The sequence below is a fragment of the Galendromus occidentalis genome, unplaced genomic scaffold, assembly GCF_000255335.2.
Source record: "Galendromus occidentalis unplaced genomic scaffold, Mocc_1.1 scf7180000077474, whole genome shotgun sequence".
NCBI lineage: Eukaryota > Metazoa > Arthropoda > Arachnida > Mesostigmata > Phytoseiidae > Galendromus > Galendromus occidentalis.
In genome coordinates this window covers 308,484-373,461 of record NW_003805462.1, presented here as the reverse complement: position 1 = coordinate 373,461, position 64,978 = coordinate 308,484, and the positions used below count along the sequence as shown (strand labels likewise).

Here is a 64,978-nt window from a genome sequence, read left to right as displayed (position 1 = left end):
CGAATTTCTGAGTAATCTCAGAGCGCCTGAACGAACCGCCCGCGCCGGACAGAGACAGTATGGATTCCTATTTCTTAGCCGTTGCTCTTCATGGAGTCGATGCGATGGATCTCTTCCAGAGTCGCCAGTCGAAGAGATTCCAGAAGTTTGGGTGACCTTCAGAGGTGCTCTGGTCCGTAGCAATTCTTCCGCTGCATCCGGGGGACGTCTGACGTTTGACGGTTCTGATTTTCTGAGCACGTCTGTGACAAGTGGAAGGTACCTTTTGGCACGGCCCTGATGGATCCCCGGGAATGCCATGTCCGCGTTTGCCGCTTCTTTTCAATCAAAACATTCGACGTTGGAGCAGAATGGGGGATTGTCTCTGTCGAGGAATGAAAATTTTCACCGCTTGCATCTCAAGAGATGAGGTAGCCATGGTCTGAATAAATGGAGGTACGGACGGCGGAGACGTGATTCTCCGGGAAATTTTGATTTCTTAAGATCAGACGTAGGGCCTTCACACTGGATTTCCCGAGCATGGGTACCTCTCAGGGCGCTGTAAAATTAAATTAGAACAGCGCCTCCGGGCTCGAGTATCGGTCGACCATGGCTTCCTTTTTTTTGTACGGCACCACATCTCGACATGATCGGCTTATTTCAGCAACCCTTCCGATAGAGAGCGCGAGTTCTGCATGACTCGTCAATGAAATTGTGTGTTGCCTGCATCGATAAGAACTCGATGAAGCTTAATAGCTTCGATCGCGCTCCCTCGAGCTCGGGGAGTCGAGCCCGCGACACGCTTGACGACGAATGAGCAGCACAACTCCGCTGTAAGTTCGGTCGGGCGAGCGAACGATCTGAAGCTTACCCAAAGATCACCTCAGTGAGCGCGATGCACAGTAGGAAAGAGATATTTAAATAAACGCATTCTTGGCATTCCTGAGTTGAATTTTGCTCTTCTTTTGAATCCAGCATCGTTCCATAAAGATTACCACCCCCTTTCCTTCAGCGATGACTCATCGATAAGATTGACAATTCTAAGCCGCCTTTCGCCACTTCAGGGCAGAAGGCGCAGAATCTCAGCGAGAGGTCTGTGCTTTAAGCCCGACCGGAGACTTGGGAGAATTTCTCCCGGGGGGACTCTCTCCGGAAAGTCTGCGCGACTTTCGACCTGACAGATCACATCGATAGTTAACGAAGCCTTTGACATTACGGGTCGAACGTGATAACTGAGAAGCGATCGCAATGAGGATCCTATACGATCTGGTCGAGGGTTTCGGTTGGATACTCTCGATTCTGCTCTGGACCCGAAAAGGTTGAATTGATGTTTTCTCTGAAGTCGGAGTGCCAGGCTGGATCAAGCCCCGACCTTTTCGGAGGTTCAGCGCAATCATCCCGAACTTTGTTTCAAGCATCGCTCCCATTCCGAGGACACTTCCGAACATGTCCCAACGAAGAGGAATCTGCGAGAGACTTGTTCGATCTATTTACGCTCAAGCAGAGCGGTCCGATGTTCTCGCTGGAGCTCGAGCCGGGTCGATCCGTCGGTTTTGTCTGTACACGGAGTTTCGACTGTATATCGACCATGACGTTCACCCTCTGCTTTCCCCATAAGTTTTCAGCTCGGAAGCTTCCCCCTCCGATACGTTCCAACTAATCGGAGCGAATCGAAGTGATTAATCATGACGCCAGCGTCGTTCGAATTTGCGTGGAGACAACCTGTTTCATTTCTCAGATCTCCATTGAAACAGAGGCCTCCTCTGTACGAACGCTGCTATGGACGACGACCACCGCTGTCGTTGGCATCAGAACATCGAATCTCCGCTTGACGTTTGTTTGGCCGGTGCCCCTCTGACGACTGCCTGTTCGTTTACGCACAATCTTCCGTGCTTTCGTGCGGAGATTAGCGACGGAGATATTCCGCTATGTTATTGTTGTGTAAGCGAATTATCGACATCAAGTTCGTTTTCGCTTCGATCGGAACTTTCTCTGCCCCTCGGAATCACGTGCAGAAAATTCCCATCTTCGACAGTCGACAACAACCTCAAAACTCGAATGTTTATCCATGATATCGGCCCGGAGCTGGGCTCGAACGATGGAAAGACATACGCTCCTTCGCAGAGCCAAGCAAGAAATAAAATAAGTTGACATAAACGGTAAAACGGCGAATCACCGAGTAGCTAGCGGCTCTTAGATCTTTCGGCACCTTGGCCCCGAGCTCGGAATTGACAGGTTGGGCACCATGAGAAAAGAACTCCGCGTCGGAGCGCTTTTTCGATGGGAAGGAATCTTTCTTTTCCTCATCCGAGAAAGCACGAGCTTTCGCCTCTGAACGCCGATTCCTCCACACGAGACTAATTGTGGGGCGAAGAAACTCTGCGACAATGAACTGGCTTCTCTTACTCGTATAGAGAACCTCGGAGTTTTCCACGAACGAACGTCTTTGCTCTGGATCAGAGAATTTTCTCGCACTTGCTTCAACTCCCCCGGGCTCTAAGAGATCATCGGCGCTGGAAAATGATATGTTCCTCAAGAACGAGCTCTGGACCGTCAAGTCACAGGTTTCTGCCGCCACGATTGGATCGATGCACACAAACGGAGCGACGGCAGTCATCTCAAACGGAATCGGGACGGTAGAATTCGGTCCCGGCCCGGTCATGGAAACTTTGGAACTATGTATGAAACCGTTGACAGAGGAAATCGTGCGCGGTCGGTCACACAAATATGAGGGAGACCGGGAAGCGGGGACTTTCTCAGAAGCATTCCCAGAGAAAGGGCGCCGGACACAGTATCTCCTTCTTTTCTCTTGCGTGCGTCTTCCCGAACGCCGGCCGTTTTCGGCGAGATCCGAGAGACGGGTGATGTTCCCTTTTTTACGACCGCTACACCGCCCCGAGCTAAGGTATTCAACCTTTAGATCTATTTCTCCAAAACTCGCTCGCGCACATGAAACACCGGCTGCTCCAGAGAAGCGAGGACAAAAAGAAGAATGGAATTCGGGATACTGACTCAGTCAGTCTGACAGATTCTCTGGCGGTCTCCCCCCTGAACGATCGATGGCACCTCCCGAGGCCGTGCCCGACTTGATTCCACAGCTTTCGGGCATCTAGCTCACTCAGTCAGACCCTCCAAGTGGGTTCCGGGTTTTCGTGAGAATCCCGGTCCGGAACGAAACCTCGATTTTCAAGAGCGAAATCATTGTTGTGCTTGCGTATGAACTCAAAAGTTCACATGCTGTGGTAATTATGAGATGAATAATACAACAACATTGCGTCTGCTACGATTGGCCTTTCTGTTGAGATGAGGGTACGCTGCACGTGACGTCAAATCACGTCCCAATTTACGTGCCCGAGCGGTACACCGCGCTCGCTTGATATGCTGTTCTTTCGAGACCACTTTCAAAGTTCCGGTCATCTCCCCAGTGTTGGCTTAGTACACAGGGTACGGTACGACGCAGAGTGGTGTCTCGAAAATTAATGATATCATCTAAAGCAAGGCGCTGACGTCGACCGTATTCGGTGATCACTCGTTCATGATCTGAGGGGTGAACGCGGCTGATTCCGTCATTTTCGAGAATGCTCTCATCGATGCGCTAACGCAATCGTCGTACCGATCACAGCCGGTCCCGTGGTTCAAGGACGGATGTGAGCGAACCCTAATCTTTCGGATGTCCGCGTGTCGTTGGCTCCGCGGAGCCGGAGATCACGAACTGGGACCCTTAAAGTCCGAACTGATATCTGATTTGAGCGCGGCTGACTGCGACGTAATAGAAGTACCGACTATGGCTGGAACGAAGTTCCGCCTTCGTACTGAACAGTCGCGATGTCATCCGAAGGTGAGAGTCAAACTATTTTCTGTGACGCGTTGCAGAAATTCCAATCTCACATGGTCGACGGGTGTTTACCGTTCTCACGCCCTTCGAATGGGCTAACGGACAGCCGGGCCGACTAGTAGTCAGGAAGCAAGCCGAGACGGGGTCAGCCGACTGGCGCGAGGAGCTCCTCTCTAAGCGTGGATTACTGCCGTCGCGCGTAATGATCGCGGATCGATAGCACCCACTGCATGAACTCGAGTTCCCGGGCCCCATTAGGGTCTTTGCATTTAGAGTAAAGACGAACATCGTGCGTGTAATTTGCTCCCCTCCATATCGTCCATCATCCGTTCTGCTCCAAAATCGATGCATTATAACCTTTGAGCGGACCCCCGACATTCGTATCAATGACCGGGTCCGATCAGAGCGGGTGTCGGATTCGAGTCGGCTGTTGAGTGACTTTCAAGAATAAGATCTCTCGGTTCGGCTCATCGGGTGATAATTCCACGCGGAGCACCGAGGAATTGTCTCCGGCACAGACAACGGCGTCGTACTTTCTGAAATCATATCAATCTATCTGATGGCCAGAACCACGAAAATCATCAATAGTATTCATCACACCATTCGCCTATCGAGATGGTCCCCGCGCATGGAGTCAGGTCCTGAGCCCCAGGCGGAAATCGAGGCTGATCATTTTCGAGGAAAATCTGAGACTGTCGACGACTGGGTTAAATCGTTTGCGGTGCGTCTCTGAGTTTTGTTTCGCTTTCCCTCTTTTCGAGCTCTGGCCTACGATTCTCAACGAACAATGTCGTCGTTCGCTGTCGTTCCTACTCGTCTTGAGTCGAAGTCGTCATCAGGTTGACGGGCCGCAGGTGGTATGAACCCGGCACACCGAGACTGACCGAGCTGATCATCTGCAGCCAGGCTGTAGGTACAACGAGGCTCTGTTTTCCGAAAACAATGCTGTTCTCCGATGTCTTCCGTTTGAGCGATGGAGGCAATCGGGGTGCGGAGGGAAATTTCCCTCGATTTTCGGCGTCCGAACAGGTGCGAACCGGCGGAGAATCCCATGTTCGAGAGACGCTCCCGCACCGTTCTCATTCCTAGTATCAAATGGTAAATGGAGTACCAGTTGGTCGGGCAAACCCGGAATGGGCTCGTGAATGTGATCGCGTCGCAATCGAGAATCGTCAACCGAATTTCGACGAATCTCCCTCCGACACTTCCTTCTTCGTATTGAGATAGCAGCAGCCGTCTCCCCAAGAATGGATCCGCATCGCGGCTCAGAAGTAGCTTCACAGATTATTGGCTCGAGTCAGTCGTTACTTCGAGGAATTGGTTTTTTTCCCGCGCCTCCCCACATCTATACCGCTCTCGTCTACGAAACGAGTGTATGCGCCATCACGTCCGTATCTGTGTTGCCATGATTTCCTCTACCCTATCGGTGGCCGATCGTCATGAAAAAGACGACGGGACCGCTCAGAGCTGACTCCGAGCCGAGAACCTCCTCTCCATTAATGAATAACATCGTGACTCGCCTAGGTGCTCCGGTCGTGTAGGCCGCGTAAGTTTATCATGCCGATCGCGCGAGAGCTGTACTACGTACTCAATTCATGAATGATTTACGTTCATTACGTTCTTAGCTTTCAATGGAGCTCCGGATGCCAATCGGAATAATTCGGAGCGGACGGAAGAAATTATTCGGGCTCTGGAATTGCAGTTTTTCTCGCGCAGTCGAGGAGTCAGCGGAGAAATGAGGATAGACGGACCTCAAGAGAAAGCACGAGAAAAGATGGCGGGTCAAGATGGAGTCGAATTCCTGCTCTTCTCTTCCGGGTAGATCTGACTCCTGGGTCTCATGAAACAATTCCGAATGTTTTTGGAGACGGTATTAAAACTATACGACTCGCTCTGTTTTACGATCTCACTCAGACTCGCTGGCCATTCGTGAAGTCGTTCCGAGCGCAGTGGCCATGCAGATGGGATTCTCGCTGAGGCTCTCTGGAATCGCTTTCTCCCCCGCGAAAGCTTCGTATCTTTCCTCGGACGAACTCTGAGGAATCCAGAAGCCGAATCCAGAACACTCCCTGGAGCGAAGGACATTCGCTCGACGAATTCGGAAGCGAATGTCCTTTGTAACCTAGGACCTAAGTGATTCGCAATTAACTTCCCAAACTCCAACAGCCGCGGCTTCCGCCAATGGGGAAGTTTGATGAGAACGGAGCAGCTCTTTGAGGAAGTTTGTCTCAGACTTTCCGGCATTTGGAAGCCAACTTAGCCAAGAGGAACGTCTGAATGCAAAGTACTTTGACAACAAGAGTTTCTGACCCACTCAGCGGAGCAGCTCTTCGGGAGGACCTTGTCGTGGGATTGGTGGAATCATCTCTCTTACGTGACCTTGCTTCCGTCGGAGAGACTGTACCTCGATTCGGAGGTATTCGCCCATCGTGCGGTCACACCCGAGCATCCGTAAATATACGCGCACGGATGACTGTGCTCAGCACGATTCGATCCGAAATTCTCGCTCGTCACCAGTTACTGTATTGATCCGGCCGCCGACGCTGAGATATCTCCTGTTCTCTTTGTCTCCGACGTTCGAACTATGAAAATATTGAGCGCGAGCAAAGCGACGCGTGATGAGGCGGACGAGCGAGGAGGAAGACGTTCGGAGGATTCTCAGAAGTTTTCCCTCGATTAGTCGAGCCAGACAAAGAGAGAACCTGCGTCCGAATGATTATGGCAGCCACGATATTCTGTCCGCGGAGCCTCTTTCTCTCGAATCCGCTTCCTTCATGGATGGAATGCCATCCCCGACATCATCACCATAGACGAGCGGACATGCTTGAAGCGCGGAGACATGCTGCTTGCATTGCTCACATACCGCGCGCGCGGTCCTCAACCAAGACCGTCAGAAAAAAATCCTCAGGGCCACAACCGGCGTCGATATCATCATCGGCAGCAACAATCGAGGCGGCTAGGTCGTGGTTTTGATCGTCGAGAAAGGCGGTATCCTCACTTCAGTTCGGTGAAGTAGGCTACTGTGGGTGCAGAAAATGGGCTGCCTGTTTAGGCGATTGAGTGGTCGATGTCGCCTCGGAGGAACCTCGGAGCGTGGGTGGTTCACCTATCATATTCAAAGCGATGAAGAATCTCCCGTGAAAATGCAGAACACACATGGAGTCATTTCGTTCCCTTATCTACACAAACCGGTCCGAACTCGTCCGGACAGGCCTTCATGGGAACTACTCGCGTTCGCCGATCAGAGCCCACGGTCGCTCTCATCGAATCCCGTGAGCTCACTCGTTCACGATGCTAATGAGCGAAACAGAAGCGCCGGCTCCGAAGACACATTTTCTTTCTCTTCGTCGTCCCACTTTCCTCTTCGTGGGCTCGTCAATGAGCCGCAACAACACGACGCCAGACTCACACATCTTGACGAGTGAACGCTTCCTCGGTTGAAACTTGTTGTATTTTTTCTTCTCACACGGAGCTCGCCTGCCTTTTTCCACCATATTTCTCTCCGGATCGTCGTGAATCTTGACAGTATTGAAATAGATCAATTATTATTGCCTCCTCTACTCCACGCTGATTACGATCCATCGATCGTGATCGGAACGGACGCATATCCTGTGGGTGACACATGAACATCATTCATGATTGTTGATCCGCAGCGAGGAAGTGTTTACTATCTATCCTTAGCTCAGACAATGGAAAGAGAAAAAGGAACTGTTTTTGAATCTGATTGATTATTTTGTCCGTAATTTTTCTGTGAGGCTCAATCGATAATAATCTCTCGCGGACTTGTCGTCCGGGAATATTGGCGCAGGACAGATTATGAGGAAAACCGCGAATTTTTGCTTTGTATCGGATAATTCTCCGGGAAATTCCCCCGGCTTTTCGCGAGAAATCGGAATTCCTTCGGCGAAACCTTCAAGAATGCGGCAAAAATACAGTTAGCAGAACGTGGTTTCGATCCACGGACCTCTGGGTTATGGGCCCAGCACGCTTCCACTGCGCCACTCTGCTATGGACACCCCTGCCCGAGCTGTCTGGAGCGCTCGGATGTCGAACCGCCACCCAGACACGATTCAAGTTCACCGAGTCCGAGTCCCGCAGCTCATTTCAACGCCTCATCCAATGCATCAAAATTCATTTCAAGTGGAAACATCGCTGACATGACTCGGCCGAGGCGCTCTCTAGTCGCTTTTCAGAATGCCGCTGCTTCCATGTCGCTTGTCCGATCATCCAAGCATTTGCAAGTTGTCCAGCTGGAACTTTTGTTCAAAGTCGGCTCCGCAGTCCATTCACCCCGCGTCGTGCAGATCCAGCTGTTGGACTTTGGGTTTGTGTCTTTGGCCGTAGATGGCGCTCGCGCTGGCCATGAGCGGCAAGTCACCACTCCAAACACACAGTCAGTCGAGAGTAGTGGTTGCTCCGCCAGCTAGACAGGTCGCGTAAAGCGCTGTCACTGTGATCGGTGTTTTTCTAGTTGTAGTTCTTGCCGTAGTGCTCGCTCCCGTGGGTTCTTTCCATCATTGTTCTCCAACGGTGCTTCTCAAGTCGCATTGAATTGTATCTCATGGATAACTGAAAGGATTACGACCATGAAAAAGGTAAAAGCTCTCGCGGAGGAACTCCGGTATCGCGAGGTACTCGGGTTTCTGGACCCAGGGAGAGGCTGAGAGTCTCCCCCCCAGGGCTGAACAAATCGTTCCCATCGGAGGAAAATCTGGAACGGTCAAGCGTTCTCCGCACCTACTCAGGCGAGCATACGTTTGCCAACTCAGACGACTATGTATGGACGTTTCATACGATGTCTGCGAATGGAACGCTGGATAGTCGATGAGTTCTGGGAAAACTGGGAAACGCTGCATGAGCTGGGAAACGTTGTCTGAGGCAGGGAACTGATGGCGAACTTTTCGATTTCTCGCACCTTCCTCCCAGGAACAGTTCCCCGTCTGACTTTCCCGGAATCCCTTGTGGGTATCCCGAAGCAACGTATGAGCTTGTACGTTCCTTCAAATAATTTCCCGGAAATTCTCCGGAGCCCACACACATACCGCTCCGACTCTCCGATACACCACGCAGAGAGACTCTTATGGGATGGTGCGAAATTTATTTAGGGTCGCGTCCCATATATCGACTGACACAAGATCAAACGATAAGCGACTTGAACCCGGGTTCCGACGAACAAAAGCTGTCGTCGGATACCGACGGGTACGCTGCGGCGCTTCAGCATTGGGATCCCTCATTTGATTGAATATGCGCATCAAGAGAGGGAGAATTCTCTCCCCACTCAGTTAGCTGGTCGAATAATGGTGCTGGCGGAGGCTCGAAGCCGACCAACCTTGCATTTGACCCATTACGAAAAACTGAGCTCCCATCTAGGCCTCTGTCTGCGCTCAGAATCGCGCGGAACGCTTCTCCTCCAGAGCGTCGATCTCTTCTACTCTCGCTCCTCGGCTACTGGGTAGCTATTCAGACTGGATGGCTTTCCTCTTCAACACTCTCGGGAACGAGGCTGGAGACGATTCCCGGTCGCTACTGGTTGATCCTTGCGATGAAGGCGAAAACTCTCAAATGGAAGAGTACTGGAAGATCATAAACTATTGAACCGAGAGTGGCCCCTGCTCGATTCGAGTCGCACTAGATTTTGCTCTTCTCCACGCTGTCTCTGCTCTATCGAGTCCAAACGACGGTCGACCGTGACGTACACCTGTGTGTACCGGTGAGAGGAACCGGGCCTCTACCTAACAGAAAAGAACTTAATCGCGTAGTCTGACGGTTTACGAGCAGCTGCTACGACTGACGTGAATCTCTCATGAGTCGACATAGCCCTCGGTTCCCTCTTCATGTCTGACTAAAACCTCTACAAATCCGCCAAAACGGTCTGGGGACCTTCCTAAGTGGGTTTCCTGCACGGATGGAGCCAACGGGATCGCGCTCGCGAGCGTGTGTATAACATTAGTGCTCTTTTTCACAAACAAAAACCCTTCCACGGCGAGGATCAGTCGTGGTGATTGAGCGGCAGAGCCCCGTGCATGTTTCGGAGATTTGCGGCCGCCTTTGAAGATCCGGATTCGACCCCTGTTCAGAATAGAGATGTGGATGATCGTAGGCCGGCTTCGATTTTCGTGAACCGATGTACAATATTGGGCTCCGGTCTGTGGGATTTGGTTTTCGCTGGCATTTTCTCCCGAAGACATGAGACACCTTCCGACGCTTGCTCCTCGGAATGGGGACTCCTTGACCTGTCCCCGATTGGAACGTCTAATAACCCAGGAGGTATACTAGTGCGGAATTTACTGTTCGATCGAACCAAGAAGTGTTTGCTTTGTCCTAGCTTGAGAAGATCATGCTGGAGCTCATAGAGGCTTGGAAGACCCGCGGACGACAATTTCGAACCGATGGGACGTCTCGGACGACGATGATGAATCGAATTGCCGCGATCGCTCTCTCTTTTATCGATTATCTTTTCTTCCTTTTTGTTACCCTGATTTTGTTCCGCGTTCATCGGCGAGCGACATTGTGGGTGCGCTCAGAGATCGTAGGCGCCAGTTGGAGGAATCCTGGGCTAGAAAGGAAATCGGGATAGTACAGACGTCTGCCTCGAGGCTTTGCCGGAACGGCCGGAGTGGCTTGATGATTTCGAATAGCCGATTCAATTTTGTCTCAATGGTCGCGCTAAATACATCGTTTGCCTCCCATGACCCTAATGACTCTCTTGCACATGACATGACAGAAAAAGGGGTAATCGCGTGGTCGAAGCATGACTCACGGGAGCGTCACACACTTAAGGCGAATTGCTTTCGTGGTCGCTTTAGGTCACCTGAGATGCCGATCGAACTGTTCCTAGGCGATCGAGACGACGAAAACGATCATCACGATTGCGGCATTCACGACAACACTCCTCTCATGAGACGCGGGTTTCGAGTGTGTACCAAGATCTGTTTGGTATGGGATTGCTCTTCGAGAACGTTTGGATGACGAAGAGTCCAGATTTCGCCGAAAGATTCGATGAGTCTTCTCTGTGTTTGCCTGTGATGGAGAAGCTATCAAATTGAGGGACAAACAGCGAGGGACGAGGGGGCGCCCGGAGAAGGGGCAATCGAGAAGAAATGTCGAACTAGAAAGCGAAGGAGACGGAAAGCTTATTCAGTTCTCTTCAACGACGATCATGGAGCTCGGGCACAAACAAGAAGAACGAGGCATGGACAATTATCCAGGAGCTCCGCTTTGAATGATCTATATTCGTCGAGTCGTTCGTTCCCGTCGGCAACTTCCTGGATATTCAGAATTCTCAGGCCGCGGGCTTCGAGTCTGCGCTATTCCGAGGTTGGGAACTCGCGCACATGTTACCTTTGAATGTCACCGCTCTTCGAATCACTCTCCGGATGCCTCCACTGGAGCCATTCGCCCTGAGTGGCATCAAATTATACCCGGCTCGCGACACCTTTAACGAATCACAGATCATGGAGAAATATTCCTTCTGCATTTATCCCATTCCTTGCGTAGGGCCTTTCCCCGCTCTGTCTTCAACAGAGGGACTTTCCGAAAGACCACGAGGCACGGTAGTTTGTTAAGTTCATGAGCGACTGTCTAAGAGAGCTCCTCCCGCGTGGCCGTCCGTGATCGAGAATTCTCGGGACCGGAAATTTCAATAAAGCTCCGGCAGGAGGGAAACGTCTTAAAATTCAAACGGACGCGACTCGACACCCGCCACGGGGATGTCCGGCATCGGTCGTCGAATGAAACGAGTAGGATTATTATTCCGCTCCCGCTCAGCAGAGGACGAATTTCGTCGATTTCGTTCGACGCATCTCGCTAGGTCCGCCTCGAGAGGCGCCTATCGCCAATTGTTCGTTATCAGCGCAGAAAAGTTCCGAGAGAGTACTTGAACTCCGTTATCGTGGGTCGCTTCGATAGCGCTCTTGCGGTCGGAACCAGACCAATTCGCGGCGTGAAAATTTACTTTCCTATCCGTCACCTCAGCAGCCGTCGTTTTGCGCCGCGGACAGAAAAAGAAACCGAAGAATGGAGCCACTTTCGATTCCGATTATTGAATGTCTATCCCGGTAATCCTTGGAACCTAAAGAGCGCTCATCGAGGCTAAATTTAGACTCGAGAACACGATAGGAGGGACGGCTTACGTCGACCTTCTCCTCACGCTACATAATGTGTGAGCAATGCTCCCGTACTTTTCCGTGGAATTCACGCGACTCACCCAAGGAGCGGCTCGCGAATTTCGGTTCCGGTAATTATTGAGTTACATCATCCTCTCGTTGACATATCGTAAGCCCGAACAACTCATAAGGAGAGAGGTTGTTTCCTTGATGGGAGACGGTCTTGTAAACATGAGATGAGGTAGCTATGCAATAGACTCCCTTTCGCACCTTCGGCTTCAAACTCTCACGAATCCTCGCTGTTCCTTTCTTCGCATTCGGCACAACTGAGCGTCTTTCAGGAACGCGCCGCTCAATGCTCTATTAAAGAAAATTTCCTAAGTCGTCTCAGCTATCGTACACGTCGTCGTCGACACCGCCAGGTTATCATTCATGGCATAAGAGTCGGCGCGGATTGTCTCGGATAGCTTTCATGAAACGGCAATCACTCCAAACTTGGGTTTTGTGCACTTTTCAGACGCCACGTGGGCGTGACGTCGTTCCCAATTGACACAAAACAGATCTGAAGGCGCCGAATACACCCAGACTCTTGTGTTTTCTTCTTCTCCTTCATCGTCATGCTTCCTTTCGAAGGGCCGAGGCTTTCATGACCCAGAAGCAAACACTTCAGTGGTTGAGATGTTTCTTCTAAACGCGCTGGGCGCAAAGGGGCGATTAATGAGCATTCAAGCACCGAGTTGTGGAGAAAACGTGAACTCGAGTAGAAACTTGGCTAGGCAGCTCACTCATGTTATGGGCAAATCCGGCCGTTTGACATGCGAGCATCTAAAATCAGAAGTCCGACTCGAGATGGGATCGTCTGCGGTCTTCGGAATGGTACCGCGAAATCGGTGAGTCCGGAACTCACCTGGAATGTTGCGGAGCTGATACAGTTCACTCACGGAGGATACTCGCGCGAAAACATACGTTGAAAAGACGAATCGAGGGTTTCGAATTCCGGGATTCTGACGGAATCGCATCGATATCCAAGTCTCAGTCCTGGGGCGCCTCTAGATTGCTGATAGAAATGTTAGGGGGGCATAGAGAGATAGAGAAAGTCTACGGCTAGAGTGCATGTTCCTCCCAATCCAAACATCACTTTGGGAACGCGGACGCTCACTCAGAGTCGTTCCGTGGACTAGGCGTCTGTGCCTTTTCGAGACCATGCATGTGGGATCGTATGTGTATGCGTCTGTGAATAATAAACAACGGATGGCCTGAGACACGAATTAGTCGAGATGTAGAGCTCCGCAAAACTCATGAAGCCGGGTCATAGCGTCCAGATGCGCTCACTGATCCCACATTCGTTGCGCACATTCAACCTAGACCCCGAAAGCTTTCTCGGACCTGTCAGCTGAATTTTTTCTCTCTCCAAAACCGCTCGCTGCTAAACTGTCTGCCTTGTTCTCGAGTGTGCGTGAGTCATTGTGCGCGTGCTCTGTTCATTCCGGGCGCCTTCGGCAGTACCACTGAGCAGAATGACGTGCATTGTGCTGGAATGAGCGTCGAAAAGGAGTGACCGATGAAGATTCGCGTGACACGGGGGAATCGATGAAATCGGACGTCGGCTTGTTCCAGCGCGATCCTCGCGGCACGAAGTATTGGGGATATATATTCGACGACAAATTGCTGAACGCCCTTCCATTGTCGGATCGGTCGCCCGTCTAGAGACTTGCGATTGACGACCGGCCAGGGGCCTGACGCGAAAGCGAGGGAGATGATGCTCGACTCATGCAGTGGAAGAAGATATTCCCTGCGGAGCATTCAAGGCCATGGAGCATCCCGATGCTTCCGTCGAAAGGTCGGGATCCTGGGCTCCCGAACCTCCAAGATATGGGTCATCGCTGTCGAGGCATAAAGCGTTGTTCTCGACGACGTCTTCTCCTTCTGCTCCCACTACTCAGTCCATGAACCGCTCTCCTTTCTCTTCGTTTCGAGGCATTCCAATCCCCCGCGAGCCGGGCTCCTTCTCTCGAGTCCCAACTTGCTAGCAGCCACGGGTCGTGAGACACCATTCTCACGCAAGGCCGCAGTCTATCCGCCGTGGTCATCCTCTGCACTTGACCTGCATCTCGGATCTCGATTCAGGAGGCGATTCTCCCCGAGTCAATGTGGGGAAGTTTTACCGTCCATGCTTTGCTTGAATCCAGAGATGAGCTGAAGAGCGGGAAATGTTATCCCGATCCCCGTTCCCCGATCGCGTTTGCCTCCGCAGAGGGTGAGGTCCGGGGAGTCTTGAGAGCATGATCCGAAGACTGAAGCTTTCTGACGAGGAGCAGACGAGGATACGTTTCGCGAAGGGTGTGTCGCTCGGGGAACACCGTGAGTCCCGAATTCCCGAAAATCGCGAGGGAAGTTGCGAATCTGTACCGAGTTTCTGGATTCCGCGACCTCCCACGACCATGTTGCAAAGGCGGTTGACGGAATCGTCACTTCGCTCTGTTTTCCCGAGCATTACGACTCGCCCTCTTTTTCGATCATGGCGAGTTTTCTTGTCTAAAATTGTTTGTGTTCAATTCTTCTGGAGTTTCGTTTGCTCGTCTGTTCTGATAGTCTGGCGTTGTTTTTATCTTGACGAGGCTGGAAACAGGAGATTAGCATCCGCTCAAAAACAGGGAATGTCGTTGCGTGTCCTGGGGAAGGGAAAGACCAACCAGACAGTTCTCATTTCGGAATGTAGATAGAATTTCTCGAGAAGAAGGCGAATCACGCCCGGAGAACCCGTAGACTTTCTCGGCCTTCCTCTCAGTCGACTATTCTGTAACTCACTCCCACGATCGGCGTCGGAGAGACCAGAAGCACGGGTGGGAGTTTGGTCGTTTGTTTTGCTTTCCAACCGATTCTCAGCCGTACTTCTGCGAATCCTGGTCTCAATCGCTGAGAACCGACGCAATAAACCCGAGAAATCGAATGGCGAAACCGCCTTACCCCCCGAGCCAAGTAAAGATCGAATGATCCAGCAGGAGTGGTGAGTTTTCCGGCGGGCAATCGCCTTCCCGAGCCTTACGCTTACCCAATGCTGGTCCATAGAAGTTTCCGAAAAGCGTGAATTCCATCACTCCACGAACTTCGTCCGGGGCAGTCGATTTTGAGCAGATAATGCACCTACCTGATCCCGGGTCGAAAAAAAATATCGACAGAGATAAGTTTCTGTCGTCGAGCAGCTCCAGATTGGCGTCTATTCCTGATTTGTCAAATCTGCCGTCCGTCTCTTAGTGGAACGATAAACAAGCTTGGCCAAGAAAAGGAGAAGCGATAGAAAGTCGCGGTGGAGAGAGAGTGATTGTCGAATGCTTCGACGAGTCTTGAGCAGGCGAATACAAAAACATTCCGAGAAAATAGTTTTCTTTCCTGTATCCCGTATCAGTCGTAAACGTCCCCAGAGACGTGAAGAGACGTTTTGATAGGCCTTTGTTCGGTCCACGGATGCTGTTCCGGGGGCTGTCTCTCCGAGCAGCGCGAGTAACCTAACATCCTGAATATCAGTTAGCGAGAATCTAAGTGGTATAATCCATTCCAGGTAAGATTCCAAACCATCAAGCGGAAAAATGACGTCCATCATTCTGTGATCAAGTTCGTCGCGGTCGGCTGGGTAATCCGTTGTCAGCTTGGTCCTCGTTCAGCTACGAAAATTCCCGCCTTTGTACGTCACATCTAGAGCTGACGTAGATCCCTGTGGTAACCTAGAGCGTCATAGAAGTGTCCACTGGATACCCACGCGATTCCCCGACACTGTTTCGTCGCCGTCCCTTGATCACTCACCGGGTTTCCGCCGGCCCCAAGCGGCACCGATCCCGTCGTTGGAAACTCTCTCCCGACTGTGATTCCAACCCGACTAGGCCGGTGGAAACCGATTTTCTGATTGTGCAGAATCACGGGCGATGGGATATTCGATCTAGCTACTATAGCATAAGGTCATCGAGCGATCAGGGCGAGTCAAGTGCGAAAAACGAAACTAGGCACCTACGTCAGTGATCGCGACAGACCGCGTTAGGGCACTTTTCTGTTCCGTTCGGCGCTCGCGACGGTTCAACGACAGAAACTGATGTATCTATCCGTTTCCAATGTCTATGGTAATTCTGCCAGGTGCTAAGTTATCGAGCGCCCGCAGTCGCTTTTCGTTGGGTCGATTCGTGGGAATTTCGGCCGACGGAAGCAAGAGAGATCCTTGAAGGTTTTTTTTCTTTTTCCAATTCCCCGCTCGCCTTCGGTGCTGCTCCCGATTGCGTTTATCGTCATCGGTTCCGTCGAGTCGGCGGTTCTGGTGGATGGATTCCCCGGAGTGGTTAGAAGCGCGGTGACGGATAAGGCGATATGAGAACAATCTTCTTCCGGTCTCATTGTATCGATTCTGTGTCAATTAGTCGGCTATAATCCCCCTAATTCGGGGCGTTGCGCCACGCGGCGCTACCGCCGAGATTCATTGCAGAAGACATTCGTAGATTGAAACATGTGTGACAGTCCGTCAATTAACATCAGGGCGCAACTTCTCGATGGTCCTCCCCATACTGCGTCTTTTTATTGTCAGCTGCGTGGGATAAGCTGTGGTCGGTGCGAGCGATCATGCGACCCACTGGCTTGCGCGATACTCACTGATGAATATGCCAATCATGATTCCTATGCATAGTAGTTATAGCCGAAGCAATGCTGGGGCGTTGAAGGACTGGCTCAGTTTGGACTATTTTCTGATGCCGCTTTCCGCGAAGACTGGGCACGAGGCCCGAAAAAGGAAATATCCACTTTAGTCGTCTAACATACTCTTGTTACGACCACCTATGGTGCTAATGATTTTCGCCGCGTCAACTCCATGGCTCCATACACTGTTTAGTGTTTTCAAGCTGTTGCTGCGTCGTGTATAATGTGTCGTCTTAGTCGGCGCCTTTGATGCCCAGCGCACACGGCGCCGGCGCCTGGAAGTTGCCGCATCTCGTTTCTCTCAGGGGACAAAAGAAACTGTCGACGCGTTGAATTTCTTTAATACTATTCTGCGCTCACGCCCCAGCAACACATATTCTTGAATGACTTGCAGCTTCGTGGGACAACCGAGTCTAAGATTGGACCAGAGAAGCGTCTCAATGTCACATATTGGATCGAGGAGGCTCTTCTCCGGAGCCGTGTACGGAGATGTTAGGAGAAAAAAAGAATGGAGAAAAACTCCCGGAGGGTAACTCATAAAAACGATCAAATGAAGCGGGTCTAGTCGGTGAGCCATTCTCGGCCGAAGCGGCGGTCGCCCGTCATCGCGGTGCTCCAAGAACGCTGGACGGCCGACGTTACGGAGTAAATCATTAAACAGTCAGACATGGAAAACACCAGACTGCGCGCCGTCGGATTTCCGGGCAGGCTCATCGGCGGACTGGACGAAGACTAGACCGTATATGTCATCCACGATCCGCCACTGCACGCTTCGGACCGCTTCGGGCTGAACGGAAACTCATCGAGAAGATGACGACATGGGTTTTGTTCGTAGATTGAAAACAAGATTCCTGAAAACGGAGCAACTCGTTCCAGCTCTCAGTCAGAACGAGGTGTCAAGCTCTCGAGAAATGCGTGAGTCCGACTCGGAGCAACGCATTGTAACATCGGGCTATCCGACCGACAATGCTGAGTTTTTCTGTTTTCACCGATCTACAGTCCGAATCTCCTGGATAGCCCTCTACGCCTCAGGCCTGGAGAGTCACTTACGGGTGGAGCTGACGGCAGGTCGAGAGAGATTCCAAGGTTTTTATTTTTTATTACTGGTCGCTCTGGATTTTGTTAAGGGACCTTGGAATGGCTGGAATTCTCGTGTGCCAGATGGTGAGCGCGTGGGTGTTTTTACTACGAGAGAAGACCGTAGAAAACAATCCGAGCGAACCTCGAGTTCCATAATAATAATCTAAACAAATGTCGGGAGCATTCTGTGCGATATATATATCAGCTTCGATCCTGCTGTTGTTGGAATTCTCTCCATTCTCTAGACAGTATTCTCGGGCAAAAACAAGAGTTATTCATTGCCCTCGCGTTCGTTCGGAGCAGGGGTAGCAGCGAGCGACTGAGCTAAGCAGGAACGCAAGCAGAGGGCTCCCTCCATCAGTAGAAATCCTGCTAACAGCAATGACTCAGCCTGGGCGTCCTGTTGCACCCGCTCCCAGCTCGCAAGGGCCACAGCTTCAGAACTGCTGCGATGGAGGTGCTTGTGATGCTCACGCAGTCAGTGATGGTGGTGGTCGTAAAGCCGAAGCCGCCATATGAGGATTGTATATCAAGCGGATACTGGCGGGCGAGCGAGCGGCTGGGAGGGTGGGCGCACGAGCCGGCCTGCTAAGGATCGAGCTGGCAGGTCGATCAAGACTCTTATAGTTTGTACGTCGCTCAGTCGAATTGTGCTGTCCTGATTGCGATTCTGAAGGTCGGCTCCCGATCTTCCTCGGGGAGTCGTTCCGCGTTTGGGATGCAGGTGCCTGATCTGCTTTCGAATTCCCCTCGGAGCTCCCGAGATATTCGACCACTAGAACGAGCCGTCCCGAGGAACACGATTGCGACTTACCGGATCGAAATGGAGATTCGGCTAACGACGGAGACACGTAGCAATTACCCTGCCTCTGACTGACGCGCCTTCAAACGGTGGTCAGGATGCTCCCGCGTCCAGAGGCTGGGGAACGATAGTCGCGATCATATGGAGCTACTCGGAAGGCGGGAGAACAGGAGACATGTATTACGGGGAACATTCGCACGTGAACGCCACGAGAGACTCCCGAATACGGGGAATGGGAAGCGAACACCTTATCTCCTATCGCGAGTTTCATTTGGTCTCTGCGGAATAATTTCCGCCCGTTCCAGTCATCACCCGCTTCCTGCTTTTCCCCATCAAGCCCGTTATAGATGTCACTACGATCATTTACGTTATCTTCGAGGAATTTCGTGCATTTGTGCCGATGGTCATGTGTCGCTCATGTTTTATGAAAACTCGCTGGGAACGCCAGATCGATACGAGTCCCCAGACTCGGGTCGGGAGAGCGTGAGCGACAAGCACGATTTTTTCCCCAAAAACACGCGACGCGCTTCACTATTGGAGGACTTGTGATTATTCATGAATTGCCGTCGAGCTCAATTCATGAAATTCGGTCTGATGGGTTTCGCGACTAGCAAAACTGAGGCGTTAATGAGAGCTCTCTGAGTCGTTGCTCGAGCGAACCGTTGGCAGTCGCTAGGGAAAAGGAAAATGGCGCCAACGTTTCGCTCGGAGCTCATTGAGTTTCCGGATCGACGTCGTGGAGCCGTGACGGTCTCAGACACCGTGCGCTCCTACTATCTAGAGTCTATTCACCGCTCATCCATCCGGCCAGGGATGAGCGGTGCCCTGTACGAAAACGGATTGCGTCAGTAGAATTCTCGTTTAGGACGGCTTACTCCGGCCCAATGTTTATCGAAGGGGGTAAGTGGATGGGATTGTAAACCCAATCCGGGAAGGGGATTCTGGAGGGCTCCCTAGACGGCGAGACCGTCGCGGAAGCTCGGCTTCCGACGCGGGAAATCTCGAAATGTCCCGGGGCTGAAGTGCTCGTGCTCGAAATGTTCGAGACAGGAGAATTCCTTAATCGACCTTACTGCCGGATCGGCTGCTCCCTTTGGCGTCTTTCCCTTGAACGCCGAAGCAAGCGCAACTGGATGAAGGGTTTTCTTTTTGTGAAAACCAATTACCATCACCCATCACCGCTAAGCCTATTTGAGCAATCTGGCGACACACCCATCTGCTCTGTCAAGTCCATCTGCGCTCTCTGCGTACACAGACAGCAGAGCGACCCTTTTTTCCTTCCCGTCTTTTCGCTGTAGTTTGTTGGTTCAGGCCTGCGGGACGACTTCCCAACACTCATCGTGTCCTGCCCCGGCTCGATCTTCGGCAGATCAACCGTCTAACCCGTTGAATCCCGAGATGGTCCAAGATCCGTTCGATTTGCGCCTCGACATTTCCCCATTCCGGGCTCGGTAATAGCCGAGCCGATGTTCGGCCAAAGAAAAATACCAAGACCGTATGAATGAGCACGAGACTTGGAGATGGCTGGGGAGCGCTCCGTAAGATCATTGCTCGAAGTCTCTTGTCAGCGCTCACAATATTGGTTTCCGAAAAATGGTTCGTTGATCTTGAACGAGCCGCCAATTCGAAGACGGTTGTTCATGAACGGGGAGAGCGCGGAGGACAGAGATCAACAGCCGTGGCGTTGCTGCCATCAATAACCTTGCTCAACATGGTGGCGAGCAGTGCTTCGCACCCGAAACCTCTGCCAGAAATTAAGCGCTGACGTATTAATCACCCTTGGGGTGAATCGCGCGCTGACGGAGATCGCGGATCGAGCTGGATGAAGTCGAGCGTTCGCCCGGTCTAACGCCAAGAAAGCTTAGTGGTCCCTCTACCCGCCGTTCATCATCAGGAAATCCAAGACCATTGAGCTCGGGACGATGAGCGACTAGCGAATGAGAGGGACAAACGCTTGAACGAGGAATCTGACCCGAAAATGTCGAGAGCTGCGTCTCTTCCGAAGAGACATCACTTGAGAGTTGAGAATTATGGTGGAGGAGAAGTCTCCCTTTCCGCCCGGGGATATGTACTTGGACATTGAGCGCTTTTCACGGAAGTTCTACTCATATTGATCCCCCTATTTTGATTATGCACTATGAATGATTATTATTACTATCATTATCGTATATCGAGTCGCCTGAGAGAGTTTCCGAATAAAAGAATGCATTTCGTATTCGGACCGGACAAGAAGACGTCAGTTTTGGATGATGCCGTCTTTATTGACCTCGCCATGCTGAAACTGAACTTCCGGCAGCTCTCTATCGGAGTCCGTGTTCTCTACCCGTTGATGTCCGTCCATCACCATTCGCTTTTTCTCGGTTCTGGTCGTCTCCCTCTTCATTTGACATTTTGATGTTTTTCTCCACGAAAGAAAGAGCAAAACTCGAAGATCTCGCTGGTCCCCGAGGCCCCTGCCCTCGATCACTGCTAGAGTGGCCGAAACTGTTTAGCAGACAGTGTTTAGTAAAAGTGTGTGATTCACTGTTACAAGGGCCCTCGAAGCAAGATTCGCCTTTCGGATAACAAACACTCGGTCTGCAGGGGCGGCGGCACAAGTTTGGCGTTTGACACGAGCCATTGAACCAAAAGTAATAATAACCGAAGGCCTCCCTCCAGCTCTGTACTCCAACGTATTGTGAGCACAGCTTGCTCATGACAGCGAAGTTATTCCGCCTCGCCACCGATTCCCAATGGCTAGTCCACCTGATTTTCCCTTCGCGAAGCCCTCATCTCCTCAAACCGAGGATGCGATTCATTCCATGAGAACTCTGAACCCATCCTGCCCACAGGGACCGATCGAAAGGTTCGAGTTCAAGGATTTTGGACATGGTGATTGATTCAGGCTGGCGCGGCGATCGCGGAACGCAAATCATCCGGGCATCGATGAGCGATAGAGATTGAGAGGGGCGAGGGCCCTAGCTCGCGTTTCGAGCACGGGCCACCGAAATTCCGTGCAACCGCTGACCTCGCTTCGAACGACGCGTCGCTTGCAGTGACTTTTCAGCTTTCTTGAACAGCAAGGGACCGTTGGCGTGGAAAGCCTCGTGCGCAGCGTCTGGATACGGCTGGGTGGATGGGCGCTCGGCGACGGCTCCTAAACATACGAGTCACCCCAGTCGTTAACTTGCGCGCTAGTTTGCTGCCGCCGCCGCCGCCAGCCGAGTCTGACGTCGTTCTGTCAGACTCATTACATGAGCAACACGTTTAATACATGCAACGGTCGTGTAGCGGCATGCGACCTCGCTTGCTTTATGTTGTGCCCCGCCACCGCCGTCGGAGTCGTTGCAATAAAATGCATTAGGGCAGCCGAAGGGCGCATCTCGCTGGAAAGAAGGGCGGAGGCTTTGTCGGACGAGCTGGCTGGCGGACTTTCCACCCGAGCTACACGGTGTCTGTAGACCCAGTCACGAAAGACCCACCTGGACATTTCTTTTTGTCAGTCTAGAAGCACCCCGCGTCTCTCTAATCTAACTCGTCTGTTCTTACTAACCCACTGACATTGTCCCGTTTCTCAATGCCGTCCGACTGTTGTTCTCCGCCCGGCTCATGGACTACCTGTCTTCTGATTCGATTCGCTGACTCACCGCCGGGTCGAGAGAGCACCGACGGCTAGGTAGTCTGGATTCGTCCAGGGATCTTTTCCTCAGAAAAAAACGTAGAAGAAATCATCTCGACACGATATCTTGGCTTTCACTGCCTCGCTCAATCATTATTCACTTAATAATGAAGTTATAAGGCGCTCATGATTATCTTCATGATAATCATTACAGTTTCACTGGAATCCCATTCCATGGAGCGTTTTGAGCCTCACGGAACCGGGAAAAAATCCCAAGAGGGGAAAAAAGCTCCGACACATGATACATCGCGTCATTTCGACGATTCCGTGGGCTTGGCAATGATTCTCTCGATCGATCGGTTGGTTGGTCGGTCGTAGCCGAGGTGATGTCGATGCGGTCGTCTGTTCGAGGTTTCTCTCTATCTCCTCTCCTCCTGTCTTACGGGAGAGTCTAGGGCGGAGTTGGGGCTTTTCTGTCCCGCGTGTTTACGGACGTCGGAACATCTCGTGACATCTCTCGGCGTGCCAAAGCCGCGTTTGTAATTCGCGGACTCAGTCAGATGAGTTGACGAGCCAACGCACTGGTGAGTTCCTACTCGGTGGCCGCCAACTAGCTGCCGGTGACTGCACGGAGGACTCACGGCAATAATTAGATGACCCAAGGGCGCTGGTGAAGTCTGAGCGCACACTGAGCGTCTAGTGTCAACACAACGACCCGCAGTACAGGCTGCGGCTTCTCTCGCGGTGGTGGCCGTGCCCAGCAGCCGGCCGGCCGGCTGGCTGACGGGCTGGCGCGCTGGTCAGCCTGTTTCCAAAGACTATCGAGTGACGACGGGGCTCAGACTGTCTCGAAGCGCTACGGTCCTTCGAGTGGCTTCGCGATGGCAGGGATGATTCAAATCATCAAAAACGTACGTTGTGTCCGTCGACCCGCGGCCGGAGAGTCTGTGATGATTGGGTGGCTAGGTTTTGCATCGAGATTAGCAAGACCGGTGATTCCTCTCGCGAGGGAAGTCGAGCTTGGCCTTGCGACCTGCAATCCGGACTGGAACTTGACCTTTGTCTGTGGACATTGCCAAGACGCTGGCAGTGAAGTGACTCCAGTCTGACTGAGCCTCGATCCGACGTGCTACGTGCTCCCCGTTAAATTGTGTTTCCTTCCCTCGGTTTCAGAATTGCCTGGCCAAGGCCCTATACGACAACCATGCCGAATCCCCGGAAGAGCTGGAGTTCAAGAAAGGGGACGTCCTCACCGTCCTCGAACAGAATCCCAACGGGCTTCAAGGTATGTACTCTCGACGACCTTCACTGCGGAGTCGCCAGTGCGACTTTCGATTCTCTCTTGTCCCGAGCAATCCTTCGACTTGACGTTGGCGGTTCTTTCGGGACCGCCCTACAGTTTCGGTCGTGTTGTTTTCTCGGGCCGGCGCGGTCGGGCCTTTCACCAGACTCGTTTCGAGATGTCCCCTTCGCGATGGCCATAAGCCACGTGAGCGCTTGCTGCTTCGATGATATTTATGGTTTTCCCCCCTGTCTCTCGCGTAGGCTGGTGGTTGTGCGCCCTGCGAGGGCGTCAAGGCATTGCGCCTGGCAACCGTCTGAGACTGATGCCTTATATGTACGATCCAACCGGCTTGGGTTTCGCAACGGGAGTCGTTGCGCAAAACGTGCCGACACATCAGGTGAGCCGCGAAAAGTTTCTGGAATATTTCTCTCGTTTCATATCCCAGCTTGAATTTTTTCTCGTCGGGCTTGTGCCAATCAGGATCTTTTGCGAAATTCCTTCCGAACAGATCCAATCGATCGTCTCCTTAAGGGACCCGCCAGTCAGCCTTGTGAATGGTCCTCAAGAGAAAATCGTTTTTAGCAACGTGTCCCCACTAATACTGACGCTCGTTCCTCCTAGCCCTCGAATGCGTGCACTCTACCGAACCGGGGCTCGAACGCCAATAGAAGGCTCGTGCAGAATGGCCCTCCATCTGGCGGTCGAGTTGTGCTCCCGGTCCGACAAGGAGACGTGTACGTCTACGACACTCCGCAGGTCAGCGCGAAATCCGAATACGACGTGCCCGCAGTGGCGACGCTGCCTCGTGGAGGACCTATTAGAGAGACACCGAAACTGCAGACCTTCGCGAGTCCCCGTGAGTGTCCTGACGTCAATCACGTCCTGTATCTCGCAACAAGACCCGCTCCTGTCAATCACTTGTCGTATACATATGTGTATAAAGATGAGGAATAATCAAAAAATTGCAATCATGATAATTGATAGTTCCTCGGAGAAAATTATTTATGTATGCCACGTTTTCAGAGAGCCAAAATTACGACGATCCCAAGAGCGGAGGCCAATACGATATCCCTCGCGGCGTAACTTCACATTTCAAGGCGTTGACGCTGTCCGATTGTCAGTACGACTTCCCCTCGACCGGCAAGGCACAGTCGTCGGAATACGACGCTCCAGCCGCTCGGAGTGCAGTGGCTCCTCTGAAAGCCGCCTCGCTCTACGACAAGCCTCCGAACCAAATAAACTTGGGTACCCTGAAGGTGAGCTCGAAGTTTTTTAGCCCACAATACGTTCCGAATACGATCCCCTCGGATTCGGAATCGCTAGCGCTCTTAGACGTCAAGATCAGTCTGGCCCCTTACTGAGAAGAAACGTTGCGGCATTTCAGGAAAAGTCTTCTACCTACGACGTTCCGGTGGCCACCCTGAATACTCGCGGCTCGGTGCATTCCCAAGGCTCCAGCTCTGGGGTGACGGGCAGCCAAACGAGCTTAAACCTGAGCCTCTCGAGCGGAGGTGAGCCTACGATCGAATCTCTTCCTCTCTCGATGCCGTGTAGAGTACAAGGACGATTTCCTAGCGTGCATTGTTAGCTTAATAACAAGATAAGTTGTCCGAACAGGTGGCTCGAATAGGTCCTCTCTAGAGCAGCAAGCCGAGGAAGCCTACGACATCCCTCATCTAGGTCACAAGAGACCGGTTGGCCAAGAGATCGGTTTATTGAAAATCGCGACAACGAAGGCGTCATCTGGCCTATACGACGTCCCACCACAAGTCACAAGGGATACACCGACGATAACTCGAACGAAATCCAGCCTTGAGGCCGCCGACTACGTGTCACTACCGAAACCCGTGGTCTCGACGCCGGTACGGGAACTCCATCTAGAATTGCACTCGGCGCTTGAAGCCCTCGTGATTCACCAACAAGAGGTTCAAGCCGCTACCCAGCTACTGTTTTCCTGTCTCGGGGAGTCCCGAGAAGGGATGCGAGTGCCTTCGCATACGCTCCTCAACAGCGTCACCACGTTCTACAACTTCTCCCAGAGCGCGGTTCAGAGCGCGAAGAATAATTCCCAGGATCCGAAGATTGCCGCGAAACTTGAACGTCTCGTCCAAAATATGTCGATTTCCTTCAACGTCATCGCGGAATCTTGTTCCGCAATGGACAGGGTCGGTTGGACTCAGCAGAAACAAGGTAAGCTCCGGGAAATCCCTAATAATTCACTTATCCGTACGATTCCCACCATCCATCCATTCATAATAATCGATCCCTTCCTGTCGGGCAGCGACTGACTAACTCACTTTCCGGCAGGTGAACGTGACGAGCTCGATCGGTTAGTGGCCTGTGCCCGGAGCCTCACAGACGATGTGCAACAGATCAGCTCCTGTATACAGGGCAACGCGACCTTGATATTCCGGCGGACTACGCCGTCGCAGGAAATCCGTCAGAGACCACTGCCACAGCCTCCCTCGAGACTCTCGCCGAAGACTTCTGCCCCCTCGGAAGCTGGAGAATATGACTACATTCAGATGCAGAACGACATACCCAAGGGTGACCTCGGCGCGAACTACGACAGTCTACTCAAGAGATCACAGGTACAGCCCATTTGTTTTCACAAAGCCACTCAATTTTCCTTGAGGGTGCTTGTTTTTTGGAGAACTCTCTGGCCCGAATGATCAGACTCGTGTTTTGTGGAGCATTATTCCTTCGGATCCCCTCGGTTCCTTCCAATCCTTCCTAACGGCTCCGAATCTCGATTGCAGGAGATGATCGCCGATAAGTCGACCGTCGCAGAGGTACCGACGCACATTCGCAACGATCATATGCTCCGTGAATATTACTCTCCCCGCCTGAACGACAGCATAGCTTACTTAGGAGAGGCCATCGATGCCTTCTTGTCGACGATCGAGAAGAATCAGCCGCCGCGTATATTCGTCGAGCACACGAAGTTCATCCTGATCGCTGCCCATCGAGTCGCATGCATCGGAGACACCCTCCACCGTCATCTGTCGGATTACCTGGAGAGCGACAAATTTCGACGGTGCTCCGAAAAAATTTCCACTTCACTGAGGCTGCTCGTTGACACGACGAAGCGAGCGGCGCTCCATTTCCCTGCGGTTGTCGCGATCCAGGAAATGGTAGATACCGTGATGGCAGTGAGTCATTTATGCCACGCGCTCAAGGGCTGCTTCGTTGTGAACACTGCCCATCTGCAACAACAACACCAGCACCAACAGCAGCAGCAAAGTAACGCGCCGACGCAACAAACTCAGCAGACCGCGAAACAGCTTGATGGTCCCGGGGTTGCCGTGAACTAATATGACTCTAGCGACTGACTCATTCTCACTGTAAATATGAGCGAAGGAATTAAGAATTTCGGACGTTCGGGCACGGCACGGGGCCGAAGCGAGCGGAAACCAAGGCTTTCGGTGTACGGTTAAATAGTGCAATACACCTCACACTGATACACACCCACGCAACCACACACCGTAAACGTCCGGTGATCTATATCGTCATTGACGTTCTAGTCAAATTCTGGTGGAAGGCTCGTTGCCCCACGTAAGATTTTGCAGGATTTGCGCCGAGATCGTAGACGAGTTTGAGGCATTTCTTGCAATCTCAATGTGATTCTCTGTGTTCAGTGGGCAACGGATTCCGCAGCAGCTGCGGAAGCAGCGGTCAACAAAGTGAACAAGTGAAAATGTTGTGAGTAAACACCCGTCGGCCTCCGAGGGGAGGCGACTCGGAAGAAACACTGCATGCAAGTGTGTTGTATAATATATAACGGATGTCTATGTAAACTTGGCTATCGGTGTCTCCTATATGGGATATCTCGCGACATCGATTAATAATAAATCTCTAAATGAAATTATCGTCAACATCTGAGGATTCTCCTTCCTATTTCACTTATGTACCTATAATACACACCTCTTCCATGTACCTACATATACATATATGTGCATATATCCATAGCGGCGCAGTCATGAACTCAAGGGAATCGGTACTCTCAGAGAACGGCAGACGTCATCACCCTCGAATCTTGCTGATGAGTAGAGTGCGTATGTTCATGCAAAATGCATATTTTGCCAGTTTTTGCCAGAAAATGCGTGATTAGGGCCTTCAAGCATGGATTCTCATATTTCCCACAGCTCCTGACTGATCTTAGATCCAATCATTGAATCGATGGAAATCACGACGTCTTGGCGTGGCGTGGCGGCGACCATCCGCCTCGAACGATCAAATGACTTTGCCGTACCAGGCTTTCTCATGTCATCAGCGACGGAATCTATCGCGAACTTCCCAGGGACTTCCAGGATCACAGAAGACGACCCGCGTGATGCAAGCGGTGGCAAACTGGAGCGGCTCAAATCTCGACAATTCATAGCAACACGTCCCATGCACGTCTTCACGAGCACAAGTAAGACGCTTTCGAAGCTTTTCGCTTTTTCAGACGAAAACGAGCGCGAATGTCAACAGAGAACGAAGGTTTCGAACTGCGCTCGCGAAAATACTTAAGAGGCATTCCACCGCTAATCTACTGAGTATACCATCCGATATTGCTACATATCTCTGTGCGCAGTCCTCTTCCCTAGCTTATTCTCCAATAAGTCACAGTAAAGATGCCCAAAGTGCAAGCTTCAGGATGGACCAGATTGGAGAGATATGTGAACGAGTTCGGCAGTGACCAGTGACACCTTCTCCACTGATGGCCGAGTCTATGAAAAAGAAGCTTCGGCCGAGCAAAGGTTTCTCGTAACTCAGCATCTGAACGGTATGAAGCACAGAGCTTCATCCAGTAAGAAGTTGCTCGCTAACACGCCGAACATAGTGCAAATCGAACCTGGAAGTCTCCGGAAAGCGCTCGCAATTCAACCTCGAGTTGTACGAGGCGTTACTGCCAGCCGGTATACCTCTCCGGAAACTCGACAACCATAGATTGAGGAGATTTCTGGAGAACCATTCGAATAAGCCAGTCTTGTCTTCGAGGACATTGCGGCTGAATCATGTAACGAAAATATGCGATCGAAAAATTGACCCTATTAGAAAAATGGCGGACGAGAAACCAATATGGATCTCTATTGACGAAAGTACAGATGTGACGGGTCGCTTTGTCGCCCGCGTTATCATCGGGACCCCGGAGAACACTGAGAGCCCCAGCTTCCTCTTGATTGCGGAAAATTTGGACGCGACTAACCACTCGACGATCGCCCAGGTTTTCACGAAGTCACTAGCTCTACTCTGGCCCGACAGAATCCGATATGAGAAGGTCCTCTTGTTCGTTTCCGACAGAGCATCGTATATGAAGGAAGCAGGCTGTGCGCTCAAGGTTCTCTTCCCGAGGTCGGTTCACGTTCCATGCTCATCTCATGCCGTCAACCGGGTGGCGGAGGAGGTGAGGTAGCTGTTCCCGGAAGTTGATAAGCTCGTTGCTAATGGGAAGCGCGTGGTTCTGAAATCAGCCGCTCGCTTTACCAAATTCCGCGAAAGCGTTCCCGGAGTACCTCTGCCGCCTCAACCGGTGCTGACTCGTTGGGGAACTTGGCTCAAGGCAGGAGTCTACTACGCAGAAAACTTCGACGCATTTTCGACGGTTGTGAACTCACTCGACGGATACGACACGGCAAGTACTCTGGCCACTCAACAGATCCCCAAGGAGAGCTCCCTGCCCGAGAACCTCGCATTCATCCGCGCGCACTCCGAGGGTCTCCCTGGCGGAATCGAAAACATGGAAAACAAAGGTGCACCTCTGGTCGATAGTATTCGGTTCTTCGAGATAGCAGACGTCCTCGAGCACGGGGTCTCCTCAGACGCTGCACCGGCGCCTCCGAGGGATTCCAACCCGCAGAGCATTCGGCATTCGAGTACGCACCACTGACCTCCGTAGATGTGGACAGAAGTTTTTCCGCATCGAAGCACACTCTCAGCGATCGCCGTCAGAACTCCACCTTCGATAACTTGAGAATGGTGCTTATGGTACAAAGCAATCAATGAAAAACGCGTTGATTTGAATAAATTGAGAGTGCATATCTTCGCGCATGCTTCGCTCATTTTCGGAGCATATCTGCATGCGTATTTTTTTAGCGCATGAACATACGCACACTTCTGATGATTTATGTCTCGAAGCTTCAGTTTCGCTAGGCTCATCTCAAAACTAGTGACTGTATACATATGTCGGTATCTTATTTCATTTGCGGGAGCCTGGGACTCCGACGTCGGCGTGGTCATCGGGCCGGATGAGCCGCGAGAAATCATTTCTTCACGCCTTACGCCGTTCACTTGCGATGCGACGATCTGGAACTACGAATCCAGCTCAGAGTAAAACACTCCCGTAAACAGGATCCGAGAAGATGAAAGTTCCCACCGCTTTGTCGGTATCGGTGGTAACGGTATATCGAATTCCAGGCTAGAAGTTCATGTAGGTTTGAAATCCCGTAATGATACGCTTCCGGAACAGATCCGACTTCTTGGTACTCCCACGTCGGGCAATACTATTACTTCGGTGTCGAGCCATTACCGAGACCATATCGCGTGCTTATTTGACCCGTCATAGTAATTGCGAGGGGCCTGTAGGGGGAGATACCGTTCAGAGCAATCGAAGCGTCCTTCTCTCTATTGAGCGCTTTTTTCCTGTTCCCTTCTCCAGATGCATTCTCAAGTATTCTGTGCTAGACTCCCGATCGTCTATCGTTCGTAAGACCTGATAGGCAGCCTCGATCTCCAACTCCCCCACCCCCTCTCACCTCAGCAATCCTTGTACCTATATGCTTCCGTATGATGAGAGGATCACCTTCCGAGGTTGCCCTTCTCGCGGTATCTCCCGTCTCTCAGGCTTCTCGCTACGATTCGCTATCTTCAAAGGCTTCAGACACGAAGGGGAAGAGTCGCTCCCAAACGATTCGAAACACACGAGGAGGACGACCCATTGTGGTGGCTGGTCACTTGGATAATTCCCAACGTTCTACTCCTGGTCTCTCAAGCGCCGACGGGAACCTTAGTTCTGGATAGCGGTCACGGGGTCGACGCTGAGCCACTGACGGGCAGATTCGAAGGAGGGCCGGGAACTTCAGCCGGAAAAACGAAGAGACCGGGACCCGACCATTCATTCTTCTTGTCTGTCTCCTAGATTGCTTGTGATAGGTTGAACGGAAATCTCGAGAGGAATTACCTATCAGAGATGTGTTGGAACTTGGAACAGCTGCCTGAGGCTTTCCAGTGAGACGGTGCGAGGGCCGGGATCGGATCGAAACGCGAATGAACCATCGTGGAGAAATTATCTTCGAAATTCCGCTGTTCCCGAAAATTCCTGGAGTTTTCGGAATAAGAAAATGAAGACACCGCCGCGACGTTGACATCGAGCCGGGAGGATGGCGAGAAATCCTTACTCCTCGCCTCACGTGCCGTCACGCGTGAAACGGTCTCGAAATCAGGCTTTCGGGGAGATACCATCCATATATACATACATCGTGTCCCACCGACTCGTCGACATTGGAGAAAACGGGAATATCAGATGCCAGTGCTCGAAGTTTATTCTGCACGTTCCGTAATGATGTGCTCCCAAAACAGATCCATCCACTTGGTACTCCTATGTCAGTCCATTCTACTTCTTGTACAACCCGTAGCCGAGACCATATCCACCGTATCCGCCGTAGCCGAGACCGTATCCACCGTATCCGAGGCCGTATCCACCGTAGCCGAGACCGTATCCACCGTAGCCGAGACCGTAGCCTCCATAGCCGAGACCGTATCCTCCATAGCCGAGACCGTATCCTCCGTAGCCAATGAGGCTGGCTTGGGAACACAAAGCCACGAGGGCCAAGGCAGCAACGAAGCACTGAAAGCAGGGGGACGTTAGCCTCAGATTCTCTCTCGGACACTCCGAGCTTCGATTTCATCGATGCATTTGGGTACTCACGATCAGCTTGCTCATGTTTGTTCGAGTTGAGGATCGATTGTGTTGTTTTCGGGACGTGGTACTGCATCTTAAATAGTTTGTCCACATGAGAGAGGGCCTCCGTGAGCGAACTCCATTTTGGCAACTCCAAATCTTAAGCTTGTTTCAGAAAGGGTGGAGCCCCAACCTTGGAGAAATCTTCCGGAGATCCGAAGAAGACGGAGCTAGGTCGCCTGCGTTCGATTCGAGCAAATCAAGTTCAAGCTGTCGCGAGGCTCACACGGTATGCACAAAATTAACAATCTCGATTTGCTGGAGGAAGACGCTCGGCTCTAGTTCTACGACTTTATTTCGCTGCGCCCGTATCGAAACGCGGCGGAAAAACGGCGATACCGACCATGTGGAACCGAAGTTTCTGTGTTCTTCTGTATTTCGAAAGAGAAAAGGCTCCAGAAGCGGAAAAAGCTTTTTTTCCCGATTAATGTCGCGAACGACCGGTAACGAGTCATCCGATTTACCACATCAATAGCTGCGACAGAGACGGGGCGACGGCGGGGCGGGATCCGAAATCTAGAAGGATTCGCGCACCCTTCCCAATGCTGCTGGCTCACGCTTTGAGATCAGAGATCTTGGACAGCTGCCGGCACATAATGATTTCAGCAATTCGCTTTTCGGACTTCTTACGACCGTTACCATCAAGACTCGGAATTCATCTAGGGATAACTGATGAGAACGGCATGGTTCTCTCTCCATTGCTATACCAAGCCTTGCCTGGTTTTGATATTCGGAACCACAATCTGGGCGCGGGCCGTCACCACTACGGAACCGATGCCTGAGCTCCATGCAAGGAAACGATGGGCGATAACATGGCAACCGGCGGTGACGGTGCCCGGAGTTCATTGTTTTTAGGATCCCCTACGAATTATTACGCTTTTCTTCTTCCGGTCTTCTGGTTGCGGGAGGTGCCCTTGTGGCACGCGACAAACTCGTGACACGAATTTGCTTCCGTAGACTCTTCTTAGCGTTAGAACCTGCTGGCGCGTGTCTTCGTTCACTTAGCATGTCCGAAATTGTTCTGCGTCTCGCCCAGCCTCGCTCCGTCTTCCCTGAGAATTGATCAGACAGGAAACGTAATATACAGAAGATTTCTGTAAGTTACGTCGGGGATCGTGAGCAACATTCTCTAGAGCGAGAAGGGCTCCTTATTAACTCCCATTGAGGGTTTTCTGAGGATGGAATGAGATTAAGCAATCTTTCGCGCTATTCTCGCAGCTCCACTCCGAGCATTGGCACACCATCTCTGAATCGCTATTCAATATTCACGTTTCTCGGCCACCCCGCGTAGGATAGCAAAGGAACGGAGCAGATCTGGACGGGTCCTTGATTGGAAGCAGCCCATGGAATGAAGAGGATCATTTCCCGATCTCAATTTTCTCCCGGTTGCGTGGAGATGTCCCCCGATTCGGAAATTTTCTGAAGTGAGGACTTCCTTGAGTGCAAGCCCTCGATATAGTCGACAAGCTTCTTGATATGATTGTACTTCGCTGCCGCAATCACCGCAGGAGATACATTCGTCCAGTCATTCTCCCGTGCCGGAGATACGCCGCAGGCAAAAAAAAATCTTCCACAAGTTTTCTATAAAGTCGCTGCGACCAGAAAGACTCTAATCGGTCGCTGATCTTTGACTTTCAAAACCAGGGAAGCAGAGAACCCTGACGATGGATTCCGGATAATCGCTGGAGAGGAATTTCATAGTCAAGTTCCGGTTTCCAAAGAGTAGGCACGCAAGATCCTCCATCAGTCCATCAGGAATCGAATGGGATGGCGAAGGAGAATGGCACGGAAGCCACGTAGGGGTAAAATAGCTTTATTCCGCCCCATATTCCGAGGAAAAAGTGAACGACATCTGTCGATGGAGAGGATTAGCCCTGGTGACATGATATATGATGCACATTCAGCATTCAGAGGATTTGCCGTATTGAGGAACGTGTATCATTCACTAGCATGGGCTAAAATCAAATCGTTGAGAGAAGCTGAGGAATGTCAGCAGAAAAAATCAGGGGTTCTCGCTACTTCTCGCAAAAGTCCCCCAGTGGAACCGAGTGAGCAACTTCGACCAGAAGCGGACGAGTTATCCTTCCATCCGGTTTGGCGTTGAGACCCTCTGACTGAAATGATGTTCTGGCTGTTTAGAAGCCCCAGCTGCTCGCAGTAGACTTAAAATTATTGCTGCTCAGCCGGCTCCGGGAGCTTCTCTCATTGAGTCCGCGCCATGGAGAGAAGCCCATCAGGTCGCGCGCGCGGTTCATGGTGCGAGCGGTCATATGTTGGATGTGGTACGTTTTGGTGGTCATGTGGTAGGATCTGTGGTTCTAGGTGATACGAAGTTAGCCCGCGGAACAAAAGTATTTAAATCCAAGACTGTGAGCGGTGAGTAGGCATATTCAAGGAATTAGATCTTCTCCTAGGTACTTTCACCGTGGATCAGCCATGCCGATGAAAAGAGTATCGAGCGAGCCATCTGTGGGGCGGGCTTCCCGATCACCGCCGAGAGTTCGGGCACTTCTATGACTACCTGCCGGCGACCGTTGAGACTTCGTAGCCGTTGGCGGTGTGTACAAATCAGGAGATCTCCTCGCTCGGTTCTTAGATCCAGAGAGAGAGATGCACCTGATCTCTAGACGAGAGCGATGAAAATTGATGACGAGTTTTGTGCCTCTGGAAAATAAACCTGTTGCTTCAATTGACAGGGTAAGGCTGAAAACATGTTCAACAAGGCTCCCCGTCAAACGAGTTTCCACTCCAACAGTCAGACCCCTGGCCCGGGAGCATATAATCCCAAGGATCCGAAGAAAAGCGCTTCCCATGCTCTCCCCTTCGGCAAGCAGCCCGATCGGTGAGTTTCGAAAGTCCCTCGTCAGCTCGGATCCCGTCCTAAGCAGTCTGCGTCGTCTCTGTCTCGATTAGCGTTCCCGGAACGGGGATGCCAAATTTTTTCCGATGGAGGTCGAAACTCTGTCTGTAGATATCGGTCCGGCGAGCGTCCGAAACGAGGAGACTTCCTTGACTGAACGGTGCCACTGCAGATTCAAGCGGGAGGACTCGAGTCTCTCGACGGGCTCAAACTCCACGACGAGCTCGGTTCGCTCCAACTCGCAACAGATGCGGTCCGGGAGGATTCAAGAACGTCTGCGAACCTTCGAAGTCCAGATCCGAGAGCGTGATCAGATCATATCCAGGCTCAAGATGGATAAATTAGCAGCTCTGTCCCGCTATCAGGTCTTGGTAGACGCCTACAAGCAACTTAGGAGGGTGTCTGTGCAGTCGATCCCGTCTCAGAAATTACCCAAAGACATCTCGCACGAGATCATGAGAATTCTCCAGGTGGGTTTCATGTGCTACTCGATCATCGAGTCTCCCCTGCATCCGATCCATTCTTCCAATTGCCCTTCCCGGGTTTGGAATTCCGGGATCGTCCGAAATTGGGCTATAAGGAACTCTGTTGATCCAGGAAGAAAAACAGCAATCCAAGGATGAGTCGAGGCCCTCGATGTGCGAAAAAGACATCAAAGACCACATGGCGACTTTCATTGTTGAAATGGAACAGGTCGATGATCCGAGGCTGAGTGCACTGGAGAAGGAAAAAGCAGCTCTCGGAGCCGAGCTCGAAGAGGTCGGCAAAATTTTGATTTTCGAAAATGTTCATGAGCGACGTTTGCTTTCGCTGACGAGATGTCGTTCGCCCTCAGACGAAGAAACGCGTGGAGAAGCTCGACGAAGAAAATCAGAACCTCAAGAAAGAAGTCGGGGAGAGCGCGTACAGGATAGGCCAATTGACTGGGTCGCTCCGAGCTTCTGAAGCCAAAGACTCCGAAATCAAGAGTCTCACGCTCCAACTGCAACGAGCCAACGCGCTCGTGGACAGCATGAACAGCAACGCTTCAACACGAGATGACAAGCTTTTCGCGACTCTGAAAGAACTCGGTGACGTGAAAGCTACGCAGGCCGCTCTGGAGAACACAGTCGCCCAGCAAGCGAAGAAACTGGAAGAAAACCAAGCAAAATACGAACGCAACAGCGAGGGTCTCAAGGTGAGGGAATCTTTGTAGGGAGATACCAATCGATACGCGCGATCGAGTGGGCCGAACTCCAGGTTAATCTTGACGCCAACTACGAATAACTTGACCCAATTTCATGCAGGTTCAGCTCGAGTCTAAAGCGAACGAGGTCAGAGAACTCGAGCAGAGGCTGACACAGCTGACGGTAGCACTCCGCGCGAGTCAGGACGAGAGAGAAGGACTCGCGCGGGAGTTGAGCAATACCGCTGAGCACTTGGAAAAAATCATACAGGAAAAGGGAAGCCTCGCCCTCAAGTCCAACTCGGTGGAAGGAGAACTCAATAGTCTGAAACAGAAGTGCAGAGACCGCAAAGCGGAGCTGTCAGCCGCGGAAGACAGACTGAATCAGGAGAGGAGCAGGAGCGAAGAGCTGTCCAACCAATTGAACTTATCACGGATAGAATTGGAAGAACTCCGGAAAGAAGTACACAGAAGGGAGCTGGAAGCAGCCTCGGAAAGACAGACCCTACAGAATCAGCTCACTCAGAGCCAGGAGAACTTCGAGCGGCAAATCGATGAAGCGCGAAAAATGCACGAGATTCTCGAAGGCCACAGAGCCGAAACCGAGGCTGAATTAAAGTTGGCCATTAATCGTATGAGAACTCTCGAGAATCAAGTTCAGGAACGCGATGAATTACTCTCCGCGGCCCAATTAGAGAAAGGTGCGCAGTTAGTCATGCGATTGCAGATGCAATGGGTGGAATCCGTTGTGCTATATCATCAAATTATCATCTGCAGCCCTCGGATTCATCATTGACAATAATCATTTACATCATTCCACAGAGTCTCTCCGAGGAAAAGTTTCCCAGTCAGAATCTCTGAAGGGCGACTTGGAAGAAAGACTGAGTCGGGCTGAGGTGCGATGCGCTGAATTGGAGCAAGTGTCCCGAACTAATGAGGACACGGCGCAGAAGGTTCAGGATGAGCTCACGAAACTCATGACTCAGTTCGTGGACATGGAGCTATTGAACAACGCGAAAGAGGCTGAGTGAGTCGATTTCATCTCATCCCGGCAGTTTTCTTCCACCTCGCTCCGACCGGAAGATTCTCGCGACCTCGTTGCGCATTCTCGGACTCAAGTTCGATGTGGATGATCATGACCGAGATATTTTATTTTCAGAGTGAAATCTCTCCAGATGGAAATTTCCGAGCTGAAGGAACTCAATTCAGAGATGAATGATTCACTTCGAAGAGCTATGGATGAGACCGCCGCTGAGCGGGAGAAGCTCCGCGCTTTGGAAAATGAGACGTCTTCGATCAAACTTCTCCATTTGGCCACCACCGCCGAACTCGAAGAGACGAAAATCGCTCTCAGGAATGCCAGTGATGATTCCACAAAAGTGGATGCTTTAAAGTGAGTCGTCGTGCCTGTCGTGCCTCGTATTCGAATATCGATCAACGCAGGGAGCCGGAAGAAAACGAGGACACTACCTCAATATTGTTGTTCCAGATTGGATCTCGCCACCGTAGAAGCTGAGAAGGCCCGTCTCACGGCTCTCGTGAAAAGTCTCGAAGAGCAAGTCGAGAGCTGGGTGCGAGTTCGAGATTCGTTGACGAAACAACTCAACGAAAGCGAGCAGAGATATCAAGAAGCCATGGACGCCCATATGTCTCAAATGAAGCTCCGCGAAAACAACATCAAGATCCTCGAAGAGCATCTCAGTTCAGTTAAGGTTTGTGAACTACAATCGAGTGCGACTTCCCCGTATTTTCGGGGATCTCATCACCCGACCCTTTTTCGGAAGTTTCCAATAGTGCTGATTAGATTCTATCCTCTGATTGATTCAATAGTGTTAATGGCTCGGCTGAATTGCTCAGAAAATCATTTGGACATCCGATTCCAGGGAGCACACGAGGACGAACTGAACAGCTTGAAGAAAAATTCCGAACAGGACAGAGAGAGACTCAGCCGAGCGTCAGCTGATCATCTGCGCGAAGTTCAGGAGAAGTTCTCTGCAGAAAAATCCGAGCTCCTGGAAACCATGGAGAAAATCAAGATTGAAAACGAGCTCCTCAAGAGCGAAACAGCTTCCCTCATCGATGCCAAAGCATCATTCAGTCTGCAGCTGCAGGCGAAGGAGTCAGAAGTTCTGCATCTTCGGAATAAGGCGGCCGAGGCAGACTTCTACGGGAGCAAGTGCCGTGAACTCGAGAACCAGTCTCTGCAGATGCGGGAGAACATCGCCATCCTACACGAAGACGTGCAGGCCACGAGACAAGAGCTCATTGAGGTCCAACAAGCTTTGGAGAACGCGAATCGCGCGAACGAAGCCCACGCCATGTTCACCTTGGCTGTCATCAACTCGGGCTCGGGAGGCCAGCAGGTTGAAGCTCTTCAGACCGAGAACGAGAACCTCAGACATCAGTTGTCGACACTCAATGAGCTCATGGACAGGCTCGAAACCGGAATCGAAACCTCAGAAGCGAAGAATTCCGTGTACGTGAAGTCGTGTGCTCAAATGCAGGAGCAAATCCAACGGCTCGTGGGTCACAGCAACAACAAGCAGCGTATCCAGTACGTGGGTAAACTGCAAACGGAGAATCGAGAACTGAAAGAAGAGCAAGCTAAGCTGCGGAGCAAAGTTGATGCTATGCAGAAAAAAGTGTCGCAGATGGAAACACAATTACGCAAACAGAAGGACAAAGAAAATCGTCTGGACACCATGGCCGGAAACACCATGTCCGTGACGCAGAGCAGATATTATTGAACCGAGTTTCAAGACACATATCCGATTCAGAGATTTAGTTCATAGACGGAATACGCAGTCAGAGAGAGGGTTCGACGGGCTCAAATTTTTGTACATAATATGGTGGGAATTCCCAGCTCGCTGAATCGAGAGTTTCGATATCGCGAAACCGCATTATCTCACTATCGAATGACCGTATGGTGAATGGTGACGAAAGTTTGCTATGTGACCTTCTCAATGGAAAAGCTTGATAACAGTTTCATCAGAGAGAAAATAGACTTTGTCAAAAAACCGGGATTCCCCTCTTCTCTTTGTGGTCGACGATGCTCTCAGTAGAATCTTCATTACGTACAGGAGGGAACTATTTTCAGGGTCGAAGTTCCTGTTCTGACGACCAACCTCCAAGCGTCCGTGTGTGTGTAGGATGTAGAGTACAGTTTTCCTATTACTTCCGGAAAGGCCACTGATTGGAAACCTGGCTCTCACGACGTCGGTAGCGTTCTTTGCTCGTTGTTGGCCGTTTTCGCGTCCGTCGACCTCGTCTGTGCCAGTTCCTTGGTTTTCGATTCGGTCGCTTCCATCTCCTCCGTTCTTCTCGACTTCCTCTCGGTGCTGCGGAAACGGAATTTGAGCTCTTATCGTGAAAGGCAAGGTAAAGGTTTCGAATGAGAATGAGCTACTCACTGGAGCAGAATTTTCATCTCGTGGAAGGTGTTTGGTAGCTCTTTGCCGAAAGTCTCAGGAAGCGATAGGGAGCAGAAGGCCGCGATCGCCGTAAGAACCAGAGCCAGAGCCAGCGGAACCCACTCAGCCGTGATGATAGACTTGACGAGAAAAAGTCAACATTAAATCAGTCGAGGGTAAGCGATGGCCTCGATGTGACACCGAGAATTCGAGAAGCCCTCGGGACAAATAGAGTAAAAATTCGTTCCAGGGGATCTGTTGAGTTGTTTGACGGATAATAATCAGCGGCGTATGTTGCTCGGACTCACGAAAGCCAAGAGGAAAGGTGCGACCACGGCCCCGATTCGCGACGCCGTCTGTGAAGTGCCGATCGCTACTGAGCGGACTTTCGTAGGATAGCACTCAGCAACGTGGACGGCTAAGCAGTTGTACAGCACGATGAAGGCGAGCTTGCCAACATTCGCGATTAGCATCTTGATGGTAGCTGCACCTATGGAGACGGCTAGAAATTTTCATGGCCCATCTCGATGAGCCCGGAGCTGGGCTCCAAAGACCCGATACATTCAATCGGTTTTGTTTTGTACGCATGTCGATCTCACCTTCCGGACATGACATCAGAGCGGCTGTGGCTATAATCGCTGAGGTGTAGAAGAAATTATATACCGGTTTCCTGTGGTAAGTCTTCACGATGTACCATGCGGATAGCGTGGCAGGAATCTCGATGAGACCCATGTAGATGACGCTGAGATACGAGTCTTCGCTGATTTCGACGATGTAGTAGATCATCTGATAGTACACGAGGATCACTACAAGGCTGAAAAGAGTTATCAGTATTGCTCCTTCTCTCGAGCTCCCCTCGAGATTGCTTCAGAGATCGCAAAATGGGAAACGAAGACGCGGGGAACGCAGAGTATATCGCTATGTGTCAAATGGAGCATCGGAGACGCAGTCTCGGAGGACGGGTGAGTTCAATACCCACAATTGGATCCAGAAAGACGTTGTGAGGATCATAATATGTTTCTCTCGAAGGAGATCGCGAATGCTCCCTTTCTTCATATGCGTCTCCTGTGGATAATGTGGAGGCATATGAGCACAGATCAAATCCCGAGGACGCCCTGCGATTCCAATCCGGGAGCCGGACATGAGGGCGATCGTCTCGGCAATGGGTGACCTACGTGCATGAGGGCTCCTCTCGTGGTTTCGACGATGAGATCGACGTCGATATTGGGATCGAGTTTGTTCCGTTCGACTATCTGATGAAGTATCTGTCTTGCCTCCTCGAACCTGCCCGCTGAAAGCAGCCACTTGGGGGATTCGTCAACCACACTGAAAACTTGAGATTGAGCGAGCGCCTCCGAGGAAAAATTCAGCGCATCCGACTGGAGTGCAATACCAGGTCATATCATTTAGACGATGGCATGGTACTTTACGGCACCGAATCGATGGAATAACGAACATTGCCAGATACAAGAAGAAGAACTCGGGGAGCACGACGAGTCTTTGTATCCAAACCCAGTCTCGCACGAAGTACGTCACCAGAGGTGTCGCAAGCATGCCGATGCACCATCCGAGATCCTGACCGACAGTCACTACCGCCCTCTGTCCCGATCCGACGGACTCGACAGCTGACAGGGAAGATGACCCATCATTGGGGATCAGTTCAATTCTCCATTCCTTATTCGCTCCATGTGTGGGCAATGGCGACTACGAATTCATGCTCACCCAGAGTGTTCGCCATTCTTTTCCCTCCGTGACCCATAGCCGCGATAAAACGCAGAAAGCAGAACCAACCGAAGGCTGGAGTGAATGAGCTCGCGAAGCCGCTCATGATCGTGATTACTTGAGCCGCAATGAAAGACGGTTTACGTCCGTACCAGTCTGAGACTAGCGCGAACACGAAGCATCCGACGAGCATGCCGAGCATCAGCATTCCCTGTGCGAGGGAAACTATCCACGCTCTGTCACAAACAGCGTTCCACTGAAAACGTAAAGCTGACGGTCGATCCGACTTGGAGATGATTTTCCTTCATCGGGAAAGCGATATCAATCACGAGGAAAAAAGGAAGAGCCTACCTCTTCGATTAGAGTGCGTTTGTGGATCCTGTGATCGTAGTCCCATTCGATGCACTTGATGACCTGCTCGTCGTCCTTGAAATAGCATCGATTGTACGTGCTATTTACCGCAGGTTCAGGGGGCAGCGTGATCGCCCACGTCTTGCACGTAAAGTCCAATTTCGGGGCCATGAAACTCATGCTCATCACGAATAGGCCAAACGGCACGTGACCCAGTATAGCTATCAGGAATATCCTCGTGTGCCACGGCCCGACTTCCCTAAATATCTCCTCCATCACTGATTATCCGGATTCTCTGAGCCGCTCTCGGTGCTTGACGCAGCTGACCGTCTCACGCAGCTCAATGCATCGTCATGTCGTCAGAAATCAACGAAGTTCCTGCGCATCATCATCAGCAGCGTCGTCTAACTCAGCTTAAAAGCTGCGGCCGTAGGCCAACAGACTTGCGAGCTTGACAGCGTGCTCTAGAGAGATGGTCCTCGTGTCAGGAAATTTCCGGGAAAGAGAATTCGTGTGAAGGATGGCCATTGCGTCGTCGATGGCTGCTTCGACGACCGTGAGGACTCCTCCCCGCTACCGACAACTCTCATTTTGAGATTTACACGACCGAGAGGCTAGATCGCTGGAAAAACGAATGTTAAATCTTATATTTCTTCTAGAGCTCGGACCTCTGTAATCGGAGAACATTCAGCGAGCGTCATGAGTGGCTTTTCAGTGCGGCCGGCTGGACTGGAAGACCGAGAGAAGGGAGAGTTTCCATGTGGAATCCTGCATCGGAAGAAGTGCCGAGGTCCCCTGCAGCGTGTTGGTTCGGTGGGACCTCACATCAGGCCCCTGTCCATAAAGAACCTTTGGCTGATTTGTCCTGTTATAGGACTCCGAGAGCTGCTCAAGCCGTCGCCTATCGATTGAGTTTCGCGGAAGCTCCTACGCTGCACTGCGTATTAAGGCTCTCCGGGACCGGAGAGGCCGGGTTCTGGCCACAAATAGGTTCATGAGGGGGCATATCGGGTTCGTCAAACAAGGGACTTCCTCGCCAGCTCCAGAGGGCAACTTTTCCGGAAGACATGGGCATCTTCAGTGTTTTTCCTTCGATAACTCCGCGTAGTCTGAGCAGCGAAGCATTCGGAATGCTTCCCGGGAAAATACGGAACATGAAATGTAGATGAGTCAGGGATAGCATGAGGAGCGACTGCGGATTCAGTCAGTCGCTCCAATATTCGATTTTCAGTAATTCCCGGAGAGGGGAAGACGGCACTTCAACTGAAGCAGACGGAAGCGGAGCAGCCTCCGGTATGAGCAACGGCGCGGAGGAGCCCAGCTCACTGCGATACCGTCGACGTAAGCTGCATCTCGAAGTGAATACTGCTTTCTGTTCAGAAAGGATTTCCATTAGAGGGGGATGCCCACCTATTGATCCGGGAGAACTCCGAGATGTCTGGATGTTTTCCGAGCATCTCGATGGTTCATCACCATGAGCCCGGCTCGGAGACGACGGGTTTTGGGCCGGAAGGTCATCAATCATTGCCCTGATTGCTAGGATCCGCGTTTTCGAATGAACCTCTTGGATTGGTCGTGTGCAACACTGGGTTCTTGGATAAGACAACACTGATTTCTGCAGCGTCTCATGCATAAGGCTCTGCGGCGCCGAGGTTGGGGCAGGACTTACGAAAGCAATCTTGTAAGACGTAGACTTTCACTGCGATGTCAAGACTTGGTTTCTAAATCATTCACCTACACGTCATGTATCACATTGGTAAAATCGCGTATGAAGTCGGTCCTTGGCATATCGTCGGACTCACCTTCTCAGCGGATCAGTGCCCGTAGAACGGTCTGGACCGGCTTCCAGCGGCATTGTTCCCAAAGTGTGTTCTTCTCCGTCCGTCGACTCTTCCGTTTAATGGACCTTCAGAGTCCGGTCTATTGCGACGAGAAGGTGAACAGATTGTATAGAATGGAAGGAAGAGGAGAAAGAGTTGGGAGAAGAGTATAAATAGGGGAAGGTGTCATAGTGTCAGTCACCTAAGGAAGGAACTTGTGGAGTTCTCGAAGTCGTTTGTCAGTATTCTTCGGCTATGCTTCAGATCGATACAGTCATCCGCAAACCACATTTTCGCTCAAGTGAAAATGAACGCTTGCGGCAGAAGAAGGAGAATCTAAGGCAAATTTCATAGCCTACTTATCCGATGCTATGCAAAGAGTTACGCCTTTTGACTTTCGAACATTCCGATCAACACGATGCCGTCCGCGCCGCCGCGTCCACCGGATTTCCTATGAAAGTTGGGAGAAAGCTTGATCCAGAAATAACTCACTCACGAAACGTCGTCGACTACATAAGTGAGCTCCGTCTCCGGTGACAGTGTCAGACGTCACAAGACCACGAAGAGTAGATGCAGCACGGACAGTGCTTCGCATTCAGTTCGGTTAGATACATTTCTTGGGAAGCCTGGAACCGTGACTCTCTAAGCTTTTGCGAACTTCCTCGCAATCTAGTAAATTCGGAGGAGATTCTCATTGTGCTCGAGCCTCGATCCCGTGTCTGTGGCATGTTCGCGTGAATCTTTCCTGTGCGTCTCGCTCAAACCGCGATCCGGTGTCTAGTGGTTTTGCTGCTCCGAGTGAACTCCGGAAAAAGAATCCCGAGGAATACTTAAGGTTCCGCTTCTTAGGACTACCCACGGCCCCGCTCCCCAGGAATACCCACCGACTAGTTTCCCCGCAGATGAGACCATGATATTCGGGAGGGGAAAATCGCACGTCCTACTCGTGACTCTCGCCTTAGCCGGTGCTCTGTACCCGGTCCATGCGACGGAACCGAATCAATTGGATTATTATTCCGCGGAACAGGACGTTAACAACTCTTCGGTTGAAGTCGACTCGAATGAGCCCCAAGCTGATGAGACACAATCTTCCGCGAGCGCTCATGCCGCCGCTTACCTTCCGTTTCCTCCCCCGCCCCCGCCACCGCTCCAGCCGCTGTACGGTCCGCCGAGACCGATCCTGCCGCCACCCCCATCGGTCTACGGTCCTCCGAGACCGATTCCGCCCCCCGCGCCAATCTACGGCCCTCCGAGGCCGATTCTGCCGCCCGCGGCGCCGTTGCTCAGGCCCGTAGCAGCTAGACCTGTGTACCATCCAGCTGCAGCCGGGCCGCTTCCCCCTGTGCCGCTTCCACCGGGCCCCGTTTTCCACCCTCACGCACCGCCTCCGCCAGCGGTGCTGCAAGTGCGGGGCTCACCGGTGCCGATTCCGGCGTTCCCACCCGCCCCAGCACATCCACCTAGACCGGTCCCGATCGCGGTGGCGCCCGCACCAGTCGCCCCAATCGTTGTGCCTCCCCGACCCGTAATCCATTATAATGGACCTGCTCCACCTGCTGTCGCTCAGGTTCCGCAGCATGTTGTATATCACAGGCCCTACGTCGTGCCCCCACCCGCGCCGATACTTCTACAGAAGGTGAGTCTCTGAAGTCGGATCCTGTGTCCTCCCGGAGCTCGAGGGTTTTGGGTGGAATCTGATAATTCTATCCCCGTGAGCCATTCCAGTGGATTTTTCAACGGCCGAGGAAGTGCTCGTCTATCTCATAGCCCCCTTTGTGGTTCCGTTTTGTCAATAGTCGTGAAGCTACGTCCTCCCAAATCGACGAACATATCAGAGGGCTGCTAGTTCATAAGGAATCGCTCACGTTCTAGGGCTGGAGTTCTTCTTTGCCCTCCCGAAAGTCTCGAGCAGGGAGAGCCCTCCATATAAGAGGGAAGAGTACCACAGGCTTGGCGGAAAAGAATCCGCTTGATAAATTGACATTTTAGATCACACCCTCCGAGCATCTCTAATTCTTGTGTACAAGCGAACTGGCTGCACCGCGCGAATATTGGGGTGCTCGACTCACCATTCCGAATCCGATCTGATCATTCGTTCCAGATAATCGAACCCGTGGTGGTTCACCATCCACCGCCGCCTCCTCCTCCTCCTCCCGTTTTCTTCAGAAGACCCATAGTGTACAGACCACCTCCCCCTCCGATTGTCGTTCAGCGACCAGTCCATCCCCACCCACCGCCAATGATTCATCCCATGCCGATGATGCCTCCTCCACAGAGACCCATAGTCCTCGAGAAAGTTCACACGCTCACCGGCTGTCAGATAATGGCGGTAGGTAGAAACTGTCAATGAGTTATTTCCTAATTTAGGGTTGAGAACTTTTTCCGTTTCGATTTTTATTGAGCTCCTTCCTCTATTCTGTAGCATAAGCCCGAAGTCGAAGACGTTCCGAAAACGACGACAACGACCTCCAAACCTCCAATGATGCCCATACCCGTTCCGATGCCGGTTCCCATGATCCCGATGCCAAAATCGCATCATCACTTCCACAATGTTTTCAAGTAAGATCGTCTCGAGGGCTTTTGGATCCTTTCGATTCTAGTCCAGAAAATCTATCCGCTGAAGAGCGCGAGGTGATCCACTTGCTTCCCACAGGTACCCCCTCATGCCTCACGATCACCATCATCACGTAGAAGTCCATGATCACATCGACGATCATCACCACCATCACCATGACTCGTGGGAGAGCCACGAAGAGGAAGACAGTGCTCCGAAAGGAAAATGGAAGTTTGGAAAGCTGTTCAAGAAAGGCTCGAAAGGCGGCAAGAAAGGCAAAAAAGAAAACAAGAAAAAGTTCGGTCTGTTCGGCTGATGCCTGCGAGACGTCGCTCGCGCGAGACATTTGTATCAATTGTTGTGATCTTGTAATGTACTCTCCTGTATATGTTGTGATATTCCGTCTGACTGAGAAGAGAAAGAATTGAGAGCCTATCGGAACGAATTGTGTATTTTCTTCCGATTTTTCCCGCTGCAATATCTCGTCGCCGAATCAGCGAGCGCTTCGATTGATTGTACCCTCAAATCGATCGAACCGTATTTCCAGATTGTACGTCGCCGTGACGTGAAGGCATAATCTCTGGATTGAGTTGCCCATAGAGACTCGATAGTCTTCTTCAATGTAACCTCGTATTCCATATCGTTAGAGCACGGAACGTTTCCATAATTCAAGGAGAATGGGTCGATTTCCGCGTAGAAATCATTCTCCCCAGCCTGAAAGCGATCTCGGGGAAATCGGCATCGGAATTCTTTCTCGGAACATCTCTGTCGATAGTACACGAAAACTCGACCCACTCAGTGCACGATCACGTCGATTGAATTTTCGAATAATCGAGCTAAAATGATGTCATATTTCTGAGGCTATGGAATCGCTCCGAATCTCCGTCTTCCATGCGGGTGAGGGCATCAGCCCAAGGCGAAACGGGTCGTAAATTGGATCAGCAGCAGATCTCCAGAGGAGGATTTCGTATTGCCCGCGCGCATGGCCGGCCGCCTGCCTGGCAGCTCCTCCGGGAGCTCTCTCCTCCCTATATAGTACCTCCTCCCTCTCTCAGGAAGGCGTGTGAGTCATATCAGCTGACTACGATTTCACGTTGTGTCACTGCGTGCCCGGAGCTTTTGCATTTATATAATATTGAGACAGGCTAAACTTGGGCTCGACTCAAGTCCACTATCTAGTCAGGAAAGTTTGCCTTCAGCGGGACCCGGAAGCATTGAGCTAGAATCGTGTGTGGCATCTCAGGGATCAGATCATCCAAAGGAGTGAATCCTTCAGGTTGGTAGCATCGATCGGGATGTTTCGATCGCGATCGAAGTTTCTTGTCAGATACGACGAGAGTTTCAAAACGGTATGAGAGTCGCGAGCAATACCCCCTCCGATACCGATGTTCTCAGTGATATATATTCCTATTCGGTCTCGTGAAATTTCCACTTCCTCCCGCTGTAGTTTCCGTTATGGATCCCAAACAGATGTATCCACAAGGCAAAGAGCCAACAGCACCTTCGGCTCCAATGTACGATGCTCCACCTCCGTACGCTCCGCCTGGCTATCCAGTACCCTATGTGAGTTTCGCGTGGGCAATCCTAACCTACTTTCTAATTTAATTCAAACGCGTTAAGATGAATCATTCAATTGATTCAATAGGAACCCGTCATTCCTTGAACTTGACGGAAATTTATCCTCCAGAGTTCCCCGTATCCACCGGGACCTGTTCCCCCTCAACCCATGTATCCTCCACAAGCCTATGTAAGTCGCCGATGCTCGATACGAGGAAGACGACGATCCATATGTATTCGCCTATATCTGAGAGAGTTTTCCCCCGCTCGAATTCTGCCGATGGATCTAATCCGAATCTCTGGAACAGGGCTATCCACCAATGGCACAACAACAGTATTATCCGCCCCAGTATCAGTCTCACCCGACGATGCCGCCTCAGCAAATGTTGCCGCAACAGGTACTTACAGCTTATTCACCCCCTACTGCGCACAAAAAAAATCCTTTATCTTCGAGGATTCAACGGTATCGAAGTGAGCTGCTGACGAACTCGATAGCTCGACTTTCATGCATAATCCGTCGCCATTGGTTTATCGATTAACCTCCCCAGGTACCCGTCGCTCAGAGCCATTACGTAGTTCACGCTCAATTCGATGCTGCAGCTCGTTTCAATCAGCACTCTGCACCGACGATTCCCGTGAGTTCTCGACGCCGCGACCCGAGAGGCATTTAAAGATGATCCGCCGATGAATTCTATCAACGGATCTGGCACAGCTTCGACGCTAATTTCTCCTGGTCTCCTTCAGCCCCCTCCTCCCGGCTGCATGCCCAACGAAGCTCAGAGGGCCATGATGTCTGGTCAACCCACGACCGTGATCGCACAGCAGAAGAAAGGTGGTTTCTTCTCTGGGAGCGGAGGCGGAGGTGTGAAGTTCTGGTGAAAGGCTGAGGATTTGATCTCATCGGAGGATCGATTTCTTTGCTCATTAGAGGAAACCATCGTAGCGGATCGCACACGAGACTTCGAGTTTACGGAGTCCCGGTGAGCAGGCTCCGTTAAGAATAGATTCAGGGGTTTTATTTCGCTGGAGTTTTCCTGATGAACCCGGAAGGGACTCGCGGAGCTTCGGAATCCTCCAAGGGTCGGGAGATCCTGCTTGTACAGTAGTGAATTTCGGATAATAAAGGAGATTGAGTGATCGTAATTGTGAGTTTTGAATGTTTCCTGCTCGATATCCTCCGCGAAATTTAACGGCTCCTGGCCAATCTGGGACTCGGAGTTCTGATACTTGTCAGATACCGACGGAGAAGTAATCGTGCCTCCTCGTTGAGATCGGAACGCTGGAGCATGAGAGCTCCTAGAATTCGGCCGTGCTCCCGGCACTGAAAGACTTGGGAAAAATAAATCCGATCAGAGGCCTTCCCGAGAAAACAATGAAGTGGAGGTCGGTGTCCCGAATCTAGTCAAAACAAAATCGATTGATCGACGATGGGGTGCTTTTTCTCCCGGAGGAGGCCGAAGGCGGTACCGGCCGGACCTCATAAGGTTCAAGAGCCGACGTACAGAAAACGACGTACTAGCGACAGTCAGTCATTGTCCACCGATGATTCTGCCAAAAGTAAGCCCCGTCAGATCGTCGGGGAATACGAAATGTCGAGCGCGGAGAAATCATATAAAGCTCATCTGAGGGCTAAGGTCCGAGAGGTCCAAACAAACCTCGAACTCAATGCGTGTCCGACGGCAAAACTTTCGGATTTTGAAGTTCTTGGCTACCTCAGTAAAGGCGCATTCGGTATGGTGTTCAAAGTGCAGCATGTCTCGACCTACGAAGTTTTCGCGTTGAAAGTACAATCGAAGCAGGACGTCGTCCATCGGCGGAAAGTCGAGCAGGTTGTCATGGAGAAGAAAATTCTCGCCGCCGTAGACCACGTCTTCATCGTGAAGTTGCACTACGCGTTCAAGGACAACGCGGCGCTGTTTCTGGTGCTCGAACTAGCGCCCTGCGGCGATTTCCTCAGACTTCTAGCTCAGAAGGGTCACCTCGACGAGGAGCACGCGAAAGTCTACGCGGCTCAGGTCATTCTGGTGTTCGAGTACCTGCACGCAGCCCACATCATGTTCAGGGATTTGAAACCCGAGAACATCCTCGTCGATGAGACAGGCTACCTGAAAGTGACCGATTTCGGTTACGCGAAACGGGTGGTCGGCAACACATCTTCTTTCTGCGGGACCTTGGAGTACCTCGCACCGGAACAGGTCTTTAAGCGACCGTATTCGAAGAGCGTCGATTGGTGGGCACTCGGAGTGCTGATCTACGAAATGCTCCACGGACACTCGCCTTTCGCGTGTCCTGGGGACGATGACAGATTGATAGAACGCATCAAGAAAGACGACGTCCAATTCGATCCAGCCATACCGCTGTCGAATGAGGCAAAAAGCATTCTCGTCGGTCTCCTGGATAAGACTAGCACGACGCGTCTCGGTTCCGCGCGTTCCGGAGCCGACGATATCAAGAGACATGAGTGGTTCGCCACTATCCAGTTTGTAGAAGTTTATAAAAAAAACTATCCAGCCCCATTCGTGCCGAATAACCAAGTTCGGCTCAAAGCATTTCGCCGAGAGGATATACCGACTGCGGCCACAGAGCGCTACAAAAATGATTTCGCCGAGTTCTAGAGGGATGTTTCGGAAGAGATTCCCTGCCAGCTTCCTCGCACCAGCGGGAACGAGGCGCGTGATATTCAACCTGACCAACTCCAAATACTTGATCCGACCGATAATGATCAATTAATATATCTGTGTTTTGTATAGTTATGTGATAGCCGTGTACGAAATCCGTCGTGAATTTTTATAAGGAGGTGGTAGATGATCTTCGAGCGAGCGATTTTCATCAAACGTTGCTCTAATTATTAGTAAGCACGATCGCAGCTCGGATACGTGCCAATTGGTGAATGAACGATATTCCGCGTAGCTAGAATTCGAATCCAAATCGATTGATTTTTCGGGTGCCAGGTTGCGAGTGGTCTTGCCAGCTCGTCGACGACATCAGATAGCGGAGAGCTATGAGGTCTGAGAATTGGGTCCGAGCATCTAATTGGAGATTTTTAGGATTTGTGATCAGTGATTATCAATACTGTCACAGAACCTCTTTGGCGCGGAAACGTCCGGGAGGAACGCACGAAAAGACAACGTCCATGGAAGGCAGTATCCACGATTCGGCATGCAGGCAAAGGTACTGCACAGCCGGGGGGTCTTTCATTTACCGGGATAGAGGACTAATTGCGGAACCTTTCCCGATAGAGTGGACAGACCCGAACTGGTCGAAGCATCTATCATTAGCCACGGGATTCTCAATTGTTTTCTGTGAGTCGGGAGTTCTCGCGACGAGGATCCGAAAAGTCCGGTTTGAATTCGGGAAGGCAGATGAGCTTCTGAGTTCAACATCAAAGAAGCCATGTGGCCCATTTGTTCTCTTTCGGTCCCTGACGCTTCCGCGCAGTCTTGAATCCGGCGCGCTCGAGAACCCATGCGAGCAGAGTATTCAGGATCGGTTCTTCTGCGGAGGGAGCATGGATCAGATCGGAATACGAAAGGCTGCGATAACTCCCTGAAGGATTTCTGACCATATGGAGCAGCGAGCTTCCGTCTATCTCAGCATGACGGCGCTGAGGCAGATTGTATGGCAAGGCGAGGACTGTGAGATGAGAATCAGACGAAAGAATAGAAAAGAGTCAGCCCTTTCTAACTCACGGGGAGAAGGGACTGAATTCGATGGTCGTTCGATAATTGTAGGAGAGTCCAAGTGTGGAATATCAGACTAGCCGGAAGGCATCTGATTCATGGTCGCTCCCAAGACCTCTCCCGCATCGACTGAAGCAGAACACCATTACTCTTTTCAGAATCTTCCGAGAACAGAGAGCGCAGGAATAGAATTAGGTACGTAACGTTGTGAACCTTGAAACTTCATCAATCAATTCCTTTTATCCGAGCGGGGAAAGGATATACCGCAATTTTATCGGGATGTCTTGCCTTTCCTCAGTCGCAAGGAAGCGAACGGCAACGACGTTTGCTCGGTTTCGACCGCAAAATCCATTTGCTCGCTCCGAAACAGTCGTAGTCACGAGCAGAGACAGGCTCCGCAGACCGCCCGAATTCCAAGAACAGATACAGAAATACGTACTGAAAAATTCATCTCCGACCGACGAATCACTCAGTCAGATATCGTCTCGTGGAACTGACGAACATCTGTCGGTTCGGATCGCCGGATGCTAGGCCGCGCTTCCGTCTGAGAGTGCGATACCCTCGGGCAGGCTCCAAAATGTAACGGAAATACTACTGGCTTGGGAAGACTGGAGGTTCCCGGTGAGGAGCTCCCCTGACATCCGGAGGGAGACATCGTTCCTCGGTCATAAGCCTGGCTCGTTACGACACCCTGGACGCCTTTGTTTCTGATTTGTCTGTTGAAGTTCAGAAAGTGCCCATCCTGCAAGAATGATGGTTCCGGAAGCAAATGAGCCTGTCGTTCTCGCACCCGAAAAGAGGAAAAAACATGGGAATGAGCATAGCTCGCTGACAAGTGGTAGCTCGTGGAATCCGTCCCGAGCAGCTGTTTATCAGACCGCTCGGTAAGGGACCCTCCATGTCGGGGAAGCTGACAGTTTCATTGAAGGCGAGGCGCTAGCATGCATGAATCTCTCGTGTCTCGCTTTATTACCTGGTTCCTGTGTCTCTACATAGTGATAAGCACGTTTTTCGGGACTGCTTGGCTCAAGCAAATGTTGGTTTCTCAGCTGGAACAGCTCGCTCTCTCTCTGCTGCCGCCACCTCTGAGTACGATGATCCAGATGATGATGGGTAGATGATCGTCCGGTGAAGGAGTTTCGTTCAGAGCGCTATCAAATTCCCCTCGTGAGTATCTCCTACTGACCCGGAATGGAATACGTCTCGGAGCCGTCCTCTGTTGATTTTGGTCCGCTGCGGCGAATGCCGCGGGTATCCATTTATCCATTATGCTCCTCATAATCCCTTCCGCGTACCTGTTCTCAACGGCCGAGCGAGCGAGATGTGTCTGTACCCCCGCAGACCTTCTCTCCATCAATTAATCTGATTTTGACATTTTCCGATACCTTTGCAGCTCTCGACGTGGAACGTCCGATTGGGAGACACTGGAGAGTCGCAATCGGAAGGAGAAAGTTCAATGTTCCGATATCGATTCCCCGATAACTCTACTCAAAACGGAATAACACATCTCTTTGAGCCTCCTGACTTCACGAATATATCTGATAGGAGATAGGAGATAGAGAGCGTGATGTTGTAAATCCTTGCATCGAGAGACCATATAACCATTCTACGCTCTAGCCATAGGAAGCCTGAGCATACCCCGCGGGCATTCTCGGGGCGGTTTGTATAAGAAGCTCCGCATTCCGCCTAACGGAAAGTGTTCGATTACGGAACGTATGCTCACAGGAAAATACTAGGGAATGACACCCCGACGGCACGCCGTCGAGCGTGGAACTTTTCTGGGCAAAGATCATGGAAATCGAATCTTCTTTAGCGCTCCCCGAGAAGAATTTTGTGCCCCGATACTGCGTCCATCACTGACCGCCAAATGCCGGTTTCATGTGTTGCTTCACGGCTAATGGATCCGATCCCACCTGTGATCTCACCAAAAGTCCGAACAGGTCGGTCTAGACCGACATTGAATCGACGCATGCTCCGGGTCGGCATTGCTTCCTGTTGTGAACTTCTAATAAGCCATAGAATGCCACCATGCTCAAATACTGATATCGGGACACGGAATCTCGTAGCTGTTTTTCGACTCCCGTTCAACTCCAGCGCAAGATCTCCGGTGCCGGAGCCTGACCAACAAAGACTGACTGACTTCACGGTCGATCGCAGCGGGGTATCCGCCCGTCCTTGCGTGGGAAATTTCAACGGAAAGCAAACGCAGGAATTTCTGACGAGAATAGAAACTCATTCGATTTTATTCGTCTACTAGAAGCTATGCAATGCTTGCCGCTGCGGCCGCAAGAAGAAGATTCGGGATGTACAAGCTCCTATGAGGGGTCGGATTAGGTCGTATAGGGGGTAGCGGGTTATTCTTGATCTCTAAGGCAACCCAATCGTTCTTATAGTGGACACCAGGAAGACCTCCCGGTTCATAACTCGTTTTCTCCGGATCGGCCAGGACCCATATCTGTGGGAGGAAACCGGTTGTCACTCCGACCTTGTCGTAGGGGATGGACTGGCGAGTTCTATGGATGTTGGAGAGACGACTGAATCATTCAACGTACCTTCGTGAAACCACGAGTTTCGTTCTCGAGTCTTGGGGCGATAACTTTGAACAGCTTGTGGACCAGCTCTTTCTCCTTGAGCCAGAAACTGGCCATCTCCATCGATCGCTTGTGGTGGGGACCATATAGGACTGCGTCTTGGATGAGCCTTTCTGCGTAATCGCGAGTTTCAGCGGCACGATCTTTCGCGGGAAGAATGAATCACAATTCAGATAGACATAAGATTATATCCCAAGAGCTTAACTAGCCACGCCGATGTCTCCTCGAAAGCATGATAGCAACATCTGGGGGCAAGGCCGATTCTCCGGAAACTCAGAACCAATCATCGAAGGGAGCCGTCACTCTAAGGTAGAGTCGAGGGCTTTGGTTTCCCAGGAAGATGTGAGGGTTCGAAGGCGGCAGTACAGGATGGGCTCATCAGCTGATGCCTCAGCCTATACTTCGCCGAAACTCCGTAAGGAGCTTCAGGAAGATTCCGATCACCGAAATATATGCCGAAGCTCCCGGAGGATCGACTCCGTTGATCGTAAAGCTTTGGCTAAACTTACGGCTATTGAGTTCAATCCGTTCGTGTCGGATTAGACCTCCGAGCATCACGCGGAGCTTCTCGACTCGACCAGGAGCTTCTTGAATGCATCTCAACTTCATAGACTTCGGACGAATCCGGTGCGCGATTTTCAGCGGTGGAATCGCCATTCTGAAGATCGATGTGACTGTTCGAGCTTTTTCGCGCAGGCAGGGCCAGAAGAACAACACCGGCGCGACGTCGTCTGCTTCGAGTTGACAACAATGAGAAGGAGAGGGAGCATTCGAACATAGTCGCGCATTTTTTCGACTAAGACACTTGGATCTGCGGTACTGCGGTGTTTCGTTTTTCGGCCCGCGGCCCACTTTTGGGACGATAATGACTCCCCACCTCAGAGGGCGGGAGAGTATCGCGATGCGCGGGATGGACCTCAGGATCCCCAGATCGGTAGACACAGCTCTGCGGTCACGGAAGTCAAGGTCGTGGGTCTGACAGTGAATGGAAGCATGAAGGGGCTGATCATGCCACTTTATCGCTCATGTCCACACCTCAATTATACAGCGAAATCTTTCCTCCCAACGAACACGGTCTCAGTGGATTTTCAGTACAACGCAAACTTTCTTTGCCGCCTCCTCTGGCTGGCTGACCGTAGAAATGATGTTGGAGAACATTTCTCACTTGAGATATTCATCAGGTCGAACGGATTCCGTTGGCACCGCGGGGCTCATTCTATCGGGATCCCGCTGCATCCACCATCATCAAGCCTGGTCACGCTCAGTAGAAACATCCGGATCCCAGGTTTGATCGCAGGTACGGTCTCTCTATTGGGCAAAGGCCACCTATCGGATAGGGATTGACGAGGAGCTCCGAGAGCTCAGCTCCACAGGTTTTCGACCCTTGTCCTATTCCTGTATCCATGCCTCTTGCAAGGGTGACCGTGACTCTTGGAGGAAATCTCCCAAGGGCTGTCTACTTGATGGTTCTCCTGGTAATCCGTCTAAGACCTAGAGACGTCTCGCTTTTGCCCTTGATACTATCTGCTCCACCCATGCCTCCGGACGAGCCGCGGTCATAGAATTCGGGGTGATGCAGGACCCATGTGGCACCCACGAGAAAAGCTGTTCTCCAGAAGCCGAGAGACGGCACATGGAGCGGAATCCGGCACCGCCGCGTTTTCGCGACGTTGAGCGGGCTCCGGTCGGCTCCTGATCTCGCTACGAAGCACCTCCCTTGAGGCGCGGGGCGGGGACTCTCGACGCTCCTCCCGGTCGTTTCCTCTGAGGAGGTCGCGCTGCAATCAATGCAGAGGAAGGTTTTATGACAGGCGAGAAAGTATAGGGTTTCCCCACAGATGAAACCGTCCAGGGCGAGGACCCCTTTTTGCCCGTGGAACTGAATGAGACGGAATTTCGCACGGAACGCCCGGTTTCTCCTCCGATGCTCGATCGCCTTACCCGAGGCGTTCTCGATGCCTGAAGAATCTGCACCGGCTCTCTTCGGATGCGCTGCCCGGACTGCTCCATACAAACCCTTCAGCGCCCACAGCAGCGGAGTCTCGTCATCGCAAAAAACTTCCATGGTTCCGGTCCGGCTGGCAAAGAACGTTTCATTGCTCCTGATGCGCGCAACAATGAGCTCCCCCGTGAATTCATCGGCGCCGCTGACTCCTGGAAATATTTCTTCGGGAGAGCGTACTGAACACCAAAGTGAATCCTGCTCAGCGATTCAGTTCTTGGAATAACTCGGGCTTATCACGCAGACTGGCGTACGGCGCCTTAACCCCATTCCGTGAAGGAGTTTGCGGGCTTGGGCTCGACAGCCAGAACGTGTACCGTGCATACCGAGGGAATCAGAATCGGTTTCCATCCGCTCCCCGCGGATCCACGCGGGATTCCCCGGGGCAGGCCATCGCCCTCCGAACTTCGGTAGCTGTTTTTCCCCGGGCGGGGAGAAGGATCCCTCTGAGCGTGGGAGCGAATAACGGAGTCTCGTTTCTCAAATCAGCTCGGCTTCTATCCCATTCTTGGCAAACTCTCGTGAGGCAAAAAATAACTTGTCCTCGAGCCTCGATCTGATCGCCTCTCTGCCAAAAGGGTTTGGTTAGGCATACCGTGAAGGGTATTCAGCCAATTCCTCCCCTCGAATCATAATTCATCTGACAGTAGGGGGAAGCCATTGAAATTGATATCGGTCGTACGAGGCTCAGTGAGCTTAGAGCAGCCAACGATTTGAAGTTTACATCTTCCTGCCATCCTCGTGAAATATTTTTCCAGAGGTCATCCGAGCTCGTGTGTTTCCTAATACTAGAAAAACTCTGATCCCTGAACAAATATAATCTGCAATCGATGACTCAACCCGCGCAGCTGTGAGTCGATCGGGGAGCTCGACGACCCTGCAACCGGAGATGGACCTTACTGTTTTGTTAGCAATTCGAGGAGTCGACTCGTCGGACGATGGCTCCTATTCGGGGCACGAGCCGTCGGAGGACTTCCTCGTCCTCCTGTACTATGGGCTAGTCCAAGAATCGCGGAAAGGAGTCAATCGCCACAGATGTCGTCGAGGAGCGAGTCCGGTGAGCCACGAATAGTGAATTCCACGGTAGAAATCGCTGAGCGAAGACCACGATGTCGAGAGAGATGGCGAAAGATCAGTGATAAGACTCGATAGATGTCTATCGCTAATCGGAGTGAAGATCGTATCCTGCAGGAGTCTATAGCGCTCCGAGCAAGCCGAGCCGTTATCTCGCGAGTCCAAGCTGTCTGTTCGAGTTTCAGCGACTTTCTTGCTTCTTATATTTACAGTCTGCCGCTGCGTCCGACTCGCAGTATCCACCATTTTTTCGGACAGTCGGCACAACAGGGCAGAAAACGTCGAGTCTCCATGCACCGGCACCGGAGGAGCACGGAGGAGCTCAGAGCTCAGCCTGTAGTGGCGATCATCCCGTCGTTTCTATCCATCTCTGGTGAATGAGCGTGCTCACGTCGTCAATACGTGAACGTGAAGTGGTGCTGTGCGCACGGCGAAATGTCAACGTGCACGGCTTAGTTTACAATCCGCGCCGATCATACGGATGCCATATGCACAGAGGAGCCTCGGCTGAATTATGGTTTCTGTGACTACTGACGAGTGACAATATTGTTTCCGGCTCCCGCCGTCGCACAGTGAACGAGTTCTAAATTCAAAAGCGTCCTCGCCGTCGACGCTCGCAAGCTCCTCTCTCTTGTCACGCCGTAGATCTCAGTTGTTGCTGCCGCGATTGGCAGCGGCAGCGACCGCAAAAACCCTCCCTTGATGCCTCCACATGCTGCAATGACGGTGCTGCTGTGTGAGCGCTGGATCATTCTTCTAGCTGCTGGCGCGCAGAGTGTCTAGGGAGCTGAGCTTCGATGCAGTGCTGCTTTGACGTTGCGAGGAGCTCGACTGTGGTGCGACTACAGCTGCTGGCGTCGCCTACCAAAGTGAAAAGTGCGAACATCGCTGTGTTCGGCTGGATGGGTTATAGCTGCCCGATCGCAGGGGTGGCAAAACGAAGCCCCCGAGAAGTGAAACTGGATCACCGTCGTTACGATGCCACTCAACTACAGCTACTCGCGCTCCGACTCTGAAGTGAATCTGAACGCTTCGGTGGCGGCAACCGCGCTCGACGACATTACTGTTAATCATCACATTAACAACAACAACATCAATCTTCATCTCCCCTCCTACAATAACAACAACAGCAGCAGCAACAACCGTTCTGTTGTTCCGATCAACAACAACAACAACAGCATTATCCAGAACCTGAACAGCAGCAACCAGCAGGTTCTCGGCAACTGTGGCATCCAGGGCCGATATCAGAGTCTCGGGAAGACGACTTGTCTCGTCGAGCTCGGCTCGACTCTATCGACAATCAACACTGTCAGCAACAAGGTTTCGAAAGATGAAGAGTCGGTGTCACAGCAGAGCTTGCCCGAATGGAGCAGTGTTCAAACTCTCAAGAGTTCCAAAGAACCCGGAGAAGAAGGTATGTTCCTCACGCTCATGCAGGTTCTCGGGCCCTTCCTGATCGCCGGCCTCGGCTCGATGGGGACCGGGCTCCTGCTCGACGTTGTCAAGGACTGGCACAACTTCGAGAACATCGACAGCCTGATCACCCTCGTTCCCACCCTGCTCGGACTCAAGGGAAACCTCGAGATGACCGTAACCGCGAGGCTGTGCACCGCCTCGAACCTGGGCATTCTCGACGACCACTCGGTGTTGTTGCGCTTCCTGCGCGACGATCTCTTGCTCACCCAGTTCCAAGCTACAATTGTGTCACTTTTGGCCAGTGTCCTGACTCTGCTCATACAGGGCATCAAGGATCCAGAGCAGATTACAGTGGCGAACTGTATCGTAGTGATCTCCTCGGCGGTGGTCACCGCGGCGATCGCCTGCCTCTTCTTGGGCTGCCTCATGACCCTCGTTGTCTACCTCAGCCGAAAAGCGAGGATCAATCCGGACAACGTGTGCGCCCCGCTGGCCGCCTCGTTGGGCGACATCTCCACCCTCGGCATTTTCGCCTACACTTCGTTTTATCTTTACCTTCTCAAAGATCATCTGTACATTCCGATCTTGTTGGCCATTGTTTTCATGTGTCTGTGCCCGATGTGGGGCCGGCTCGCGTGGCAGAGCCCTGAAGTTCGGATTCATCTTCAGCAAGGATGGCTTCCGATCCTGCTCGCGATGTGCATCAGTCTCGGCGCCGGATACATCCTCGACATCGCCAGCAAGAACCTCGAGGCTGCTGCGGCCTTCGTTCCGGTGGTCAGCGGTATCTGCGGAAACTTGTTGGTGATCCTCGTCTGCCGAATGACCACGGTCCTTCGGCGACAAGTTCGCCTAGGTGAAGGCCGACAGCTGATCGCAGACATCCGGAACGACCATCCGTTCAGCTGTCGGGGCAAACCGTCGGCGTTGAAGTCGTCGTTCCGAGTTCTGGCGGCATTGCCGTTCTCGCACATAATATTTTCGTTCACAATAGCGTATCTCACCAAGGGAGTGGACGCTACCTGGGTCTTCATGGCTGTGTTCCTATTATTCGTTTTCATTCACGGCTTGATCATGTTGCTCATGACTCGTGAAACTGTACTCCGGCTGTGGCAGTGGGGGGTCGACCCCGACGTCGCCTCGATTCCGATCCTGACGGCGGTCGCCGATTTGACCGGTGGTGCGTTTACTTGTATAATATTCGTTGTACTTTACAGTTTGCATGATTCAAGTGTAACAATGGCAGCCGATCCCATGACTGGTTCGGACGCTCTCCTGGCGACGGTGGGGCTCAATTCCACCACCATGGTCTACTAGTTGTCGGTACAATTCCATGACGACAGCGAGGGAGTCCTCAATGTATCTTCATCCTAGGATTTTAGTTTACAAATACACGAATACCACTATTTATTATCGTTTTCCATCGATCGTCTTATCTTTCCATTCACTTTCCGCCGGATCGCAGGGGGACAATATAACCTATCTTTGAAATGGCTCGGCTATCTCGATCCGTGTCGACTGTTGCCTAGTGAGATTGTGTACCTATTCCGACAGTGTGTCAAGTCCGGACGATGAGGAAATTTCGATCGACAGGCGATAGGCTTGCGCAAGGGTGGTGGGAGATAACCGAGGGTCGAGAAACTTGGCCACGAATCGCTCGAAGAGAAATCGAAAAAGAGCACACATGGTGGTGAACTCAATCTCAGTCAGTCAGTCAGCCTCGATAATGTCTTCTCCGGAGTTGATCAGATTGATCGGAGATTTCGTGCTCTACGACTTTGCCTGTGCTAAAGATTCGCGGCTAGGGAATCGATATCGTGCCGCAATCAGGAACAAGCCAGTCCAGAGAGAGTTCTAATTAAGACGGAGAATCCCGATGGCTCTTGCGGGACAGTACCTACTGCATTCGTCTCATCGATGGTAGCTTCTCAGGCAAGCCGGATTTTGGCGGTAATTTAAGAAGCATGCCGGGTAATCAGATACGCGCATGAATATGGACAAGGGCGTAATCTCGGCTTTTGGACTCGGCCATCTTCCCAGGCGACACGTCGTTTTTAAACAATAGCTCCTATGCTTATGAATGTCGTCGACACTACCGGAATGTGAGCTCGAGAACGGGAAACTGGTGAGAGTCCGGCAAACATTTATGGCCTCGTCACGGAGCGCTCGCTGTTCCAAGAGATCAGAGTTCGCTCCAATGATGCTAGCTCAACCGACTTTCGATTCGATCCATCATGATTGTGAGAATCGTTTTTGGATTTACGAGCGTCTGTTACGCCAGCCGGCCAGCGCTTTCCAGACAAACGACCGATGTCGGCGGAGAACTTTTGGATGAAGTTCTTCCATTCGGAAAGAAGTGAAGTCGAAAAATCTGCCGCCACGCAATGATCGGCCGCGACGACGCGATGCTGAAATCTCGCAAGGTGGCACTTCAACTTCCGACTCTTCCGAATGCTCTTGACGATTGACGGTGTGTGTCGGCTAGCGTAGTGACTGTTTGTCGAGCGGAGCTAACGAAAAAAAAGACGCTTCTCGCCGTCTGTTTGACTGATTTCGAAGTCAGGTTGAAGACAGACCTCACTTCCTTCGATGCCGCATTCTCAAAAACATTCCGGGAAAAAAAACGATCGTGGAGATCTATTATTGTTGGCCGATCCCTCCCTCCACGGGTGGAAAGCTCTCATTTCATGGGAGCGGCCGCTTTCCAAGGATTGCAGGGTTTTTTCCCCGAGTCAGTCCTTCCCCACCGAATCCCGTTCGCAGTCCTTCCTCGTGCCTCTTCACAGATTTATTCCCCAGATCCCGGGCGACAAATCCCTTTCGAACTTTGGACTTCCACGGAGAAGCCGTGTTCGAAAAGCGGCGCGCACCGGCGTCGTGGCTACATTAACTTTTCCGGTTAGCTTGACCATTCGGGTTCGGCATTCCAAGGTTTGGGATCGACTTGCAGGGACAGATCCAGACGCGTTATGGGATCTGGATTTCCGGTGGCCGATTCGGTTAAATCTCCCGTCGATTTGGCCGCTCAGGCCTTGCGGGCACCGCTGGCGCATTACACGCCCCGAAAATTCACCGTGAATCTTGCCTTGGAGCAACGTGATAGATTCAATTGTCCAGGAAACTAATGAGCCCGCGGGTTCTCAGAATTCCAGTCCAACCCCATCTTTTTTGTGAGCAGCGACGAGATGTTCCGCAGGCGAAAAATACCTCTCGGAGACGAGGACATCATCTGACTCCGATTGCTTGCTTGATCGTTCGATTGAATGATTCATTCAACCATCGAATAGATCGGTTTCGAGTAGTTTTCGCATGTCGCGTGAACAGCACAACAGATATGTCGTAGCGGATTCTCTCTCGCATAGTTCGGTTTGAACACCGCCAAGTCATCCGATCACGTGGATTGGCTTGCTGTCTCCGCTCGCCGAGTCGCTCAGATCTGATGTCTGCGCTCGTTCGATCCCTTCGGGAGCTGCAAGGTGTTTCTAGTATTTTTTTTCGCTCGGACTCTAAAATCTGATTCGCTTCGATGCGGTCCTCCAGAAGCCATCGGCTGATGTTCATTCGAGAACTCGACCAGAGGGGTCTCCCGAGAGGTATCCTCTCGCCATACGAGAGCTGATGAGCAATCATTTTCCGAATTTCTCAGGGTGAGGTTGTTGCGAACATCTGAATCTGGACCTCTGATGTCTCGTTCCTCCAGTACGTCACAGTTTACCCCCATGATTGGGTAGGACTTCAGAGAGAATCAGCCAGGTCACGAGAAAGCATCGGAAATCTGGTTTTGGACCACATCTCGACTGGTTTTTGGCCCAAATAGTATTTCATGAGTCTTGTTGCATGTAAGCACTAAGAGCTCGCGATGAGAAAGTCTAGGGAAGCACTATAGGACCTCTGGCGCTGCGCGGGTGTCTCTCGCGAGATTTCCCCGATTCCTGCTCATATAGATGTGTCAGCTGTGTAGGTGAGCGTAGTGAATCTCTCTAATGACGCTCCTAACGGGATGGCTCGTAATTCATGGCCTACCAAGTCTTAACTTGCTCATTAGAATGGGCAAATATTCGGCCGTGAGCTCTGGGTGATGGAGTATCTCCGCATGTCCGCCACCTATTTTTCGCCACACAGAATCGTCTCATGCTTTGGGAAACCCTTGCGCTTTTCCGGCGATCTCCTGGAACCATCGGCTCGTTCTAGCTCCTGGGCGAAGTTATCGAACATGAGCGACCGCTGTCGTCGCTTGGGACGATACCGTGTTCCAGCGGGGGATTCCGGTCCTTTCTCCACTGAGCAGAATTCAAGGGACGAGTCTTCGAGATGGAGGACATCCTCGGCTCCGACAGCGACAATCCTCAGCAGAAACCAAAGTACCTCACATCGGCGTGGAGGAAAAAGCACTTTTCGATAACAATCGACCTCATTATCAGTTGATGTTGTGCCCAGATCGTAAGATCAGTAGTATGAGTGATATCTGGAGAGCTGACTTGACTGTAGCGTCTGCCGGCTGAACAATGGCTTTCAAAGCGAACGATATCCTCGATTTTGGTTCTCCCGAAGGAGCTCGGAAGCGATATCGATGACGTTGCGAACCATCCTACGTGAGCTGCCCTAACTTGGATATAGGTTAAGTTCGGATCGAGGATCCCACTGTCCGACGGCGACTCCTCAGGAGTCACAGCGTTCCGAGCGTGTCAATGATCAGAGACGACTCCCTCCCTCTGTTCCCTTCGAATACCCTCCCGTCGGGCACCCGCCACCAGGTCTCATAAAGTGTTCACTCGGTCATTCACGACTCGCGGCCGTTCAGAAGCGGCTCCTCTACAATTTTGAATTAGAGCCTCGGATGTGGTGGGCAAGGCCAGCCCTTTTCGAGCCTAGGAATTCCAGGAAGAAAAATCATGGATCTGGTCTAGCTCAGCTCGAGCGCCCTCTGCCGCGATATTGGAGACGATTCAACCCCTGCCCCGGAAAGAAATTACAAGGAGAGCGACTTTTGAACTCGACCCTCCGTCTATTGCCCCGGAGACCTCGAGTCGAAAATGGAGTGATTGGGCCTTGGAATGTGAGACAACAATAACAAATAGTGATTACGGAGTTTTCCGCCGGTTTCCCGTCATAAATGTCGCGCTTGCGATGTACCGCCTCACGTCCGACTGAATTCCGGAACTTCCAAACAATCGTACGCGATATGACCCTTGTCGTCGGCGGAGATAAGCTCGACGACTCCAGTAAGGCGCTTCGTTGCGGTGTTTATGCGATCGAGAAAATCACCTCAGCCCAGCACACTGTGTTTCCAAGAAATGTTGCGTGAGCGATCGAGTTTTCGCAGCCGCGAGTCACCTTGATGGCGGCGATCAAGAAAGATTTATTTTGATTCAGATGCAACCAGACCATAGGGGCTCTTGACAGCCGATCGCGTGCCAACGATCCCGGGCCTGGAGCTCTTCTATGCGTTAGCTCTTCTAGCTGAAGAATGCCACATTTCACCACTGGAAGTTGCGCGCTCTTGTTTGATCCTCACTGCGCGTCGCATCCATTGTCCGTCGGAGGGGCATTCCCCGATGAATCGGAATGGCAATGACTCGAGTCCGCACCATAGGCCACCCCGAGTTCCCCTCTTCTCTCACGTCACAAATTAACTGGATCCAGAAAGAGTTCAGCTTGGGAGCTTTCGTATCATCGCAGCAGTCTCACGAGCGGAGATTCAACAGTTCAGCATATCCGTGCCAACTTAGTATCCAATTTCGATCGAGATTTACAACGACTGTATCGAGAGCTGCCGTGCGGATCATTTTCGATATCGGTCGCAGTCAATCTCGAGTTTTGTTTTAGCGGCTCACGCCGGACCGGTATCGTTTAGCGGGTGCCGGTGCGGAATGACATACTCTCGAAGAAGTTTCAGATTAGGCTCGCGCGACATGAAATTATCAGATGAGCATCGACTGAAAAATTGTTAATGGGGTTTTCATGAATTTCGGAGTCGGCTCCGGCACGATGGCATCACAATCGGATTCACCCCTGGAGAATCAGACGTCGGCGGCCTACGGTTTGGTTTGCAAATCACATCGGTGCTCCGCAGAGCGAAATACAAGTTCCGGAAAGACAGCCACTCCTCGCAGGAGCAGCTGAACAAATTCTTGTCAACGACAAAATCCATTCATCAGCCTTGTTCCATCGGTCGCGTCAGCGAGCGTTCCCAGCAATCCCGCACTCGCCCCTTGCGTCAGAGTAAACCAAGACGAAGCTGAACAGCTGAGTTCGAATGGTTCAATGAGCAAACGAAGACGCAGAACTCTCATTGCTCGGCTTTGACAGAGCGCCGCTAAGGCGCTGCAGTGAAAAATTTTGGGTAATCTGCTTGAGCGGTCGGTAAATTTCCAGACCTTGCGTTTTCCTCCCTTACGTAGCTTATTGTTCGCTCATCGGTGAACTCCACCGTTTGGTAGCTTCTGGCATCCGAGGCGTACACTTTGCGGACTGGAATGCTGGGACGATTTGAGATCGCGGAGGATCACGAATATTGTTCTCGAGAGGCGAAGACATTTTCCCACATCGTCTCGGGAATCCTTGGTAGGAAGCACCCCAGCCATTGAAAAAGCAATAACAGCCTAGCTGGGAAGTGCCCAAGAACTGAGCGATGGGATTGGAGGCCGGGCATTTTACGCGATGGTAATCATACGGAGAAAACGTTTGCCGCCAATGATCAGATGGAATGCTGTCAAGCCGAGTCAAATCTGTGAGGGGATGGCTCTCGATTGCGTTGTAGATCCGAGTTTGATTTGCGAAATTACGAGGGAGGGATACCGTATGCGGACTTGACGTTCTAGTTGCATGGAAGTGCCGTCGATGCAAGTTTCGCCGAGAAACCTCGTCTCGCATTCGTAAGTGAATCGGATTGCTGCCAAATTCCGATTTCAGATGGAGTTATCCGGTAGGCAGCCCTTGTGCAATGCCGCGATACTTTCCTCAGTATGCAATCCTCAAGGATACATCGTGTCCGCATGAATATTGTAGCAATGATCGCTGATCAGCATCTTCTCTCGATCAGTCAATACTAGCAATCCGTTCGGATGGATAGAACTCTCCTGTGGAATCTCGCCGACTAGGAAAACCTGACGTGGATTCGAGCTGGAAAGATCTGAAATCTAGGAATCTCCAGTCTGCCCACACTTGCTGAATCTTCTGGCAAGCTGTAGTGGTTTCCCTCCGACGAACGGACCGCGTTATCCAACTTGGATCCGCGAAACCGATTAATCGCCCCAAAAACGGTCGAGGAATGAGTATCTTGTCCCCAAGATCGGAAGTCCCGTATTTTCAGAAAATGAAAAGACACCGCAACGCCGATTCGCTATTTTGATCTTACAGTATTATACTCGGGAAATAACCAACCCGAGAAGCGTTTCATTAGGTGCTCGAGTGTTTTGCTGCAATGTCGCCGCAGAGATTACATTTCTGGTCACTGATCTCTCTTCCTCGCTAAGT

The 64,978-nt window shown here is 51.6% G+C and overlaps 9 protein-coding genes and 1 non-coding gene across 10 annotated transcripts; 6 read left to right on the top strand and 4 right to left on the bottom strand.

Annotated features, from left to right (window-relative positions):
• Positions 1-7,750: 7,750 nt before the first annotated feature.
• TRNAM-CAU (transfer RNA methionine (anticodon CAU)) lies at positions 7,751-7,822 on the bottom strand. Its single transcript has one exon. It is a non-coding gene; the product is annotated as a tRNA-Met (tRNA).
• Positions 7,823-8,214: 392 nt separating this feature from the next.
• Positions 8,215-26,672, top strand: p130CAS (Serine_rich_CAS and FAT-like_CAS_C domain-containing protein p130CAS). Its single transcript, XM_003744751.1, has 9 exons — positions 8,215-8,409; positions 23,247-23,358; positions 23,619-23,755; positions 23,980-24,214; positions 24,382-24,614; positions 24,743-24,869; positions 24,976-25,548; positions 25,666-25,949; positions 26,118-26,672. The coding sequence occupies exons 1-9, from the start codon at positions 8,401-8,403 to the stop codon at positions 26,670-26,672; spliced, it is 2,265 nt and encodes a 754-aa protein (XP_003744799.1). The 5' UTR covers positions 8,215-8,400.
• Positions 26,673-28,402: 1,730 nt separating this feature from the next.
• Positions 28,403-29,230, top strand: LOC108864441 (uncharacterized). The gene is made up of 2 exons (XM_018640080.1): positions 28,403-28,747; positions 28,796-29,230. Exons 1-2 carry the CDS (start codon positions 28,403-28,405, stop codon positions 29,228-29,230), a joined length of 780 nt encoding a protein of 259 aa, XP_018495596.1.
• Positions 29,231-30,882: 1,652 nt separating this feature from the next.
• On the bottom strand, positions 30,883-31,305 carry LOC100902315 (neuropeptide-like protein 31). Its single transcript, XM_018640109.1, has 2 exons — positions 31,268-31,305; positions 30,883-31,186 (listed from the first exon to the last, which is right to left on the bottom strand). Exons 1-2 carry the CDS (start codon positions 31,280-31,282, stop codon positions 30,953-30,955), a joined length of 249 nt encoding a protein of 82 aa, XP_018495625.1. The 5' UTR covers positions 31,283-31,305; the 3' UTR covers positions 30,883-30,952.
• Positions 31,306-33,903: 2,598 nt separating this feature from the next.
• Positions 33,904-38,348, top strand: LOC100897550 (hyaluronan mediated motility receptor). Its single transcript, XM_029111842.1, has 9 exons — positions 33,904-34,142; positions 34,333-34,630; positions 34,758-34,919; positions 34,996-35,337; positions 35,447-36,026; positions 36,148-36,352; positions 36,485-36,718; positions 36,815-37,037; positions 37,209-38,348. The coding sequence occupies exons 1-9, from the start codon at positions 34,012-34,014 to the stop codon at positions 38,070-38,072; spliced, it is 3,039 nt and encodes a 1,012-aa protein (XP_028967675.1). The 5' UTR covers positions 33,904-34,011; the 3' UTR covers positions 38,073-38,348.
• A 185-nt stretch (positions 38,349-38,533) lies between these two features.
• On the bottom strand, positions 38,534-41,084 carry LOC100897401 (organic cation transporter protein-like). The gene is made up of 9 exons (XM_003744749.1): positions 40,809-41,084; positions 40,458-40,713; positions 40,192-40,360; positions 39,911-40,061; positions 39,715-39,800; positions 39,335-39,549; positions 39,044-39,225; positions 38,736-38,875; positions 38,534-38,663 (listed from the first exon to the last, which is right to left on the bottom strand). Exons 1-9 carry the CDS (start codon positions 41,082-41,084, stop codon positions 38,534-38,536), a joined length of 1,605 nt encoding a protein of 534 aa, XP_003744797.1.
• A 3,867-nt stretch (positions 41,085-44,951) lies between these two features.
• LOC100909367 (cAMP-dependent protein kinase catalytic subunit alpha-like) lies at positions 44,952-49,354 on the top strand. The gene is made up of 8 exons (XM_029111841.1): positions 44,952-44,970; positions 45,458-45,484; positions 46,630-46,745; positions 46,870-46,929; positions 47,048-47,137; positions 47,288-47,374; positions 47,484-47,614; positions 48,190-49,354. Exons 1-8 carry the CDS (start codon positions 44,952-44,954, stop codon positions 49,352-49,354), a joined length of 1,695 nt encoding a protein of 564 aa, XP_028967674.1.
• Positions 46,242-47,871, top strand: LOC100902175 (DAZ-associated protein 2). The gene is made up of 6 exons (XM_003744701.2): positions 46,242-46,458; positions 46,630-46,745; positions 46,870-46,929; positions 47,048-47,137; positions 47,288-47,374; positions 47,484-47,871. Exons 2-6 carry the CDS (start codon positions 46,638-46,640, stop codon positions 47,616-47,618), a joined length of 480 nt encoding a protein of 159 aa, XP_003744749.1. The 5' UTR covers positions 46,242-46,458; positions 46,630-46,637; the 3' UTR covers positions 47,619-47,871.
• A 3,283-nt stretch (positions 49,355-52,637) lies between the features above and the next one.
• On the bottom strand, positions 52,638-53,726 carry mRpL17 (mitochondrial ribosomal protein L17). Its single transcript, XM_003744700.2, has 3 exons — positions 53,520-53,726; positions 52,972-53,153; positions 52,638-52,874 (listed from the first exon to the last, which is right to left on the bottom strand). The coding sequence occupies exons 1-3, from the start codon at positions 53,665-53,667 to the stop codon at positions 52,680-52,682; spliced, it is 525 nt and encodes a 174-aa protein (XP_003744748.1). The 5' UTR covers positions 53,668-53,726; the 3' UTR covers positions 52,638-52,679.
• A 3,668-nt stretch (positions 53,727-57,394) lies between these two features.
• On the top strand, positions 57,395-58,894 carry LOC100909224 (solute carrier family 41 member 1). The gene has a single exon (XM_003744746.3). The coding sequence runs from the start codon at positions 57,503-57,505 to the stop codon at positions 58,817-58,819; it is 1,317 nt and encodes a 438-aa protein (XP_003744794.2). The 5' UTR covers positions 57,395-57,502; the 3' UTR covers positions 58,820-58,894.
• Positions 58,895-64,978: the final 6,084 nt, after the last annotated feature.

Coding starts and splice junctions, on each gene's coding strand:
- p130CAS (XM_003744751.1), top strand. Junction 24,615..24,742: donor TAAACTTGGGTACCCTGAAG/GTGAGCTCGAAG, acceptor GCGGCATTTCAG/GAAAAGTCTTCTACCTACGA. Junction 25,549..25,665: donor TTGGACTCAGCAGAAACAAG/GTAAGCTCCGGG, acceptor ACTTTCCGGCAG/GTGAACGTGACGAGCTCGAT.
- LOC108864441 (XM_018640080.1), top strand. CDS start 28,403: ATGGCGGACGAGAAACCAATATGGATCTCTATTGACGAAAGTACAGAT. Junction 28,748..28,795: donor TCAACCGGGTGGCGGAGGAG/GTGAGGTAGCTG, acceptor GCTAATGGGAAG/CGCGTGGTTCTGAAATCAGC.
- LOC100897550 (XM_029111842.1), top strand. CDS start 34,012: ATGTTCAACAAGGCTCCCCGTCAAACGAGTTTCCACTCCAACAGTCAG. Junction 34,143..34,332: donor TTCGGCAAGCAGCCCGATCG/GTGAGTTTCGAA, acceptor GTGCCACTGCAG/ATTCAAGCGGGAGGACTCGA. Junction 36,027..36,147: donor CGCGGCCCAATTAGAGAAAG/GTGCGCAGTTAG, acceptor ATCATTCCACAG/AGTCTCTCCGAGGAAAAGTT.
- LOC100897401 (XM_003744749.1), bottom strand. CDS start 41,084: ATGGAGGAGATATTTAGGGAAGTCGGGCCGTGGCACACGAGGATATTC. Junction 40,062..40,191: donor TTCTTCTTGTATCTGGCAAT/GTTCGTTATTCC, acceptor TCAAGTTTTCAG/TGTGGTTGACGAATCCCCCA. Junction 38,876..39,043: donor CACCTTTCCTCTTGGCTTTC/GTGAGTCCGAGC, acceptor TTTCTCGTCAAG/TCTATCATCACGGCTGAGTG.
- LOC100909367 (XM_029111841.1), top strand. Junction 47,138..47,287: donor AGCAAATGTTGCCGCAACAG/GTACTTACAGCT, acceptor TAACCTCCCCAG/GTACCCGTCGCTCAGAGCCA. Junction 47,615..48,189: donor GGCGGAGGTGTGAAGTTCTG/GTGAAAGGCTGA, acceptor TTTCTCCCGGAG/GAGGCCGAAGGCGGTACCGG.
- LOC100902175 (XM_003744701.2), top strand. CDS start 46,638: ATGGATCCCAAACAGATGTATCCACAAGGCAAAGAGCCAACAGCACCT. Junction 47,138..47,287: donor AGCAAATGTTGCCGCAACAG/GTACTTACAGCT, acceptor TAACCTCCCCAG/GTACCCGTCGCTCAGAGCCA. Junction 47,375..47,483: donor ACTCTGCACCGACGATTCCC/GTGAGTTCTCGA, acceptor GGTCTCCTTCAG/CCCCCTCCTCCCGGCTGCAT.
- mRpL17 (XM_003744700.2), bottom strand. CDS start 53,667: ATGGCGATTCCACCGCTGAAAATCGCGCACCGGATTCGTCCGAAGTCT. Junction 53,154..53,519: donor ACGGATTGAACTCAATAGCC/GTAAGTTTAGCC, acceptor TTCCCGCGAAAG/ATCGTGCCGCTGAAACTCGC. Junction 52,875..52,971: donor AAACTCGTGGTTTCACGAAG/GTACGTTGAATG, acceptor TTCCTCCCACAG/ATATGGGTCCTGGCCGATCC.
- LOC100909224 (XM_003744746.3), top strand. CDS start 57,503: ATGTTCCTCACGCTCATGCAGGTTCTCGGGCCCTTCCTGATCGCCGGC.